Genomic DNA, 70,251 nt, shown 5'->3' with positions numbered 1-70,251 from the left:
CAGAACCTTGGTAAACTTATAGCCCCCTACCTGAGGGGCTACCACCCAAGCTAGTTGACCCGGATTGTCAACCCGGGGTGGGTGATCCTCTCTGCTCCATACAATGGGTTGCTCCGACCATCATAGATAATGTGGTATGGCCGGTTCAACAGTATTGACTGCCCTCTTGTGAAGTTTCTGATCTCGCTTGCACAAGCTAGTAGTGAACACATGATACTGTCCGCTTTTCAACTGTTTGGGGTGACTCTGGTAACCTGACTGTTGTTGATTCCCTTGGTTATTCCGCTGGTTATTACCATGGTTGTTCTGATGGCCCTGGTTGTTCTGAAATCCAGAGCTTGAACCGCCGCCTCCAAGGAAACCTGGGCCTGAACCGCCCGGTGGATCCTGATCATACCGGTATAAATCAGAATTTTTGAACTCTCTCATTATGTGACAATCCTTCCAAAGATGTGTCGAAGGGGCCTCCTTGGTTCCATGCTTCGGGCAGGGCTGGTTTAACAAACGCTCCAGATTCATGCCGCGCTGGGGCAGTTTACCTTTGCGACGCTGAATATTTGTGTTAGCCACCAAATCTGAATTATCCGCTTTATGCTTACTGTTATTCCCATGGCCCCCTTGGTTGTGGTGCTGCCCTTTTGTACCGCCGTTCTTCTTTCCCTTCTCCGGTTTGTCCTCCTCTGAATCTGGATCCTTGGTATTATCTGAATCGGCATACTTAACTAAAGCGGCCATGAGTGTTGACATGTCATTGCAATGACGTTTGAGCCTTCCCAACTTCTGTTTCAACGGCTTGAAACAGCAATTGCCCTCCAACATTAATACTGCGGTATCTACATTAATACGATCTGACGAATGCAAAATCGTCGAGACCCATGGGTCGTGGACTCCCCCTCCTCTTGGATACAAGCGGCCAGATCTACAATTGACATCGGCTGCTTGCACGTGTCCTTGAAGTTCTGGATAAACCGGTGCTTTAATTCGGCCCATGAATCGATAGAGTTGGTTGGCAAGCTCTTCAACCAAGTGCGAGCTGTTCCTTCCAGCATCATGGTAAAATATTTAGCACATACCGCCTCATCCATATCTAACATCTCCATTGCCATCTCATAGCTCTCCACCCATGCCTCTGGCTGCAAATCGGCGGTGTAATTTGGTACCTTATGAGGTCCCTTGAAATCCTTGGGCAATTGCACATTACGCAATGCGGGAGTTAAGCATGGTACCCCTAGGGAGATGAACATTACCCCTGGCTCCACGGAGGCAGTGGGGTGAACCGGAGTATGTTGTCGGTGGTGCGCACTACTGGACACGGCCGGTTCATCTTCCACGCGTCTGCTGTAACTCCGGCTTGGTCGGGGAGTGGAATGAATCCTCTCACGGCTGTGTGAATACGCTTGCTGTTGATTCAGTGCTGTCTGAAGGAGATCCCTGGCCCGACGCGCTTCCACTACAACTGGTGATTCGCCGTCGGTTGGCAGAGCCGCCAGGCGTGAAGCGGCGGCCACAATATTATCCAACGGGTTGGAATAATGCCCGGGCGGCGTTGATGATACAACGTTGTTCTGGCGAGGCAGGTTTGTTGTGCGTGGCTGAACCGGTGCTCCTGCTTCTGGTGCCCCCGCCCGGTTTGGCGCAGGTTGGTTACCAGCTCCTGCCCCTGGCGTGTTGAAAAGATTCTGCGGCTCATAAACCGGCGGGAGACATGATCGGTACCTTCTTCTCATGACCTCTTCTGAAGGATTCTAATCTAGTCTAATCTGGTAAGCCTATGCTTCTAACTCGGCCCGCTCTGTGGCCATCCTGGCATTCTCTGCTGCCAGGTCCACTTTAGCCTGGGCTATCTAATCTTTCACCTTTAGAATCTCCGCATCGTGCTGATCCCTGGCTGCTGCGTCTACCTCCGCGGACATCAGTGCTACTAGAGCGTCGAACAAATCAGACAAGACTTGGGCCGGAGGCGGCGCCGAGCTTCCTGCACCTGCTGGCGTGGCCATCGTTGAACCGGAGAGTACTGCTGCAGCGGTGGATGAATGAGGCGCCGGTCGTGTGCCGGCCATGAAGACAGCGGCCCGGTTTGGCAGACCGGGGGAATCCGAAATACTGTTGCCCTCGGATCCTCCCTCAATCCGGCCGTCGTACAACTGGTAAAGCGATTTGGTTTCTCTGGAAGACTTGTCATCACTGCGGACTACGGTTTCTCCATCGGGTATCGGTTCCTCCTCGTAACCCGAACCGTGGACGACACCTACGAAAACATGCCTGGCCTCAGGCTGAACCGGTGAAGAACTTGCATGCCGAGCCGTCTCGATGATGTCGCTGCAGGTGTCCGGCTCGGGGGCCGGTTCACCGATCTTGCCGATGAAGACGTGAATGTTGGAAATATGCCCTAGAGGCAATAATAAATTGATTATTATTATATTTACTTGTTCATGATAATCGTTTATTATCCATGCTAGAATTGTATTGATAGGAAACTCAGATACATGTGTGGATACATAGACAACACCATGCCCCTAGTAAGCCTCTGGTTGACTAGCTCGTTGATCAATAGATGGTTACAGTTTCCTAACCATGGACATTAGATGTCATTGATAATGGGATCACATCATTGGGAGAATGTTGTGATGGACAAGACCCAATCCTAAGCCTAGCACAAAGATCGTGTAGTTCGTATGCTAAAGCTTTTCTAATGTCAAGTATCATTTCCTTAGACCATGAGATTGTGCAACTCCCGGATACCGTAGGAATACTTTGGGTGTGCCAAACGTCACAATGTAACTGGGTGGCTATAAAGGTACACTACAGGTATCTCCGAAAGTGTCTGTTGGGTTGGCACGAATCGAGACTGGGATTTGTCACTCCGTGTGACAGAGAGGTATCTCTGGGCCCACTCGGTAGGACATCATCATAATGTGCACAATGTGATCAAGGAGTTGATCACGGGATGATGTGTTACGGAACGAGTAAAAGAGACTTGCCGGTAACGAGATTGAACAAGGTATCGGGATACCGACGATCGAATCTCGGGCAAGTACAATACCGCTAAACAAAGGGAATTGTATACGGGATTGATCGAATCCTCGACATCGTGGTTCATCCGATGAGATCATCGTGGAACATGTGGGAACCAACATGGGTATCCAGATCCCGCTGTTGGTTATTGACCGGAGAACGTCTCGGTCATGTCTGCATGGTTCCCGAACCCGTAGGGTCTACACACTTAAGGTTCGATGACGCTAGGGTTATAAAGGAAGTTTGTATGTGGTTACCGAATGTTGTTCGGTGTCCCGGATGAGATCCCGGATGTCACGAGGAGTTCCGGAATGGTCCGGAGGTAAAGATTTATATATGGGAAGTCCTGTTTTGGTCACCGGAAAAGTTTCGGGTTTTATCGGTAACGTATCGGGACCACCGGGAGGGTCCCGGGGGTCCACCAGCCCCAGAAGGTTGCGTGGGCCAAGTGTGGGAGGGGACCAGCCCCAGGTGGGCTGGTGCGCCCCCCACCAAGGCCCAAGGCGCAGGGAGAGTGGGAGGGGGCAAACCCTAGGTCCAGATGGGCCTTAAGGCCCACCCTGGGTGCGCCCCCCTCTCTTCCCCCTTGGTCGCACCCTAGATGGGTTTTGGGGGCTGCCGCCCCCCCCTAGGGAGGGAACCCTAGATGGGGGCGCAGCCCCTCCCCTTCCCCTATATATACTTGAGGTTAGGAGGGCTGCAACACACGATTTGATCTCTCCCTGGTGCAGCCCTACCCCTCTCCCTCCTCGTCTCTTGCGGTGCTTGGCGAAGCCTTGCTGGAGTACCACGCTCCTCCACCACCACCACGCCATTGTGCTGCTGCTGGATGGAGTCTTCCTCAACCTCTCCCTCTCTCCTTGCTGGATCAAGGCATGGGAGATGTCACCGGGCTGTATGTGTGTTGAACATGGAGGTGCCGTCCGTTCGGCACTAGGATCATCGGTGATTTGGATCACGACGAGTACGACTCCATCAACCCCGTTCTCTTGAACGCTTCCACGTAGCGATCTACAAGGGTATGTAGATGCACTCTCCTTCCCCTCGTTGCTGGTTTCTCCATAGATTGATCTTGGTGACACGTAGGAAAATTTTGAATTTCTGCTACGTTCTCCAACAGTGGCATCATGAGCTAGGTCTATTGCGTAGATTCTATGCACGAGTAGAACACAAAGTAGTTGTGGGCGTTGATTTTGTTCAATATGCTTACCGTTACTAGTCCAATCTTGATTCGGTGGCATTGTGGGATGAAGCGGCCCGGACCGACCTTACACGTACTCTTACGTGAGACTGGTTCCACCGACTGACATGCACTAGTTGCATAAGGTGGCTAGCGGGTGTCTGTCTCTCCCACTTTAGTCGGATCGGATTCGATGAAAAGGGTCCTTATGAAGGGTAAATAGCAATTGGCATATCACATTATGGTTTTTGCGTAGGTAAGAAAGGTTCTTGCTAGAAACCCATAGCAGCCACGTAAAACATGCAAACAACAATTAGAGGACGTCTAACTTGTTTTTGCAGGGTATGCTATGTGATGTGATATGGCCAAAAGGAATGTGATGAATGATATGTGATGTATGAGATTGATCATGTTCTTGTAATAGGAATCACGACTTGCATGTCGATGAGTATGACAACCGGCAGGAGCCATAGGAGTTGTCTTTATTTATTGTATGACCTGCGTGTCATTGAACAATGCCATGTAATTACTTTACTTTATTGCTAACCGGTAGCCATAGTAGTAGAAGTAATAGTTGGCGAGCAACTTCATGGAGACACGATGATGGAGATCATGATGATGGAGATCATGGTGTCATGCCGGTGACAAGATGATCATGGAGCCCCAAGATGGAGATCAAAGGAGCTATATGATATTGGCCATATCATGTCACTATTATTTGATTGCATGTGATGTTTATCATGTTTTTGCATCTTGTTTACTTAGAACGACGGTAGTAAATAAGATGATCCCTCATAATAATTTCAAGAAAGTGTTCCCCCTAACTGTGCACCGTTGCGACAGTTCGTTGTTTCGAAGCACCACGTGATGATCGGGTGTGATAGATTCTAACATTCACATACAATGGGTGTAAGACAGATTTACACACGCGAAACACTTAGGTTGACTTGACGAGCCTAGCATGTACAGACATGGCCTCGGAACACAAGAGACCGAAAGGTCGAGCATGAGTCGTATGGTAGATACGATCAACATGAAGATGTTCACCGATGTTGACTAGTCCGTCTCACGTGATGATCGGACACGGCCTAGTTGACTCGGATCATGTAATCACTTAGATGACTAGAGGGATGTCTATCTGAGTGGGAGTTCATAAGATGAACTTAATTATCCTAAACATAGTCAAAAGGTCTTCGCAAATTATGTCATAGCTCGCGCTTTAGTTCTACTGTTTAGATATGTTCCTAGAGAAAATTTAGTTGAAAGTTGATAGTAGCAATTATGCGGACTAGGTCCGTAAACTGAGGATTGTCCTCATTGCTTCATAGAAGGCTTATGTCCTTAATGCACCGCTCAGTGTGCTGAACCTCGAACGTCGTCTGTGGATGTTGCGAACATCTGACATACACATTTTGATAACTACGTGATAGTTCAGTTAAACGGTTTAGAGTTGAGGCACCGAAGACGTTTTGAAACGTCGCGAAACATATGAGATGTTTCGAGGGCTGAAATTGGGATTTCAGGCTCGTGCCCACGTCAAGAGGTATAAGACCTCCGACGATTTTCTTAGCCTGCAAACTAAGGGAGAAAAGCTCAATTGTTGAGCTTGTGCTCAGATTGTCTGAGTACAACAATCATTTGAATCGAGTGGGAGTTGATCTTCCAGATGAGATAGTGATGTTTCTCCGAAGTCATTACCACCAAGCTGCTAGAGCTTCGTGATGAACTATAATATATCAGGGACATATATGATGATCCTTGAGATATTCGCGATGTTTGACACCACAAAAGTAGAAATCAAGAAGGAGCATCAATTGTTGATGGTTGGTGAAACCACTAGTTTCAAGAAGGGCAAGGGCAAGAAGGGATACTTCATGAAACGGCAAATCAGCTGCTGCTCTAGTGAAGAAACCCAAAGTTGAACCCAAACCCGAGACTAAGTGCTTCTGTAATAAGGGGAACAGCCACTGGAGCAGAATTACCCTAGATACTTGGTAGATGAGAAGGCTGGCAAGGTCGGTAGAAGTATATTGGATATACATTGTGTTAATGTGTACTTTACTAGTACTCCTAGTAGCACCAGGGTATTAGATACCGGTTCGGTTACTAAGTGTTAGTAACTCGAAATAAAAGCTACGGAATAAACGGAGACTAGCTAAAAGGTGAGATGACGATATGTGTTGGAAGTATTTCCAAGGTTGATCAAATATCGTACGCTCCCTCTACCATCAAGATTGGTGTTTGCGTTGAGCATAGACATGATTGGATTATGTCTATCGCAATACGGTTATTCATTTAAGGAGAATAATGGTTACTCTGTTTATTTGAATAATACCTTCAATGGTCTTGCACCTAAAATGAATGGTTTATTGAATCTCGATCGTAGTGATACACATGTTCATGCCAAAAGATATAAGATAGTAATGATAGTACCACCTACTTGTGGCACTGCCACGTAAGTCATATCGGTATAAAACGCATGAAGAAGCTCCATGTTGATGGATCTTTGGGCTCACTCGTTTTTGAAAAGTTTGAGACATGCGAACCATGTCTATTGGTGTATATGCATGAAGAAACTCCATGCAAATGGACCATTTGGACTCACTTGATTTTGAATCACTTGAGACATGCAAATCATACCACATGGGCAAGATGACTGAAAGCCTCGTTTTCAGTAAAATGGAACTAGAAAGCAACTTGTTGGAAGTAATACATTTTGATGTGTGCAGTCCAATGAGTGCTGAGGCATGTAGTGGATATCGTTATGTTCTTACTTCACAGATGATTTGAGTAGATGTTGAGTATATTTACTTGATGAATCATGAGTCTGAATTATTGAAAGGTTCAAGTAATTTCAGGGTGAAGTTGAAAGATCGTCGTGACAAGAGGATAAAAGATCTATGATATGATCATAGAGATGAATATCTGAATTACGAGTTTGGCACAGAATTAAGACATTGTGGAAATTGTTTCACAACTAATACAGCCTGGAACACCATAGTGTGATGGTGTGTCCGAACATCATAACTGCACCCTATTGGATATGATGCATACCATGATGTCTCTTATCGAATTACCACGATAGTTTATGGGTTAGGCATTAGAGACAACCACATTTACTTTAAATAGGGCACCACGTAATTCCGATGAGATGACACCGTATGAACTATGGTTTAGAGAAACCTAAGCTGTCATTTCTTAAAAGTTTGGGGCTGCGACGCTTATGTGAAAAAGTTTCAGGCTGATAAGCTCGAACCCAAAGCGGATAAATGCATCTTCATAGGACACCCAAAACAGTTGGGTATACCTCCTGTCTCAGATCCGAAAGCAATAAGGGATTGTTTCTAGAATCGGGTCCTTTCTCGAGGAAAAGTTTCTCTCGAAGGAATTGAGTGGGAGGATGGTGGAGACTTGATGAGGTTATTGAACCGTCACTTCAACTAGTGTATAGCAGGGCACAAAGAGTTGTTCCTGTGGCACCTACACCAATTGAAGTGGAAGCTTATGATATTGATCATGAGACTTCGGATCAAGTCACTCCCAAACCTCGTAGGATGACAAGGATGCGTACTACTTCAGAGTGGTACGTAATCCTGTCTTGGAAGTCATGTTGCTAGACAACAATGAACCTACGAGCTATGGAGAAGCGATGGTGGGCCCGGATTCCGATAAATGGCTCGAGGCCATAAAATCCGAGAGAGGATCCATGTATGAAAACAAAGTGTAGACTTTGGCAGAACGGCTCGATGGTCGTAAGGCTATTGAGTACAGATGGATTTTAAAAGGAAGACGGACAATGATGGTAAGTATCACCATTAAGAAAGCTCGACTTGTCGTTAAGATTTTTTCCGACAAGTTCAAGGAGTTGACTATGATGAGACTTTCTCACTCGTAGCGATGCTAAGAGTCTGTTGGAATTATATTAGCGATTACTGCATTATTTATGAAATCTTGCAGATAGGATGTCAAAACATTGTTTCCTCGACGATTTTCTTGAGGAAAGGTTGTATGTGATACAACCGGAAGGTTTTGTCAATCCTGAAAGATGCTAATAAGTATGCAAAGCTCCAGCAATCCTTCTAAGGACTGGAGTAAGCATCTCGGAGTTGGAATGTATGCTTTGATGAGATGATCAAAGATTTTGGGTGTATACAAAGTTTATGAGAAACTTGTATTTCCAAAGAAGTGAGTGGGAGCACTATAGAATTTCCGATGAGTATGTGTTGTTAACATGTTGTTGATCGGAAATGATGTAGAATTTCTAGAAAGCATGCAGAGTTATTTGAAAAGTGTTTTTCAATGGAAAGCCTGGATTAAGCTACTTGAACGTTGAGCATCAAGATCTATAAGGATAGATCAAAATGCTTAATGGTACTTTCAAATGAGCACATACCTTGACATGATCTTGAAGGTGTTCAAGATGGATCAGTCAAAGAAGGAGTTCTTGCCTGAGTTGTAAGGTATGAAGTTAAGACTTAAAGCTCGACCACGGCAGAAGAAAGAGAAAGGACGAATGTCGTCCCCTATGCTTTTGTCATAGGCTCTATACGGTATGCCATGCTGAGTACCGCACCTGATGTGTGCCTTGCCACATGTCTGGCAAGAGGGTACAAAGGTGATCCAGGAGTGGATCACTAGATAGCGGTCAAAATTGTCCTTGGAGTAATAAGGACATGTTTCTCGATTATGGAGGTGATAAAGAGTTCGGCGTAAAGGGTTACATCGATGCAAGCTTTAACACCTATCCGAATGACTCTGAGTAGCAAACCGGATACGTATAGTGGAGCAACCATTTGGAATAGCTCCAAGTGGAGCGTGGAAGCAGCATTTATAATATGACCTAGAGATTTGCAAAGTACATACGGATCTGATTGTTGCAGACCCGTTGACTAAAACCTCTCTCACAAGCAAAACATGATCAAACCCAGAACTCATTGAGTCTTAATCACATGATGATGTGAACTAGTTTAGTGACACTAGTAAACTCTTGGATGTTGGTCACATGGCGATGTGACCTGTGAGTGTTAATCACATGGCGATGTGAACTAGATTATTGACTCTAGTGCAAGTGGGAGACTGTTGGAAATATGCCCTAGAGGCAATAATAAATTGATTATTATTATATTTACTTATTCATGATAATCATTTATTATCCATGCTAGAATTGTATTGATAGGAAACTCAGATACATGTGTGGATACATAGACAACACCATGTCCCTAGTAAGCCTCTAGTTGACTAGCTCGTTGATCAATAGATGGTTACGGTTTCCTGACCATGGACATTGGATGTCATTGATAACGGGATCACATCATTGGGAGAATGATGTGATGGACAAGACCCAATCCTAAGCCTAGCACAGAGATCGTGTAGTTCGTATGCTAAAGCTTTTCTAATGTCAAGTATCATTTCCTTAGACCATGAGATTGTGCAACTCCCGGATACCGTAGGAATACTTTGGGTGTGCCAAACGTCACAACGTAACTGGGTGGCTATAAAGGTACACTACAGGTATCTCCGAAAGTGTCTGTTGGGTTGGCACGAATCGAGACTGGGATTTGTCACTCCGTGTGACGGAGAGGTATCTCTGGGCCCACTCGGTAGGACATCATCATAATGTGCACAATGTGATCAAGGAGTTGATCACGGGATGATGTGTTACGGAACGAGTAAAAGAGACTTGCCGGTAACGAGATTGAACAAGGTATCGGGATACCGACGATCGAATCTCGGGCAAGTACAATACCGCTAGACAAAGGGAATTGAATACGGGATTGATCGAATCCTCGACATCGTGGTTCATCCGATGAGATCATCGTGGAACATGTGGGAACCAACATGGGTATCCAGATCCCGCTGTTGGTTATTGACCGGAGAACGTCTCGGTCATGTCTGCATGGTTCCCGAACCCGTAGGGTCTACACACTTAAGGTTCGATGACGCTAGGGTTATAAAGGAAGTTTGTATGTGGTTACCGAATGTTGTTCGGAGTCCCAAATGAGATCCCGGACGTCACGAGGAGTTCCGGAATGGTCCGGAGGTAAAGATTTATATATGGGAAGTCATGTTTTGGTCACCGGAAAAGTTTCGGGTTTTATCGGTAACGTATCGGGACCACCGGGAGGGTCCCGGGGGTCCACCAAGTGGGGCCACCAGCCCCAGAAGGTTGCGTGGGCCAAGTGTGGGAGGGGACCAGCCCCAGGTGGGCTGGTGTGCCCCCCACCAAGGCCCAAGGCGCAGGGAGAGTGGGAGGGGGCAAACCCTAGGTCCAGATGGGCCTTAAGGCCCACCCTGGGTGCGCCCCCCCTCTCTTCCCCCTTGGCCGCACCCTAGATGGGTTTTGGGGGCTGCCGCGCCCCCTAGGGAGGGAACCCTAGATGGGGGCGCAGCCCCTCCCCTTCCCCTATATATACTTGAGGTTAGGAGGGCTGCAACACACGATTTGATCTCTCCCTGGCGCAGCCCTACCCCTCTCCCTCCTCGTCTCTTGCGGTGCTTGGCGAAGCCTTGCTGGAGTACCACGCTCCTCCACCACCACCACGCCATTGTGCTGCTGCTGGATGGAGTCTTCCTCAACCTCTCCCTCTCTCCTTGCTGGATCAAGGCATGGGAGACGTCACCGGGCTGTACGTGTGTTGAACACGGAGGTGCCGTCCGTTCGGCACTAGGATCATCGGTGATTTGGATCACGACGAGTACGACTCCATCAACCCCGTTCTCTTGAACGCTTCCGCCTAGCGATCTACAAGGGTATGTAGATGCACTCTCCTTCCCCTCGTTGTTGGTTTCTCCATAGATTGATCTTGGTGACACGTAGGAAAATTTTGAATTTCTGCTACGTTCTCCAACAGTGAGTCCCACCAAAGGGGACCCGGTACCCGTATTCGATTGAATTAGCCTCGGGACCCCATCCTGCGTTGTCGATGTAGAGCTTGCCGCGACGACTCTTCGTCATCCGGCCCACAGCGTATCCCTAGTCCAATTCGGACTTTCCATGGGGGGGCACTCTTGCGGCCCTCCTTTCCTTTCCACTAAGGCCCATGAAGGCCCACTACTTCCCCGGAGGGGGGGGGCTCCAGTAACCTCCCGGTACTTCAAAAAATACCCGAATCACTCTAGAACCATTCCGGTGTCCAAATATAACCTTCCAATATATTAATCTTTACCTCTCGACCATTTCGAGAGTCCTCGTCATGTCCATGATCTCATCCGGGACTCCGAACAATATTCGGTCATCAAAATCACATAACTCATAATACAAATCATCATCAAACATTAAGCGTGCAGACCCTACGGGTTCGAGAACTATATAGACATGAACGAGACACATCTCCGGTCAATAACCGATAGCAGAACCTAGATGCTCATATTGGCTCCTACATATTCTACAAAGATCTTTATCGATCAAACCGCATAACAACATACGTTGTTCCCTTTGTCATCGGTATGTTACTTGCCCGAGATTCGATCGTCGGTATCATCATACCTAGTTCAATCTCGTTACTGGCAAGTCTCTTTACTCGTTCCGTAATGCATCATCCCGTAACTAACTCATTAGTCACATTGCTTGCAAGGCTCAGAGTGATGTGCATTACCGAGAGGGCCCAGAGATATCTCTCCGATACACGGAGTGACAAATCCCAATTTTGATCTATGCCAACCCAACGAAACACCTTCGGAGATACCTGTGGAGTATCTTTATAATCACCCTTTTACGTTGTGATGTTTGATAGCACACAAGGTATTCCTTTGGTATTCGTGAGTTGTATAATCTCATAGGCAAAGGAATATGTATAAGTCATGAAGAAAGCAGTAGCAATAAAACTTAACGATCATTATGCTAAGCTAACGGATGGGTCTTGTCCATCACTTCATTCTCCTAATGATGTGATCCCGTTCATCAAATGACAACACATGTCTATGGTCAGGAAACTTAATCATCTTTGATTAACGAGCTAGTCTAGTAGAGGCATACTAGGGACACTTTGTTTTGTCTATGTATCAAGTTTCTGGTACAATTCTAGCATGAACAATAGATATTTATCATGACATATGGAAATATAAATAACAACTTTATTATTGCCTCTAGGGCATATTTCCTTCAGTGGCTTCTCTCTGTGGCTATGTGGATGGCGTGGAGTGGAGCGCCGGGGGATCCTGGTGATGGCGATGCTTCAGCAGTGACGTCTCCCGACCACGATATGGAGGCTTGATTTGGTGTGTTAGTGGGCTTGTTGACTAGGTCACCTCGATGTGGCATGGGTGAGGCTCCGGGCGAAAGCTCGGTGCGGCGATGACGATGCCTGTGGCTATCATGTCCCTCTTGGGGGCGTCGTCGAGGTCCCTTTTTCCTGCGCCAGGGCTCCAGGTGAAAATCTTTGACCATTCCTTCGGTCTTGATGGCAGTGGCGCATTGCGTCGTCACCCTCCTGGGGGTGTCATCATGGAGCTTAGGTTCTCTCTGGTCATGGCACGTCGTCATCAGTGGGCAAGCTCAGATCCCAGCTTGAAGTCACTGCGCCTCTGGTGTGAGGTGGTCTCGCTACATCCTATCTTTTACACATGACTTCGTTGGCATCGTTCTCGGTCCTTGGTGTGTGCTGGCAGGATCGGCACTCCACGGCCTGGAGTGAGAGGGCAGGGGGCTCTCTCCAGTCACAGCTTGGTGTGTGCGTTGCAACGGATGTCCGCTGCTTTCTTGTGGAGGCGTGTGTCTAGTCAGTAGTTTGGAGTGCTTGTTGGGGTGCGGCTACTACTGTTTGTATGTTTATCTTTGATGATCTGCTTTGTAAGTGGGTTCCCTCACCACTTGATATCGGTTTGGTCGTATTGCTACATAAAACGGAGCCAAAGCCTTTTTTCGTAAACTGGACTTTTTTTCAGTCGCTGGAGAGGTAGTTTTCTTTTGAGAGAGAGCAAAGCTCTATTAATCAACGGTGTTGGGCAAATCATCCAAAGCATACTCAGCCACAGAGGCTGAGACATCCAACATCCATTCTACAGAATGGTTACGTTCATACAGACGGCCAATAGAGGCCAACTCATGAGCTACAGTATTGGCAGTGCGCCTACACACTGAAATAGAAAACGAGGAGAACCAAAGCTTTAGTTGGTACTTCATATCCTCAATGACAGCAGCATAGGCCAAGGTGTTCACTTTTCGCACATCGAGGGCTTCATAGACCAATTATGAGTCTGTTTCAAAGTGCACCCTAACCGGGCCTAGTTTAGCCGCCATGTTGATTGCATGCGACATAGCATAGATCTCGGCTGCAAAGGCATCATTTACATGCTCCTGTCTTCCCGCTCTTGCACAGCCGAGCGAGCCAGCGCTTGATCTGACCATCGCGCCCCAACCAGCATGTGCTTCCCCGGGCACTAAGGAGCCGTCAACATTTATCTTATAAACAGTGTCCTCTGGTGGCCTCCATTTGTGGGTGAAGATTCTCTGCCTTGCCATGGCAAAGGCTGCCTCTACCTTTCCCCTCATGGATGCCCTCCCTTTCTGATCCAATGGCTGTTGAGTGAGCTGCCTCTCTCTAAGCACAGCTTGCAAAACCATGTCATTCCTTGGCCCAACTAAGGCCCAGTTCGGGGGGAAACAAGCCCAGCTCGCCAGAGAGAGGAGAATGCAGCGATTCAGGTTCAGAAATGAACTATGGTTTAGTATAGGAACAAATACATAAAATATTTAGTTAAGTAAAGGCACACGTATAGACAGAATTCAGTTTTGGCACTGTAGTACAGTACAATCATAATTAAACAAACATTTCCAACATATATTGCTTATATTGCAGTATAGTATCGAATGTGACAACATCGTCAAAGTGTGCATAATCAATGACCATCTTAGCATCAACCCAAAATATATTGCTTATAATCTCCTCACAATCCAATTGCAAAGCATATTGATAAGAAGGATTCTCGACGATCTTGCCTTGAAAATACTTCAACATGCTTCCTGCTTGTCCATATGCCAACTCTCTTTGGCGCCTGCCCTGTAAGTGATTCTTTAGATCACGAGGAGTGTAGGTGAGATTCATTGGTCCTCCAACTCGGCGACTAGCTAGCTCATGTGAAGCTTTTGGCCTAATTCCAGAATCATCGGCTATCTCAATTTCAAAAGCTTGAACTTTTGAAATCTTTCTTTGTGATAACATCAAATGGAATGTTTGTGGCAAGTAAAGACCATGATTGTGGACAAGCATTACATCAACCACTTCACAATTCCCTGCCACTCGATCCTATGAAAGTGTCATCCGAACTTCACAATTTGTTCTTGTTTGAGCTCGAGGATTCTTTGTGATATGATCCCTCTTGTCGTGTGCTCGAAGACCCTCTTTGGCACACACATATCTACATGATGTTGCCTTCCCGTCAACTTTAATCTTATTTTTATACCTTTTTCTGACCTCAAAATCTGCACGGCCTCCATAGTTTACCCAGAACAACCAAGCATCATCTAACTTTCTGAATTCCAGACCAACTTGAGGTAACCAAATAGGACTCTCGTTGTCCCTACACAAAAGTTAATCAATCTTTGTTGCTACAGATCTGGTTGCAAGCAAATACATTTTTTTTCGAATGGAAAGTCTAACTTACTTCTTGTTGGATTGTGCCATTGAATCTTAACTGGAAGGCAAGAAGTCAGTGTATACTGCACATATTATGAACAAACAGACTGAATATTTCAGACAATTACAAGTGAAAGTGTGTAGATTTCTTTAGGATAACCGAACAAATAAATCAATCATACTAGGCAGTGAAAGAGCGAATATTTCAGACAAATAGCAATTACAGGCAGTTTGCGTTCCTGCTCTAGGCGACTCGGACACAAATCTAAAAACTAGGCAGTCTCTGTTTCTTGAAATCGAAGGAGGACACAAACCTGAAGCAGAGGGAAGTCGAGCAGCTTCGATCTGCCCCGACGCTCAACTAGGACGGCCCAGCCAGCGAGGCGTCTAGGCACCCCGATGATCGCCCCAATCGCTAAGACGCTAACTGAGATGAGAACCCGCACTGGACTCCCGCGCCAAAAATTGCATCTGCGGCTGCTCACCCGCCAAATCCTCTGGCTTTTCCTCCTCCAGGTCCTCTAACTGGGCCTTTATGGGCTGGCTTCGTTTTGATTTGGGCCGATTGATGTGCACAGAGAGAGGCAGTTCGCTCAGCAGCCGTGAGATCAGAAACGGAGGGCATCCTGAGGGGTAAGGTAGAGGCAGCCTTTGCCATGGCAAGTAAGAGAATCTGCGCCCTCCATTTGTCTGCTGGAATCTTTGCTGGGGCATCAACAACGGTAGACGTTTTTGCCGGGAAAAAAAACGGTAGACGTTTGTGGAGGCGGAAAATAAATAAGTTTTATATATCATAAAAAAACGCCTCAGCGCCTGAGCTTACAACGGCAGGCGCTAATTGTGCGGGCTAAATTAAACAAGCCGGGCGCTTCGCATGGGAAGAGAAACAATCTTGCGCCGACGCTATAGCCAGATTCCTAATCTTGGCGCCCAAGCGCCGATGCCCTAAGCTGGAAATGAATCGAGTCTACGGTCGACATGGATGATCTCGCTACCAGAAAGCTGGGTCTAGCCTTGCAACGTAAGGGAGAAACCAATGAGAAGAAGTCGCCTGCACACGTCCGTTCCGGTGGCCATGGTCGCCGACGTCGTAGCCGTAGCTGCGCGGGACGCAGAAGCTGCACCTGCCCCCGACCACGATCGTCATTTCCTCGAGCTCATGGTTCTCCACGGGAAGCCACCTGCGCTCCCTCTCCGCGCAGCGGTGCACCCTGTACTGTCGTTGCCGGAAGCCATAAGATAAGTAGGTATCGTGGTCGCGCGTGTCCGTGCTGCTCACCATGAGAACGCCGTCGCGGGACACGGACTCGGTGAGCACGGCCCACACCTGCTCCCGCCGCGGGCTCGTGAGCCTCCTCGTCCGCAGGCTGCCGCTGCCGTCCGCCACCCACGCGTTCACCTCGGCGAAGGAGCTGACCGTGTAGAAGGCACCCCTGTAGAAGATGACGTCCAGGTACTTGTGCGGCATGCCCCTCGGAGGGCGCAGCGTCGCCCACGACGTGGCGCCGGGAGCGAGGTAGGAGCGCCCGCCGCTGTGGAGGAGCATCACGGCGTGGGTGCCCAGCCGGCGCCCAGGAGCCAGCGCCGCCTTACGGAACATCGCTCGCCCCCATCGGAACTCCGACCAGAGCTGCTTGCCGGCGCGGGAGGAGTCCGTGAAGGGAGGCAGCGGGAAGCTCCGGCCGGTGAAGGGGTCGAGCAGGGACATGGCCCACGTGTCATTGTCGACGGTGACGACCCAGCCGTACGAGCTTCCGATGATGCGCGCGCGCGCCACCTCGCCGTCCTCCATGACGGTCTTGACGGCCCACCGGCCGGAGTCTCTGCAGTACGGCCGGCTGACTTCGACGACCGGGGGCTGCCCCTCCTTCCAGTAACTGCCTTCGTACATGTATATGCCGTGCGGGAGGCTCGGCTGCCGCCCCAGCCGGCGGAGGCGCGTGGTCCTGAGCGCGCGGCGCCATGACCGGCAGACGGCGGAGCAGAGAACGTTGTCGAGGGGCCCGGCGCGCCGGGCGATCTCGTCCAGCGCCTCCGTCGGCAGGTCGGAGAAGCCCACGACGGGGGGCGGCGCCATGCATGCACGGTACGGGGGATCGAATGGTGGATTTGTGAAGCCGCCGCCGACGCTGCTGCGCGACGGGCGTTGCCGCGCCGTGTTTCTAGTTAAGTACAGTACCAAATTTGCGTGTGTTAATTAAATTGGATATAAAAATAAAGAAATACGGAAAACTTGGCGTGCCCCCAACGAAACCTGCTAGCTGACTTGACCCGGAAGTACCCATTCGCCGGAGGTTCACACACTGAGTGATTCTGTTGCTATGCATATGTTCATAGTTTCAGTCCCATCTGTACCGGATATATCCCTAAAAGAGACTCTACGTTGGATTGTTGTATTTTTTTGGATCACCGTGGCTGAGGAGTATTGTACCAAATCGGATTTAAGTGCGACGGGACCTGCAAACCCCGTATCCGTTCGGACCACAGTGGAGGCATTGCCGGACGTCAGCAACCAGCACCGACGCGTCCGCTAGCCTTTACGATAAAGTTGTCCACCCTAAAGCCATTTGTATCCAGATAACTTCACCCTCATGTCGACGATCTTCATGACGGACATCATGCCCGGCAGGTGTTCGGTCAAATGCCATTGAGCTTATTTTTAAATGTTATGTCACTTTTTATAGTATGGTGATCTACTCGATCTTGGAGGATGAGTTGTTGTACGGTGTGTGGGCTGGCCGTATCCGCACGGACCCGATAGGCAGGAGCAAAGGGGAGGCCTTCTGGCAGCGTACATCATTGCACGCACGAAAGCACATTGCGCCCTACGACATGTACATCATTCAATCACACAACGTGAGGTCGTTGTCGTATCACTGTTACACTATTCAGATCAGCATCACCACGTTTTGCGACGTGGTTCGTCAACTCGAGGCAATGTGGCCATTGCACGTGGTAGAGGATGAGATTGTAAGTTTTGCTTCCTCTTGCTCAACTTGTTGATTGATTCGTTCACTCAATGTTGGTCTACATATTTTATATGTAGCCCGCACGCGTTGCTCGTGGTGTACCACAAGACAGAGGGATGGCCATTGACATGCACATACTGTTGCATGAAGCTAAAGGGGGAATATGTATGGAACACATGATCCGTTGATGAAGTTAGACATCTGGGATATAGTCGAATTTGAGACATTGTTGTGCTAGACCTAATTTTTATGCTATGTATGGATGATTTGGGCTATTTTTTTCGAACTTCGCTGAATATCAGCGGTTTGCATGAATTTGTCTGGTTTGTTTAAATGCAGGCTGAAATGTATGCAACTACAGTTGGATGACGTCCTCCCGCTTTCGTGTCCGTGGACTGAACCCTTGTCCTCGGATAGATGTGGGAGGATATTTGCGGGTTGCCGCTGGAGATGCCCTAAGTTATCTTGTAGCTCCTGGCAAAAAATAAGAAAAATCCCGTAGCTCATACTCCCCCACTCGCAAACCACATAGTACATTTATATACCTATAGTCATTCTCATTTTCTTATTTATCTCACCATGCAAGCATGCCATCTCATTATACAATATGAATAAAATAAGGTCTAACTCAACATGTAAATTGCAAAGAAAAAAAGACCGACCACAACATTCAACCATACATGAAAAAATATTGTATTGTATGACTGTTGGTGCGGGAAGACCATGGCATCGATTTTGCTTTGGCCGTGGACAACATCGGTGCCAAGATAGGGACAACGATAAGGCGGGACGAGAGGCTGAAGCGCTACATGTCATCGACCAAATCGGACGGGGGCGCCGTGGTCGCAGGGCACACTGCCACTAAGGATGTTGCCGGGGGTAACACCATGAAGCGACCTCGATCAGGCCATCTGGCCCACCTTCTCCCACAGTGTCATGCAACCCAGCAGGGTCAGGCATGCGCACGTCCCACATATCTTACTATTTCTCCACCACTCATCATCAGTCTGATTTCAATCTGCTACACGAGAAGATCATTGTATTGCGTCACTGATGCTAGGATACCTGGTTGGCCTCCGCCTGCACGATCCACCTACTCCTCACCACATCTGTCGATTCAACTGCAACACATCCAGTTGTTGTAAAGGGAAGAAATAGTTGTTGACTTCTCCCCAAGAAAAGTCTAGGGTTTTCCTACCTCCTGTCGGCGCCGCCGTCGGTCCGCCTCATCTCCGATGTCCTTAGGGCCATGGCGGTGCGGTGGATCTCGGTCCTTGCCGGCAGGAGGGCTCCGTTCTCAGTTGTCTCCGCGTTTAGTTAGGGTTTGTGTCCTGTTTAGGAAGACGAGACGGCGGCGGCTCCTTGAAGATGAAATAATGTTCTCCCCGTCTAGCCCCCCGTCTCGATGGTGTGTCTAGCATCGTCGGTGGGCGTGTGAAGGTGTGTCTCCGGCGGACCTATCCTTGGTGGATTTGCTCGGATCTGGTCGTAGTTCGTCTATGTTCATATGTTTTCAGGTTCGATCTATGCTACTCTTCATCGGCAGCGATTGTTGTTCTGTTGCGCTGGTCCTATGGGGCCATAGCACGACAACTTCCCGATTGTCTACTACAACAAGTTTTGTCCGGCTCTCGCGAGGGAGGGGCAATGACGGCGGTGCGTCTTCGGCTCGCTTCAGTGCTTATAGTCGTCGTTACGTGGTCTATGGATTTGGATGTAATTTTTATTATTTCTGGTGTTCGTTGTACTGCCATGATTAAAGATGAATGGACTAGAAGTTTTCTCGCAAAAAGGGAAGAAACCGTCTTCAGGTATGGCTCTTAAATCTCGTGTTTCATTTGTACTGTTTCTAGCATAAACTGTCACAATGTCTATTTTATGATCTAGATGCTATACATACATATAGCACTGTGTGAGTTCAGCGAAGTCACGCGGGGAGTTCATTCAAGATGCAGACATGTAATTTGTATTGCAGTAATAATTGCTACTTTTTTATTATCAACACATGATATGTATTGTCTTCTTCCATTGAGATGATCAATGGTATGATCCTTTGCAAATTTGGTTAGAGGATCGTACTAAGTAAGTTGATTTTAGAGTTACACATTAAATCCAAGCCATCTTTTGCAGCAAAATTTTTCTTATTTTTATTTTCTTACTCTTTTTCGCTTACCGCGTGCTCTTGTCTTTCAAATTGTTATTACACTACCACCCCGCTGTAACGTGTGGGATGTTGTCTAGTGAGGACAAAGTGGGGAAGGGTGGGTCCGGTTGGGTGCCTTTCTTCCTCCTTTCTCTTGTGCGAGCAAAGAACATACTACCCGTCTAGATGTTTGGGGAGGATATAAGTGGCCTGGTTATAGATGATCTAAATACTTGTAGTGTCCCAACTTAATAACCAAGCATGCGAGCAGAGGCGAACTGAGCAAAGCTCAGATGAATATGTTCCTTGTGGTGAAACCAGCCCACCAAGGTTTAAGTCCTAAACTTGGCACTCGTGCTCATATTTTAAGTATTTATTCCAGTCGTTTGGGCCATGTTCGTTTGGTGGAAAAAGATGTTCCCGTCGGCTACGAGTGCAACACAATTGCTCATAAATTACAGGTGCTCATGATTGTAAGCACGTTCATGGTTCATTAAGAACGCTATATCTTCCCTGAAAAAAGGTAGAATAAGAAAATCCTAGACAAATTAATTAAATTTAGCAAAACAAATAAATAGGAGCCAAATTAATTGGATCAAGAACACGCATAGGTACAGCAGATAAAGCTTAAATAATCCACATTTACATCCAGAAACTAATCAATTGATTACACGACACCCGCTACCAAAAAGCTGGATCTAGTCTTGGAACGTAAGGGAAAAACCAATGAGGACCAGATGACCCGTAGCCGTCATATATGCCGCCGTAGCTGGCTGGGACGCACAAGCTGCATCCTTCCCCGACTATGATCCTCATTCCGTTGCCATTTTCCACCGGAAGCCACCTACGGTCGCTCTCCACGCAGCGGCGCACACTCTTGGGTCGTCGCCAGTAGTTATCTGTGGAGGAAAAGCTGTAGTGGTTGTACCTGTAGCTGCTCTCCTTGGTTTCCGTGCTGCTCACCATAAGAATGTCATCGCCAGACATGGACTCGGCGAGGACGGCCCACACCTGCTCCCGCAGCGGGTTTGTGACTGGCCTCGCCCGCAGGCCACCGTCGCCGTCGGGCACCCACGCGTTCACCTCGCCGTAGCTGTAGTTTAATTAAATTTACTCCAAATATTTTGCATGTATATTTTTATTCCATCGAAAAAACATATGGATGTGGCAATGCGCATCATCAATTATCTAGTATGTTTTAGTACTCCATCTACATACCACGGCAACTTCATTTTGGCTTTTGCCATCAAACATTCAGTTTTGGGTTAGTTCTACCCCTCATTACACGGCAAGTTTACTCGCGTCTCAGCTACCAGACTGGTTAATATATTTTTTCAATAACTATCATATGCTATTTTTTTCTTTGACGGAACTCTTTCATAGCATCATTGGAGAGATTAGTGTCATTATCAGTTATAATGTTGTGGGGAAAGTCAAAACGAAAAATCACCTTTTTGATGAATTGCACCGTTGTTGCCGCATCACACTTACTAACCGGCTCTGCTTCAACCCACTTTGTAAATTTGTCAACCGCCACCGAAAGGTGAGTCTTTTTATCCTTGGATCTTTTGAAAGACCCAATCATATCAAGCCCTCAGACTACAAATGGCCAAGTAATTGGAATCATCCTTAATTCTTGAGCCGGCACATGAGCTCGTCTTGAAAATTTCTGACAACCATCACATTTATTGACTAGATCCTCAGCATCAGCATGAGCCGTCAGCCAATAAAATCCATGACGAAAAGCCTTGGCCATGAGAGACTTCGAGCCGGCATGATGACCACAATCTCCCTCATGAATCTCTCGTAGGATCTCACGACCTTTTTCAGGAGAAACACAACGTTGAAACGCCCCTATAATAATGCGATGATACAACTCTCCATTGACAATAATAGTCATAGACTTAGACCACCGGGTTATCTGCCTGACCAAAGTTTCATTCTCAGGTAACTCGCCCTGGGTCATATAAGCCAAATATGGAACTGTCCAATCAGGAATGGCATGAAGAGCTGCTACCTCTTGAGCATGCGTTGGTTTTTCCTTGAAGAGGAAAGGATGATGCAGCAAAGTAGTATAAGTATTTCCCTCAGTTTTTGAGAACCCAGGTATCAATCCAGTAGAAGACTACACGCAAATCACCTAGTACCTGCACAAAGAAATAAGAACCTTGCAACCAACGCGATAAAAGGGTTGTCAATCCCTTCACGGCCACTTGCAAAAGTGGGATATGATAAAGATAGTAAGATAAATATTTTTGGTATTTTTGTGATATAGATTGGAAAATAAAGATTGTAAAATAAATAGTTACTAGAATTATAGATTGGAAACTTATATGATGTAAAGTAGACCCGGGGGGCATAGGTTTCACTAGTGGATTCTCTCAAGATAGCAAATATTACGGTGGGTGAATAAATTACTGTCGAGCAATTGATAGAAAAACACATAATTATGAGAATATCTAGACATGATCATAAACATAGGCATCATGTCCGTGATAAGTAGACCGAAATAATTCTGCATCAACTACTATTACTTCATACATCGACCGCTATCCAGTATGCATCTAGAGTATTAAGTTCATAAGAACAGAGTAACACATTACGCAAGATGACATGATGTAGAGGGATGAACTCAAGCAATATGATATAAACACCATCCTTTTACCCTCGATGTCAACAATGTAATACGTGCCTTGCTGCCTCTGCTGTCACTGGGAAAGACACCGCAAGCTTAAACCCAAAGCTAAGCACTTCTCCCATTGCAAGAAAGATCAATCTAGTAGGCCAAACCAAACTGATAATTCGAGAAGACTTGCAAAGATATTAAATCATGCATATAAGAATTCAGAGAAGAATCAAATATTGTTCATAGATAATCTTGATCATAAATCCACAATTTATCGGATCTCGACAAGCACACCGCAAAAAGATTTACATCAAATAGATCTTCAAGAAGATCGAGGAGAACTTTGTATTGAGATCCAAAGAGAAAGAAGAAGCCGTCTAGCTAATAACTATGGACTCGAAGGTCTGTGGTAAACTAGTCACACATTATCAGAGAGGCTATGGTGTTGATGTAGAAGCCCTCCGTGATCGAATCCCCCTCCGACGGAGCGCCGGAAAAGCCTCAATATGGGATCCCACAGGTACAGAAGGTTACGACGGTGGAAAAGGTGTTTCGTGGCTCTCTTCGAAGGTTTCAGGGTATATGAGTATATATAGGCGAAAGAAGTAGGTCGGTGGAGCTAAGAGAGGCCCATGAAGGTGGGGACGCGCCTGCCCCCTTGGACGCGCCCTCAAGTCTCCTGAATTGCATTTGTTTCAGGACAAAAGAAGAACACAAGGGTTCATATCTTGCTATAAGTAAGACATAGGGACGCCCCTTGTTCGGGACCGATCGAACGTTTTCGTTGGATCGAAACGATCGGAACGAATCATTGGAGTCAGCTAGATCGACCGTCACCTAGACTAGATATCGGTGTCCTTCAATGTCTAGCAAAACCGATTCAATAAATTGCAGCGAAATAGGGTCAAGACCACACATTCTACATTTACATCCAGGAACTAATCAATCAATTATGCGACATCCCGCTATGAGAAAGCATGATCCAGTCTTGCAACATAAGGAAAAAACCAATGACAACCAGATGCCTGCACGCTACGGTGCCCGAAGCCGTCATAGTTGCCGCCTCCTGGGACGCAGAAGCTGCACCCTTCCCCGACCATGATCGTCATACCATCAAGGTTTTCCACCGGAATCCACCTACGATCGCTCTCTGCGTAGCGGTGCACCTTGTACGGTCGTTGCCAGTAGCCATGGTTGTAGTAGTTGTGGTAGTTGGTGCCGCGCTCATGCGTCTTGGTGCTGCTCACCATGACGATGCCATCGCGAGACATGGACTCGGCGAGCACGGCCCACACCTGCTCCGGCTGCGGGTTCGTCAGCCGCCTCGTCCGCAGGACGCCATTGCCGTTGGGCACCCAGGCATTCAGCTCGGCATAGCAGCTGATCGTGTAGAAGGCGCCCTTGTGGAAGATGACGTCCATGTACTTGTGCGGCATGCCCCTCGGAAGGCGCAGCATCGCCCACGACGTGGCGCCGGGAGAAAGGTAGGACAGGCCGCGGCCGTTGCTGTGGAGCAGCATCACGGCGTAGGTGCCCAGCCGGTGGCCAGTGGCGGACCTAGCCCATTGGGTCAGGGTGGGCCAATAGTGCAATTTACATATAAATTTATTTTTTCTTCTATTTTTTGGCCTTTATGCTACAGTACTATAGAGGCTATTTTCAGATCTCAGGGTGGCCCGTGGCCCACCCTGTCCACCCCTTACCTCCGCCACTGCCGACGGCCGGGAGCCAGCACCGCCTTGCGGAACATGTGCCTCTAGAAGCGAGAGTTCCTGCCCGTGGGCACCGGCCGCTGCTTGCCGGGAAGGGAATCGGTGAAGGGAGGCAGCGGGAAGGTCCGGCCGGTGAAGGGGTCGAGCAGGGACATGGCCCAGGTGTCGTCGTCCACGATGACGGCCCAGCCGTAGGCTCTCCCGATGATCCGCGAGCGCGCCACCTCGTCATCCATGACGGTCTCAACGGGGCATGGACACTGTCTGCCTCGGCTGTCGTAGTATCTGTCGATGTGGTAGGGGCTGACCTTCACGACGGGGATGTCCCAGCTGTACCTGTAACCGCGTCTCTGTAAGCGCATGTGGTGCGGGCGGCCGGGTCAACGTCCCAGCAGGCGGAGGCGCGTGGTCCTGAGCGCGCGCCGCCAGGGCCTGCAGACGGCGGAGAAGAGGACGTTGTCGAGGGGCCCGACGCGTCGGGCGATCTCGTCCAGCGCCTCCGTTGGCAGATCCGAGAAACCAGCGACGGACGGCGGCGCCATGTATGTATGATGAGCGATCGATGCCGCCGAGTCCGTCGAGGTTGTGATTTTTGAGCACCGGGATGTTGTGCTCTTGGATGTACAATGATTGATTTGGGCTGATTTGTCATGCCCCCACCCAAACGGAAAAAAATTATATGAGACCAGGTCTCACGGTTAGCAGGTGAGACCCGTCCTGATAGATAACACGTGGCATTCACAAATCACAAAGAATCTCAACATGCATGCATGGACTTGACTTGTACTCGAACTCGACCAAATTAATCGCTACGACTGATCTTGCCCCGGACTACGCGCGCGGATCAGACGGGCCCTCTGAATCCGAAGGGAGCGGAGCGGCCGGGCGCCACACGCTGATCAAATGGGATAAGCAAATTTCGAAAGAGGACCCTGTGCTATGTTCTCTGAGCTTGAATTCTTCTTTTGCCCGGTATCTGAGTTTTATATTAGTTTTTTCCTTGTTTCAAACTGTATCAAAATGTTTTGGTTTTGTACAAGTAAATCGAATACTCGGCCGTCTGCGAATAAGTGTACTTCTAAGTTGTGTGGTAAGTTAAAGTTTTAAAATTTTGACCAACTTTATTGCAAAAAATAGCAGCATTTATGGCACTACATTAGTATCACTAGATTTGTTTTGAAATGTACTTTTATAATATACCAATTTGATGTCATATATGTTACTACTTTTTTCTATAAAATTTACAAAACAACAACAACAACAACAAAGCCTTTAGTCCAAAACAAGTTGGGGTAGGCTAGAGGTGAAACCCATAAGATCTCGCAACCAACTCATGGCTCTCGCACATGGATAGCAAGCTTTCACGCACCCCTTTCCATAGCTAGCTCTTTGTCGATACTCCAATCCTTCAGGTCTCTCTTAACGGACTCCTCCCATGTCAAAATCGGTCGACCCCGCCCTCTCTTGACATTCTCCGCACGCTTTAGCCGTCCGCTATGCACTGGAGCTTCTGGAGGCCTGCGCTGAATATGCCCAAACCATCTCAAACGATGTTGGACAAGCTTCTCCTCAATTGGTGCTACCCCAACTCTATCTCGTATATCATCATTCCGGACTCGATCCTTCCTCGTGTGGCCACACATCCATCTCAACATACGCATCTCCTCCACACCTAACTGTTGAACATGTCGCCTTTTAGTCGGCCAACACTCCGCGCCATACAACATTGCGGGTCGAACCGCCGTCCTGTAGAACTTGCCTTTTAGCTTTTGTGGCACTCTCTTGTCACAGAGAATGCCAGAAGCTTGGCGCCACTTCATCCATCCGGCTTTGATTCGATGGTTCACATCTTCATCAATACCCCCATCCTCCTGCAACATTGACCCCAAATACCGAAAGGTGTCCTTCCGAGGTACCACCTGGCCATCAAGGCTAACCTCCTCCTCCTCACAGCTAGTAGTACTGAAACCGCACATCATGTACTCGGTTTTAGTTCTACTAAGCCTAAACCCTTTTGATTCCAAGGTTTGTCTCCATAACTCTAACTTCCTATTTACCCCCGTCCGACTATCGTCAACTAGCACCACATCATCCGCAAAGAGCATACACCATGGGATATCTCCTTGTATACCCCTTGTGACCTCATCCATCACCAATGCAAAAAGATAAGGGCTCAAAGCTGACCCCTGATGCAGTCCTATCTTAATCGGGAAGTCATCGGTGTCGACATCACTTGTTCGAACACTTGTCACAACATTATTGTACATGTCCTTGATGAGGGTAATGTACTTTGCTGGGACTTTGTGTTTCTCCAAGGCCCACCACATGACATTCCGCGGTATCTTATCATAGGCCTTCTCCAAGTCAATGAACACCATATGCAAGTCCTTCTTATGCTCCCTATATCTCTCCATAAGTTGTCGTACCAAGAAAATGGCTTCCATGGTCGACCTCCCAGGCATGAAACCAAACTGATTTTTGGTCATGCTTGTCATTCTTCTTAAGCGGTGCTCAATGACTCTCTCCCATAGCTTCATTGTATGGCTCATCAGCTTAATTCCATGGTAATTAGTACAACTCTGAACATCCCCCTTGTTCTTGAAGATTGGTACTAATATACTCCGTCTCCATTCTTCTGGCATCTTGTTTGCCTGAAAAATGAGGTTGGAAAGCTTGGTTAGCCATACTATCGCTATGTCCCCGAGACCTTTCCACACCTCAATGGGGATACAATCAGGGCCCATCGCCTTGCCTCCTTTCATCCTTTTTAAAGCCTCCTTCACCTCAGACTCCTGGATGCGCTGCACAAAACGCATGCTGGTCTCATCAAAGGAGTCATTCAGTTCAATGGTAGAACTCTCATTCTCCCCATTGAACAGCTTGTCGAAGTACTCCCGCCATCTATGCTTAATCTCTTCGTCCTTCACCAAGAGTTGGCCTGCTCCGTCCTTGATGCATTTGACTTGGCCAATATCCCTCGTCTTCCTCTCCCGGATCTTAGCCATCTTATAGATGTCCCTTTCACCTTCCTTCGTGCTTAACCGTTGGTAGAGGTCCTCATATGCCCGACCCCTTGCTTCACCAACAGCTCGCTTTGCGGCCTTCTTCGCCATCTTGTACTTCTCTATGTTGTCTGCACTCCTATCCAGGTATAGGCGTCTGAAGCAATCTTTCTTCCCTTTAAGCGCCTTCTGGACATCATCATTCCACCACCAGGTATCCTTATCTTCGCTTCTCCTTCCCCTGGACACTCCAAACTCCTCCGAGGCCACCTTACGAATGCAAGTCGCCATCTTCATCCACACATTGTCCGCATCCCCTCCTTCCTCCCAAGGGCCCTCCTTAAATACCCTCTCCTTGAACACCTGAGCTACCTCCCCCTTGAGCTTCCACCACTTCGTTCTAGCGACCTTGGCACGCTTATCCCGCTGGACACGAATCCGAAAGCGGAAGTCAGCAACCACCAGCTTATGCTGGGGTACAACACTCTCCCCAGGTATCACCTTACAGTCTAGGCACGCACGCCTATCTTCTCTTCTCGAGAGGATGAAATCAATCTGGCTAGAGTGTTGGCCACTACTAAAAGTCACCAGATGTGATTCTCTCTTTCTAAAGAGGGTGTTAGCTACAATCATGTTGTAGGCTAGAGCAAAGCTTAAGACATCTTCTCCTTCTTGATTCCTGATGCCATAGCCAAAGCCCCCATGCGCCCCTTCAAAACCTGTGTTAGATGTACCCACGTGGCCATTGAGGTCTCCTCCTATGAAGAGCTTCTCACCAATTGGTACACTCCTAACCATGTCTTCCAAGCCTTCCCAGAACTCCCTCTTGGTGTTCTCATTGTGGCCTACTTGCGGGGCATATGCGCTGATAACATTGAGAACCAAGTCCTCAGCTACCAGCTTGACCAGGATAATCCAGTCCCCACGTCTTCTGACGTCTACCACTCCATACTTGAGGCTCTTGTTGATCAAGATGCCTACGCCATTTCTGTTTGCAGCCGTCCCCGTGTACCACAGCTTGAAGCCGGTATCCTCCACCTCCTTCGCCTTCTGTCCTCTCCATTTGGTTTCTTGGACGCAAAGGATATCAACACCTCTCCTCACTGCTGCATCAACTAGCTCCCGAAGCTTCCCTGTCATAGACCCTACGTTCCAGCTACCTAAGCGAATCCTCCTAGGCTCAGCTAGCTTCCTTACCCTTCGCACTCGTCGAGTCAAATGCGAAGACCCTTGCTCATTTTCCACTACATCCGGGCGCCGATGTAGCGCGCCACTAAGGATGCGACGACCCGATCCTCGCTCACTTGCCACCGTATCCGGATCAAGATACGGCGTGCCACTTGGGGGGTGACGGCCCAGCCCTTGCCCATTTTCCACCACACCCGGGTTCCGATGTGGCGCGTCGCTGAGAGGGTTACGCCCCAACGAAAATCTTTTGGGTTTCATCTCCATAAGAGTGGCTGATTTTTTACGTTGGCTCGCCAAGCCTATCACAACCCTCCTCCTTTACCCGGGCTTGGGACCGGCTATGTTGAGACAACATAGGCGGAGTTACTTTTTTCTATAAAATTTGTCAAAAAAAATTAAAATTTTAACTTAGAACAAAAGGTAGAAATACACTTATTCATTGAGGGAGTGTGAAATAGGTGCCCACTTAATTGTGTGTAGATGACGGAACTTTATCATACACTTTGGACGAGAGAAAACACAGTGAAATATTATGTAGAGCAGCTACAACATGGCACCACAAACCCACCTCAAACGTTCAGGGACGGTCCAGTCAGTGATCGGTCCCAGAAAAGCAACCCAAGCAGGAGTCTCAAATGATCGGGCTGATCGAACCCCTCATATCCAGCCCAAATCTAGGACGGATATGGGAAGGCTCGGGTGCATCCACCACGTCAAACTGCCGATGGGGTCCTGTCGGTGTCAAAACCGGCGGATCTCGGGTAGGGGGTCCCGAACTGTGCGTCTAGGCCGGATGGTAACAGAAGGCAAGGGACACGAAGTTTTACCCAGGTTCGGGCCCTCTCGATGGAGGTAAAACCCTACGTCCTGCTTGATTAATATTGATGATATGGGTAGTACAAGAGTAGATCTACCATGAGATCGGAGAGGCTAAACCCTAGAAGCTAGCCTATGGTATGATTGTTGTTGTGTATGTTGTCCTATGGACTAAAACCCTCCGGTTTATATAGACACCGGATAGGGTTAGGGTTACATAGAGTCGGTTACAATGGTAGGAGATCTACATATCCGTATCGCCAAGCTTACCTTCCACGCCAAGGAAAGTCCCTTCCGGACACGGGACGAAGTCTTTAATCTTGTATCTTTATAGTCCAGGTGTCCAGCTGAAGGTATAGTCCGGCCATCCGGACACCCCCTAATCCAGGACTCCCTCAGTAGCCCCTGAACCAGGCTTCAATGACGACGAGTCCGGCGCGTAGATTGTCTTCGACATTGCAAGGCGGGTTCCTCCTCCAAGTACTTCATAGAAGATTTTGAACACAAAGATAGTGTCCGGCTCTGCAAAATAAGTTTCCACATATTGCCATAGAGAGAATAATTTTTACATAAATCTAATCTGCTGACGTATTCCGTAGTGTGACACACCACGGCCAAGCCTTTATCCGAGTCGTTTTATTATCCCACCTCAGCGCGTCATGCGAGGCGGTTTCCTTGGCACGTCTTGTTAAAGCAGAGATCGTGTCCCCTTATTCCGGGATTCTCATCAATACGGGCGTGGGTAACCCAAGCGCGCCATTGATTACGGTGCTTGGAGATAAGCGAGTTTTACCAGGCTGGTGGGGACACGTAGTTGCGTCCACCTATATAAGGGGATAAGGATCCACCTTTTCACCTACGCCTTCTTCCTCCCTTGCTCATCCATTCTCGCGCACTCGAGCTCCAGCGCCCAAGTCCGCACTCCCCACCTCAACCTTCTCCAGCCATGTCCGGAGCGGGAGGCAAGTGGATGGTCTCCTCCGTCACGGAGGGACACGTCAAAAAACTGAGAAGGCCGGATACTTGCCTAACGACATTGCGTACCGGCTTCCCGAAAAGGGCCAGCTCATCCCCACCCCTAGGCCTCATGAGAGGGTGGTGTTCCTCCCCCATTTCCTCCGCGGACTAGGCTTCCCTCTTCACCCATTTGTCCGGGGGCTCATGTTCTACTATGGCCTGGATTTCCACGATCTGGCCCCAAATTTTGTCCTCAAAATCTCGGCGTTTATCGTCGTGTGCGAGGCTTTCTTCCGCATCCGCCCCCATTTCGGCCTATGGCTCAAGACTTTCAATGTCAAGCCGAAGGTGGTGCGCGGCAACCAGGCGGAGTGCAGAGGCGCCATGGTGGGCAAGATGGCCAACGTCTTATGGCTGGAGGGCTCCTTTGTGGAGACCCTGAAGGGGTGGCAATCGGGGTGGTTTTACATCACCGAGCCACGCGACCCCGAATGGGTCGCAGCCCCTGAGTTTCGGTCCGGACCCCCTACGCGGCTCACCTCCTGGAAGGAGACCGGCCTGTCGTGGGGTAAAAAAGGAGAGCCGACCAGACTCCAAACCTGCGTCCAAACCCTGGTGGACAAGAAGCTCAAATTTGTCAACGTAGTCCAGGTTATGCTCATCCTCCTGATCCTCCCGTGTCAACAACGGGCTTTCAACCTGTGGGAGTTCGACCCGGCGCGGCACCAAACTCTGAGCAGGCTCTTCGACACGACGTACGAAGATGCCTGGAAGGTGCTTTTCAAGGGCACCGAGGCCCCCGCATTCGCTACCGAGGATCGCGGATTCAGTACGCAGCGTCACGCTCATGCGGTAAGTTCTTTTTTTCCTTTTACAGGGTATCAGTTTTTCATAGTTTGACTCCATGTGGGATCTAAGCTCCCTTACCTTTGACAGGATTGGCAGGTGATGTCCGGACAGATCAACTGTCCGGCTCCTTTGCCCAAAGGCCCAGCGGACGCTCGCTTGGCGAAGCTGCTGGTCTCGGCACCCTATGTGGTGCCGGAGAGGAAGGCCGCGAAAAAGGCCACGGGGACTCGAAAGAGTGCCCGGCACCAGGAGGTGTCGGATCCATCATCCGACGGTTCCGAGGCGCATTCCTCCCGTGAAGACGAGGAGGAGGAAGAAGAGACCTCTCCTCCTCCAGCGGGAGGAGAGAAGAAAAGGAAGGGCGCCCTCTCTGGGAAGGCCGAAGGGTCCAAGAAGGGGAAAATCCTTCCTCCGGACTACTCCACAGACGCCGACGACGGCGGAGAGGAGTGGCAGCCTAGGGCCAAGCCCCTGGCAAAATTGCAAGTATCCGGATACCAGAGTAACTCATAGTATTCGTTTATTGCACAGTTTTCCCTTATGTCGAGTATGTTTATGCAGCCCACCCAAAGACCGGCTCGACGCGTCGTCGAGCGGCTCACTGGACTCGTCGGATGTGAACTTGCTTCCAACGGCTTCCTCCCCCCGCCCTACGGACGACACCGAAGTGTTGTCCCAACAGGTTCCAATCCGGGAGTTGGTGGTCCTGGAGGCGCCGCAAGGCGACCTCCCGGACTCTAGGAGTAAAGGGGATGAAACCCCCCAGGGCTCCAAGTCCGGCTCTAGGCCGGACACCGCTCCGGAACCTTCAAAGGTTCCAAAGTCCGGCGGAGGACCTCCTTCCAAGAGGAGCAAGCCCACCGTGCCAGTTACCCTCGTCCAACAGGAGGCGTCGGACAATCTGTTGGAGGCGCTCCAAGGCGCCTCCATCGACGAGGAGCACCGCACCATTATGAGTGCGGTGGTCCAGAAGGTTCAGTCCGCCAAGAGCGGACTGACTGAAACTTGTATTAGCCTTTTAACAGGCTCTGAGGTAAGTAAAGAATGTGTAAATAATATTACCGCGTAGACAGTAGCCCCTGATGCTCTGTTTGGCGTTCGGGAAGAAAAGCCGAATAGAGGATCAAATAAAATTCGCAGGAGTCTAACAAAAAAAGAGTCAATATGCGTATGCAGGCTTCTTTGCTTGCGTCCGCCGCACTGACTGCGGAAGTGGACACGCTAAAGCAGAACCTCGAGCTGTCCGAGCAAGAGCTCGGGCGTGCCAAGAAGCAGCTTGAGGAGGAGGAAGGTAAGAAATACCTTGTTTAAATATATATATATATATATATATATATATATATATATATATAAGTGCAATTGCAAAAAATGACAGGATCATCGTGGCTATTGTAGGGGCCATGTCTGAGGTGGCAACCCTTAAGCAAGCGCTGGTCGAGGCCGAGAAGAGGGCGGCCACGGAGCGCACCGAGCGGGAGAGGTATGAGGCCGAGGTTGGCAAGGTGCGGCAAGAGCTCTAGGTTCTCAAGGAAAAACATGAGAGTTTAGAGCTTGACTCAAAGACGCGAGCGTCCGAGCTCGCGGTGGCTATTGAAAATGCCAAGTCTGCCAAGGCCGAATCCCAGAAGACCCTCCAGGAGTTGGATGAGGTGAAGAAGATAGCGGTGGGTAAGGCATTATTTATGCAAAGCAAACACATAAACGTGAGTTACTTGTTACTTACCCGAATCCGGAGCTCTCCCGGAGCATTCGCAGATCTTCCCCGGAGTGTGTCTGATGCCGCCACATTCTATCGAGCCGAGGGAAGCTCGACAGAGAAGGTGTTCTGGTCTCAGTATGCTGAGGCCGGACACCCCGTGCCCCTGAGCGACCAGCTGAAGCAACTGGTCGAGCTCCACAAGGCGGCCGAATAGGCCATAAGGGGCCTCATAGTTTGGCTGTGGCCTGGAGAGGCTCTGCCTGGGAGCTATTTCGGGCTGGTGCGGCGGCTGGTGGAGGCCTGTCCAAGGCTCGAAGTCATCAAGCGCTCTGTCTGCATTGAAGGTGCCCGGAGGGCCCTTGCCCGTGCTAAGGTGCACTGGGGCAAGCTGGATGCTGAGAAGCTTGTGAAGGACGGGCCACCGCCGGGGAAAGAGCATCGCAAGCCCGAGAATTATTATAAGGATGTTCTGAAGGGTGCCTGCCTTGTGGCGGATGAATGTTCTAGGGATGTAATTTTTGAGTAAAACTCGCTCGTTTTGTCCTGTGCGCTGAAAACATGTTCATATGCGCTAAGCAATGCTGTTTGAATTTAAAATATTACCTTCTGTGCGGCTGTTTATCAATTCTGAGAGATGGCAAGTCATCGGCTTCTGCCCCCGTGCCGCTAGTGCTGGGGTGTTTGGGGATAAACCTGAGCGCTCTTTTTCCCATGTTTGGGTCCTTCGAGGGAGGCGCTCAGCCCAACGAACAAGGCAATCGGACTATAATGCGTGAACACTCTCACTTAGCCATAGAATTCTATAATTTTAAATTTCGGCGAAGCCCCTGGTATTCGGAAGACCGAGTTGGGGGCGCTATCCACGCCTTGGCCGGACGGAGCCGACTCCTCGCCCTAAGCGGCATAAGTCTTTAAGGACTCGAAAAAACCTCTCGAACAACGACCAGCTCACGCTTCATCATGACAGTCAATTTTAGCTTTCTCCACTGAGGTGCTCGACCTAGCTCAACTGGGGCACAATCGCATTGGTTCTCCTAGTGCTACCTTAGCCGATATAGCGGAACGTAAGGCACCAAAACATAGGAGCCGGGCAAACCCAACTATTGACCCAAGATATGATTCGGAGCCGATGCAAATAATGCTATAAGTTCGGGGTGCCGCACTTGTTAAAGTGTTCGGACTTCTCGCACCATGTTGAGGGGTACTGAAGCCCCTGGCGTATTTTGGCCGTACCAAAGTGTACGGGTGCAACATGTCGTTAAGGAACATATATAAAAAAGTAATGCAAAAAATAGACGAAAGCTATGCATTGTTTATTAAAGAGGGCTGCGATCAAAGCAAAACGATACAAGTAATGCGATAAGCAAAAGGTTGGACTATTTAACATGTCCGTTCTAGGGGCAAGCTGCGGAATAGTATGCGAAACAGGTATACTGCTCGAGATAGAGACCACCTGGGAGTTCCGTAATGCGGCGTGGCTTGTCTGCTTCCCTGGTTCTTGCATCGTTTGTGCGGCAATTGAACTTCCGAACGGGCCTTCTGAAGAGTGGAGTCCTAAAAGTAAGAGAAAAATAAAAAATCAGCAGCCCCTGGTGCGGTTTAAGCCGTGTTTCGGGCGTGCCGTGATGGTGCCCCTCCCCCTGTACCCATGGTATTTCTAGAGCGTAATTATGTACGCGAAGTACTGGTATCGCAATTTGCGAGGGCTGGGGATGGGGCCGCATTGCTACGCCTGCTCGGGTCATGCCAGGCGGTCTTGTTGTAGATTACTCCGGGTGCGCTTGACGGTGTCCGGTCGCTTAATGGCCGAACTGGAGAACTGCCTGGAGAGGCTGCTTTGTACTTCTGCTGCAAGGGTTTCCGTGTGCTCCTCCGTTCGGAGGGAGCGTTCGGTGTTTCCATTGACCGTAATTACTCCTCGAGGGCCTGACATTTTGAGCTTAAGGTATGCGTAGTGCGGTACCGCATTGAACTTGGCGAATGCGATTCGCCCGAGTAGTGCGTGATAGCCACTGCGGAATGGGACTATGTCGAAGATTAACTCCTCGCTTCGAAAATTATTCAGAGATCCGAAGACCACTTCAAGTGTGACTGAGCCTGTATAGTTGGCCTCTACACCTGGTATTACGCCTTTAAAGGTCGTTTTGGTGGGCTTAATCCTCGAGGGATCTATGCCCATTTTCTGCACTGTATCCTGGTAAAGCAGGTTCAGGCTGCTGCCGCCGTCCATAAGGACTCTACTGAGATGAAATCCGTCAATAATTGGGTCTAGAACCAATGCGGCGAATCCGCCATGACGGATGCTAGTGGGATGGTCCCTTCGATCAAAGGTGATCGGGCAGGAGGACCATGGGTTGAACTTTGGGGCGACTGGCTCTACCGCGTATACGTCCCTTAACGCGCGCTTCCGCTCCTTTTGGGGACGTGGGTTGCGTATATCATGTTCACCGTCCGCACTTGTGGGGGAAAACCCTTCTGTCCATTGTTGTTCGGCGGCCGGGGCTCCTCGTCGTCATCGCTATGCAGCCCCTTGTCTTCATTTTCGGCATTTAACTTGCCTGCCTGCTTGAACACCCAACAATCCCTGTTGGTGTGATTGGCCGGATTTTCGGAGGTGCCATGTATCTGCCATAAGCGGTCTAGTATTCGGTCCAAACTGGACGGGCCCCTAGGATTCCTTTTGAATGGCTTTTTCCGCTGACCGGATTTAGAGCCTCTAAATCCGGCATTAACTGTCGTATCCTCAGTAATGTCGCCGTTAATGCGGCGCTTCTGCTTGTTGCGACGCGACCTGACACTACTGTCCCTGGTATCCGAATTACCAGGGTTCTTGGTCATATTGTTGCTACGAGCAAGCCAGCTGTCTTCTCCCGCGCAAAAACGGGTCATGAGTGTCGTGAGTGCTGCCATAGACTTCGGCTTTTCCTGTCCAAGGTGCCGGGCAAGCCACTCGTCACGGATATTGTGCTTGAAGGCTGCTAGGGCCTCGGCGTCCGGACAGTCGACTATTTGATTTTTCTTTGTTAGGAACCATGTTCAGAATTGCCTGGCCGATTCATCTGGCTGCTGAATTACGTGACTTAGGTCATCGATGTCTGGGGGTCGCACATAAGTGCCCTGGAAATTGTCGAGGAATGTGGCTTCCAGGTCCTCCCAACAACTGATTGATCCTGTTGGCAAGCTGTTAAGCCAATGCCGAGCTGGTCCTTTAAGCTTGAGTGGGAGGTATTTGATGGCGTGGAAATCATCGCCGCGGGCCATGTGGATATGAAGGAGATAATCCTCGATCCATACCGCAGGATCTGTTGTGCCATCATATGATTCGATATTTACGGGTTTGAAACCCTCGGGGATTTGATGATCCATTATTTTGTCTGTGAAGCATAGTGGGTGTGCGGCGCCTCTGTACTGGGCTATATCACGACGTAGCTCCAATGAGCTTTGTCTACTGTGTTCGGCCCTGCCAAATTTGTGGCCTGCGTGACGGTTACCGTCTCGAGCCGTGGGGCGCCCACGCGATCCGTAGATCGATCTTGTTTGCCTTGCCTTGTCCTCCAACATATCTCGTAAGTCCGGCGCATATTCCCGTGCCTTGGTACGGGGTGCGGCTTGAGTGGAGGGCCGAGAGGCCTCTCTGTCGCGGCCACGAGGTGGCCGGTCGGCCGCATCAAGTGCTTCCTCCTCTAATCGGGGTAGCAACCTGCGCTTTGGGTAGCTCTTGGAGGGGCGTTCGAGTTTATGCTCTTCGGCCGCAAGGACTTCAGTCCATCTGTCGACTAGCAAATCTTGATCAGCTCTAAGCTGTTGCTGTTTTTTCTTGAGGCTTCTTGCCGTGGCCATAAGCCTGCGTTGAAAATGCTCTTGCTCGACGGGATCCTCTGGCACGACGAATTCGTCGTCGTCGAGGCTTGCCTCGTCTTCGGAGGGAGGCATATAATTATCGTCCTCGACCTCTCTGTCTGCCGCTCTCTCATGAGGGCTGGTTTCTCCATCCTCCTGTGCTAAATCTTGCTGGAGGGGGTTTTCTTCGGCACTTTCCGGAGTATTATTATCTCCCGTGCTGGAATCACCGTATTTGTTTTGGCGGGATTTTGAGCGGCGCCGCTGACGCCGGCGCTTAGGCTGTTTCTTGGAGGGGTCATCCTCCGCTGTTCCATCGCCATCTCCTTCTTTTGGGGTGTCCACCATGTATATGTCATATGACGAGGTGGCTTTCCAGGGCCTGATAGGCGCTGGTTCTTCATCGTCTCCTTCATCGGCGTCCATACCGTCGATGTCTTCGGAGTCGAAGTCGAGCATGTCGGTTAAGTCGTCGATAGTGGCTACAAAGTGGGTGGTGGGTGGGCTTTGAATTTCTTCATCGCCCGAATCCCAACCTTGCTGACCGTAGTCCGGCCAGGGCTCTCCTGATAAAGAGAGAGACTTCAGTGTCTTCAGAATATCGCCGAAAGGCGAGTGCTGAAAGATGTCCGCGGCAGTAAACTCCATGATCGGCGCCCAATCGGATTCGATCGGCAGGGGCGCGGAGGGTTCGGAGCCCGGAGAGGAGTCCGGCTCCTTGGAGTCACAAGTCTCGCGGAGTGCGGGGCTGGTGTTCGGCTCAATCGCTGTTGGGGTCGCAGCCCCCGAGGCGGCGTCCAACCGCCCATCCTCGATCGGCGCAGCTGGCTCCAAATTAAGGGTCAAAGCCGATGCGGGTGCGGCCTCCAGGGCACTGTTCGGCGGCAGAGCTAGATCATGCTCGTCGTGACAGTGCGGCGCGCTCGGCAGTGGCTCGAATCCATCGAAGATCATGTCCCCACGGATGTCAGCCGTGTAGTTTAAGCTTCCAAATCTGACCTGACGGCCAGGGGCGTAGCTTTCGATCTGCTCCAGATGGCCAAGTGAATTGGCCCGCAGTGCGAAGCCGCCGAAGATGAAGATCTGTCCAGGGAGGAAGATCTCACCCTGGATTGCATCGCCATTGATGATCGTAGGAGCCATCAAGCCTGACGGCGACGACACAGGGGAACTCTCAATGAAAGCACCAATGTCGGTGTCAAAACCGGTGGATCTCGGGTAGGGGGTCCCGAACTGTGCGTCTAGGCCAGATGGTAACAGGAGGCAAGGGACACGAAGTTTTACCCAGGTTCGGGCCCTCTCGATGGAGGTAAAACCCTATGTCCTGCTTGATTAATATTGATGATATGGGTAGTACAAGAGTAGATATACCACGAGATCGGAGAGGCTAAACCCTAGAAGCTAGCCTATGGTATGATTGTTGTTGTGTATGTTGTCCTACGGACTAAAACCCTCCGGTTTATATAGACACCGGATAGGGTTAGGGTTACATAGAGTCGGTTACAATGGTAGGAGATCTACATATCCGTATCGCCAAGCTTGCCTTCCACGCCAAGGAAAGTCCCTTCCGGACACGGGACGAAGTCTTCAATCTTGTATCTTCATAGTCCAGGATTCCGGATGAAGGTATAGTCCGGCCATCCGGACACCCCCTAATCCAGGACTCCCTCAGGTCCAATAGGCAAATACTCTGAAAGCCGGCGGTCCAAAGCTCGTCTCCACCGTCAGACAGATGGCGCAGCGTGACACTGCTCCAGCGGGCCGCGTAGTGCCTAGCCCGGCTATTTAAGCCGACTGCCGGCACTGAAAACCTACCCGTCCACATTTGCCCCCTCCTGTCTGTCGACACCGCCACTTTTCGCTTTCCGTCCGCCTCCACTAGTAACCATGCCAGCACGCCGTCGGGTTATGAGCTGCCCATATATATCGCCGGAGCACGGGTTGTAGCTCCTTGTGCAAATTCGGGCAACGCACGAAGCCCGGATTGTCGTGAGCATACCGCCGGACGCAGTGGATCCGAAGGAGGACTTGGAGGTGGTGGAGGAGGAGGTTGACGAGGAGGAAGGGGAGGAGGAGGTTGACGAGGAGGAAGAGGAGGAGCAGATGAAGGGGGGCGTGAGGGACGCTGATCTGCTGGTTTTCCTTCAGTCGGAATCGAAGGCGGAGGCCAGACGCCGTTGCCGGCAGGTGGCGGACGTGGAGCACGTCATGAAAGTCAACGAGGTGCTCGCATATATGGATGAGGAGGACGAGGAGCCTTCCTATGCGCCCATCTACCCAGCGCCCGGCACCGACGTCGTGGACATCTCCGACAACGAAGCGTAGTGGTTAGTGTTAAGTCGTACGATAAATTTATTTTGCATGGTTTGTATGGATCTAGGAGATGAAATGTGAGAGACTCAGATGCAAAGCACCAAGTTTGTGGCGTGACCAGTCACTGTCCGCAAACGCGCCCGGTCGCGTCCGCTCGCATTTGAGAGGTCTGGCTTTAGATATATTTGTGTTTTGATATTTTGACCAATTTTAAAAGACATGCATAGTTTATTTTGAAATTTTATGTATAATTTTCTAAAATGCAAGTATTTGTATATATTGAACATAATTTGATAAAACAATTTTTTTTAAATTTTGAACAAAATTTTACAAGCATGAGCACTTTTTGGAAAATAAAAAAGAAATAAAAAGAAAAGAAATACTGAGAAAAAAGCATGTTCCCTACAGTAAACCGGTCACTGTTACACGGATTTGAAAAAGTTTGTCATCTTTTAAGAAAGTTCATGAATTTATATGCAGGAAAAGAGAATGAGAAAAAAAAAGTCCACCAAACAAAGCATGAAAAAAAAGTAAACCTGCGACCTCCTGGGCCAAACGATACTAGAAAAAAAGTAAACCCACAATCTCCTCGTGTAGTGGGACACGAACTGAAGAAAGAAGAAAAAAGATGTTAGTGTTTGCTCTTTTTTCTAAATGTTCGTGCTTTGACATTCTGAGCAATTTTGAAAGGCGCGCACGATTGTTTTTTATCTCTGTTTAATTTTCTAAAATGTGAATTTTGTATGTTTGGACATAATTTGAGAATACAAACATTTTTTGAATATATGACAAAATTTTAAAATCACGGGGCATTCAAATACAAAAGACACAGAAAAGGAAAAAAAGAAACAAAAAGAAAAGAAATAGTGAGAAAAAAACGAGTTCGCTAGAGTAAACCGATCGCTGTCACATGGGTCTGGAAAAAAAATGTTAATTTTCGAAAAAGTTCAGGTATTTAATTAAAAAGAAAAGATAAAGAGAAAAAAAGTAAAATCAGCCAAACAAAAGTAAACCCGTGACCTCCTCATCCAAACATAACTAGAAAACGAAAAGTAAACTCAAAACCTCCTCGTTTGGTGGGACATGAACCGGAGAAAGAAGAAAGGAAGAAAAAGGATGTAAGTATTCGCATCTGATGAGTTGTCCGATTGGCTTACCAAGGAGTTCACGGTTTCGAATCACGTCCCGCTCAGCTTAACATAAGAAGAAAAGGTAAAATGTTCTGCGTACGCCAGATCGTGTATGGGCGATATGTACACATGTCGCGTATCGACGTGCTCGGCGTGTATGAGTACTTTTAAGAAAAATCATCGTATCCTTTATTTATAAAGGGCTATGGAGGTCCCAAAAAGCTTCTAGATATCAGTAGTGCCCTATGGAACCACATAATTCGTTTGTTTGAAACGCCACTACACATTGGCAACACACAAGGCGCCCCGGCTACAGGATCATTCGGTAGGGATCCGCCCAGATATACTACGTGCAGCTCGCCTCCCTACCGAGGATGGAGGGCGACGTCCGTTGGCGAGTCCGCTACACGGCCGACCTCGTGACGGCGAGACAGGTTCGGTTCGACGATGGCGAACTGTGGCTCCGTTTCGGGGCTCTCAGGATCGTCCTCCTCGACGCCACGGGCTGCATGGTGGATGCGCGCTTCCTCAAGGAAGGTGAGTTCGTCGGTATTGGTGGCATTGTCCCTTTTCCGTGCCATTTCGCGAGGGTTTTGGACAGGATTCCGGCGAACTCAGCGGTCCCCGGCGAGGGCTCGTCGGTACACGTTGCGGGACCGTCACGTACGGGGACTAGGGCCACCGCGATACACGGGCATGAACGCACGTCCCTGGGGGCGCGTCGCCGCCCACTTCCCGTGACAGATGGACCAGGGGTCCTCGGGCGCGCGCCAATCCGCCATGGCCCTGATGCGCGACACGTGGGGGGAGGCGCATCCGACCGCCATGAGCGCCGCGGACCTAGGGTTTCCGGGGCCGCCGCGGATATAAATCACGCGTCTGCCGCCCCTTCCCCCATTTTGGATCTGGACGAGGGTTTCGATCACTTCTGGAGCGCTCCGCCTCCTATTAGATCTAGGGTTCGTCAGTCCTTCGCCTGGTGGGAAGGCAAGATCCATGGTGATAGTCGATCTTTCGCTCAAGTAGTTGCTTCTTCCCATCCCACAAATCAAATCGTTCCACCTAGAGCTGTTGAGATGAGAGGAGAGGGCTTCGGTGCGGGCCACCATGGCCGCGGGGCTGGTCGCTTCGACCGCGGTCGTGGTCGTGGATTCGACCACGTGTGGAAGCGCAAGCCGGAGATGGTGCATTCGTCCTCAACCAGAGCATCTGGATCTGACGGGTCTGGATTCGACAAGTGGGATGAGGCCGCCGGCGAGCGCCATACCGCCAATGTTAGTCAGTCCCACTAGGATGGCAACACGGAGGCAGGGCAGGAGCATGTCGGGGTGGAGGCGACGGGGAAGCTGACGGCCCCTTCCTCGCATGGGAGGCAGGGAGCCCTGGACAGCGACGACGTGGATCCGCGCGCCTCCGCCAAGAACAAGGCCGCTGCAGGGGATCGAGATCTCCACACTTCCTCTAGTACTCATGCACCCTCTTTTGATGTCTGTCAGATTTGCAATACTCCTGGCCACTTCACTGCTAGATGTCCTTAAGCTCTTTGTGATCGTTGCAAGAAGAGGGGTCACTTATATGTTGTTTGCAATGAATTCTTTCCATGGGAATGCACCCCTGCGATGTGTGCGTTTCAGTCCAAAGGGCAAGGTTTCTTTTACATTCCTGATTTTCGTGTGGATAGGCAGCCTAGAGAGCGCATTTTCAATATTGTTGTCACTATTACTGAAGGGTCCGCTCCAACTAAAGATATTGAACATGAGCTGAGCGTGTATGTGGGTCAGGGGTGGAGATGTTCGGCTAGATTCTTTGCTCCGCAAAAATTTGTTATGAGAATGCCGAATCCTAGAGAGGTTGACAGAGCTCTTTTTGTTGAACATGTTAGACTTAAACAATGTGGAGTTAGTGTGAAATTTTCCCCCTGGTCTGAGGATATTGACTCTGAGGGGCTTCTGGAAGTTGCATGGGTCAGAATTGGTAAGATCCCACCTAACAAAAAATGTGATAAAGTTGTAGCTTATGTGGGGGGATTGGTTGGGATCGCCCTGGAAGTGGATATGTCGACCATTAATCGTCCTTCTTCTGTCAGAGCAAAAATAGGATGCAGATCTGTATCCCAACTGCCTGTCACTGTGGAAGGAGTACTTGGGGACGCTTCTATAAATTCACCTATGAAATTGAAGAGGTTCTTGTTAAAAACCCTGTTGATGAGGAGCCTGTGGATCCTGTTGCTGATGACAAAACCAATCCTGAGTACACTTCTAAAAGGAAACATACTGATCAGGAGAAAAAGGAGAGCCCACCTGATAAGCATCGATCTGGCAAAAATGATTACTCTTATCATGGGGGCAAGGCATGTCGCCTGCTGCCTAGTGATAATGAAGAAATTGAGGAGGAGGCCTCATCTGATAGTGGGGCAGACACTTCCTTGCTTATTGAAACAATGCAGAAGGAGATTGATGATTGTGCTAGAGAGGAGAAGCTGAACTCCTCCAAGTGGATCGTGCCCATTGAAACTACTAACTTTGTGACAGATTCACAAGATGTTCAGGTTGTGGAGGTGGTGGGTGAAACAGATCCAGGCATGAAAACTTCATGTGACTATGTGGTACAACTCCCGTCCCTGGATCATCTTGAGGAGTTTGTCCTCACACCTCCTCTTGCAACCGAAGCTACACTTAGGTTCAGCAAGCGTAACGCATCCAGAATGCAGGACAAGATGGAAGATAGGGCGGTGAAGCTGGCTTGCAAAAAAGACCCTGAAGGTACTTCCAAACCTGCTTGTAAAAGTTCTTTTGATGTCTTGTCCAATTATGAGCTAGTGAGTAGAGCTAGTAAAATGGGGGTGGACATACCTGATGACTTGTTCACTTCTGTGGATGTTATCAGAGAGTTAGAGATTGTTAGAGGTGAGCTAGTTAACAAGAGCAAAACTGAATCCATTGCTCAGGGAATGGATGAAGATATTGTGATAATTGATGGGTTGGGCAGAAGTAACCCTGTGGATCTAGAATGGCTTGATCAAGAAGAACACGTCCTTGAAAAGATCTCTTCCAGTAAATCCAAGAAGAATAATAGAAAGAAAGTAAGTATTAAAACTTCTAGACCTGTGACTAGAAGTCAAAAAAGTTGTGCCCTAGAGACAGATATGATTTGTAACCCTACAACGCCTCCTGGTAGGGTTACTCGCTCCAATTTCCATAAGAAACGTTCCAAATGAGAGGCCTCATTTGGAACTGTCGAGGGGTGGGCAAGAAAGGGATGGCCACCTGCCTCTCAGACATGATTAGTGACCATTCCCTTGATTTCCTGGGCCTACAAGAAACTATGAAGAAAAACTTCTCCCCTAAGTGCTTGAGGAGAATTGATCCCTTTGGATCCTTCCATTGGAACTGGATTCCTTCTGTTTTGAAATCTGGCGGCATCCTATGTGGTGTGAGGTGTGACAAGCTAGATATCATCTCCTGTGTTAAGGGGAAACATATGCTACAATTAGTGTTGCTGGACAGACCGAAGAAGTTGAAGTGGGGTTTGATAGTAGTTTATGGTCCAGCTCATGAAGAATTTAAAGGGGATTTTTTGGTCGAACTAGCTGCCATTTGTATTGGGATGCAAGTGCCCTACATTGTTGGAGGCGATTTTAATATCCTGAGATATTCTGGTGAAAAGAACAAGAAACTTAACAATCATAAATCTTCGGATCTGTTTAATTCTATCATCAATACCTTAGCTCTTCGTGAGATCCACATTAATGGGGGTAAGTATACCCGGACGAACCAACAGGCCCACCCCACTTTGCAAAAACTGGATCGTATCCTCATGTCTGAAGATTGGGAAGACATGTTTCCGCTTGTCTCTATTCGAAAACTAGTTCGTGAGATATCTGATCACAATCCTTTGCTTATATCCACGGGAGAGGAGGGGAGAGATGCTCCCAAACCAAGGGAGTTTCGTTTTGATCTTTCCTGGATTAAAGACGATAGTTTCCTGCCGCTAGTCAGTCAGATCTGGACTAGAAAAGTTAAATCTTCTGATCCCATAGACATCCTGAATATCAAACTGAAAAGATTCAAAACCTTTTTCAAAGGGTGGGGCTCCGATAGATATGGCCATAATAAGAAGAGGAAGGAGGACCTTAGAATGGAGTTATCCATGCTCGAAGAGCTCAAAGAAGATGGACCACTCCCTCCTGAGCTCTACAGTAGGAAGATGGATGCCAACTTCGAGTTGCACGAGTTACTTGTCAATGAAGAGATCTTTTGGCTGCAACAATCACATGAGCATTGGCTCCTTAAAGGGGATTTAAACACAGATTACTATCATAAGATTGCTAATGGCCGCAAGCGTAAAAACACCATCCATTCTCTTAAGGTGGGGGATGATGTTACCATAGAGGGCACTGATAACCTGATTGCCCATGCCACTAATTTCTACAAAGATCTATTTGGCCCAGCTCCTGGTAATTTGTTCCATCTTAACCCTGAGACGTGGACTGGTGATGAGAAACTTTCTGCAGGGGATAATGTGGATCTTTGTCGAGAATTTACAGAAGACTGCTCTGTTTGACATGGCCCCAAACAGAGCCCCCGGACGTGATAATATTCCTGTTGAATTTTATCAGGTCTGTTGGGATATAGTTAAGGATGATATTATGGAGAGGGCCGATTTGGAGCCTGAGCTCAGCTGCTCCCTATATCTCCTTCGTCTGTTCCAGTCTTGGGATGCTATAAAATCAAGATGGCCTGGTGGTTGCGAGCGCAGATAAATGAGAGATACGGTGAAATACGGTAGCGAACAGTGTGCACGCGAGGGGAGAGGCCCGACGGCCGTCGGGCCGTATAGTACTGGGCCGTGGCCCTGGACGGGGACTTCACGCCTGGGACGTGGATCAGGTCTTCTGTTTTTCGCCTAGGCCATGGATCGGATAATGAGACCATGATGGGTGTTGCTGTCTGAGCCGGTCGGCGGGTCATCCCGAGCATGCACGTGCGGTCGAGAAAAAAAAGCATATCCAGCCATTAACCTCGTTCCTTCTGGAGACAGCGGCTGGCCGCCGAACTGAAACAACTTCGTAGGAGAAACAAATCAGGAAGAACAGCCAAGGGCAGCGAGGCTGTGGTCACGCGGAGTGGCTGGGTGTGGGACGCCCTGTATCCGTCGCTGGCCTGCGCGTGGATGGGCGAGGAGGGCATGGAGTTTCTGCTTGATGCGGTGGACAGGTCAGTCAAACCTCTCCTCACTCCCCGGTCAGATTTGCGCTGTGCGTATGCTGTGTGGATTTTCCCTAAGCGATTCGCTGCCCCTTCTGTAGGTTTCCCGTGCGGGAGGAGTTTGCTGATAACATTGAACAGCCAGATCTGGTTCCTCTTCTGTATTTGCTACAGAACGGGGGCGGCGGAGAGCAAGGTCCTATTGCGGCGAACCGTGGTTCTGGGGTGGCTCAGTTGGCCGGTGGAGATGTCTCGCCCGACGAGCAGGGCGATGCCAGGAGACGGCGAGTTGCGTCTCCGACGAGGTCTGCTCAGTCAACCGACCGAGTTAATCCAGAGGCCCCTAGCTGGACTAAACGGTTAGCAAAAAACTACTTTGCACTTATTTGATTGCAACTTGCAACTGCCATATAAGCAGGAGGGAGGGTTATGTCATGCTTAATACCAACGCATGGAGAGTGGGAACACATCAAATAAAATGAAAATCCAATGTGCAATCAAATCTGCTTCCTTGCGTGTTTGGTGCAGTGCTGTATCAGAATTCTGCTAGGCTCGTACAGATTAACGGCTGGGGGGTGTGCAAAAAAATTGTAAACTGTCGTGTCTGGGTAAACTTATGCAGTTAAGTTCCAAACAAATGCAGGTTGCGTCTTGGGAGTGCGCCACCAGACCGTTTGCCATGCCCATCCAGGATGACTGCTCTGGAGTTAACAATCCGCAAATATGCGGAGCAACCAGACAAGAGCGTGATGCGGCCTGAACTAGGCCTCAGCTTCGACTCGTTGGGTGAGGCATACGAATTCTACAATCTTTATTCCTGGGAGATCGGCTTCGGAATAAGATATGGGAAAAGCAGACTAAATGCTCAAAGGACAAAGACGATGCAGGAAATTGTTTGTGGATGCTCGGTAAGTGCCATTACACGTGCACATGGGATTATTGTGGACGCATGGGAGCACGCGGAATTGATATAATTATTTTTGTGTGATTATTTCCCTGCAGGGAAAACCGGAAGCAGAGAACAGCAGATCATGCTGATGTGAGTGTCCAGCACTGATTAGGTTGTTGTGAGTATCGGACAACAGTTGCTACATCACTGAGCACCGAGAAAATCACAACCATTCTCTGTCGCTGACTATGGGTGAGAAGGTGCACTGGCCGTCACATAAACACATAGATGTTTACACCAAGGATCTGATTAGGCAACTAAGGGAAAACAATGTCAATTTGGGAAAGGTGTACAACATAATTGGGAGTTTCTTCGGGTCTGTTGAGAAGGTGCCATTCACAAAGAGGACACTCGGGAATATATGTGGAAAGATTAGCCGTGAACAAGCTGACAATGATGTCTGGAAAACGCTTGAAGTGTTTGCTGACATACGTTCAAGAGATTCAGGGTTCACCTATGTGGTGCTGGCTGACAAGACAAGTAAGGTCAAAAATCTAATGTGGGCGAATGGCAGCAGCCGTATGCAATACAAATTCTTTGGGGATGTGGTAACGTTTGACACGACGTACAGAACAAACCTGTATGATATGCCGTTCGGGTTATTTGTCGGAGTTAACAATCATTACCAGAGCATCATCCTGGCGGGGGTGTTAATGCGCGATGATCAAGAAGAGAGCTTCGAGTGGGTTTTCGCGGAATTTCTTCGTATGATGGGCGGGCCTGCCCCCAGAACTATACTCACAGGTCAGCGCTATGCAATAAAAAAATGGAATGGACTAACAAAAATATTTTGATGGATGTCTTGCACATGATATGTACAGGATAAGTAGAAAATGAGCTCAATTCTCCAAAAATCCAGTAAACTATTTTTTTAAAGGTGACTGGTAAATTGATTTTATAACTGCAGACCAGTGTAGGGCGATGGAGGTCACGATCAGGAGAACTTATCGTGACACTGTCCACCGTTGGTGCAAGTGGCATGTCCTCAAGAAGGCGAAGGAAACGTTGGGCCCACTATACACGAAGAAGAGCGATTTTCAGGCTGAATTTCACAAGGTAGTGAACCACATGTTAACGGAAGAAGAGTTCGAATCAGCTTGGGCAGCGCTGCTGGATAAGTACAACTTGAGGAGTCACGCCTACATGACACAAATATATGAAACCCGGAGGAAATGGGCCAAGCCATATTTCAGGCGTGTGTTTTGCGCAAAGATGGCAAGCACCCAGCGCAGTGAGAGCGCAAACCACATGCTGAAGTCATACATGCCCCCTGCAAGCCCAATGCATGTCTTTGTCAGGCAGTATATGAGGCTGCAATTTGACAGAGAGCGCGATGAAAGCTACAAGGAGAAGAGGACCATGATAGTAAGTTGCCCTTCCGCCAGCTTGGCCAAAAAAATTTGTTTCCGATGCATGAAAAAAATCATATGAGGAGATCTAAAAAACTCCGTGCCCTGCTTTTTTTGTTTCACCTTCTTGATTGGTTCAATTGATGCAGGGGGCCCGGTAAGATGAACTAACCTCGCGATAGAGCGCCATGCCAGCAAAATATACACTAGGAACATGTTCGAGCGGTTTGGCGAGCTCCTGGTTGAAGGAACCGCGTACAATGTCACTGATGTCGATAGGATGAGGAGATACATCACCACTCACAATAACGCAGCGAAAAGGGAGAAGTGGAGCAGGGTTGAGTATGAGGTAACAATAAACGAAGACATGTCGATCTTCAGTTGCGAGTGCGGCAAGTTCGAGCATACTGGCATGCTTTGCAGCCATTCGTTGAGGGTAAACAAAAAGTTGTCAGCAAGGATTTTATTACAAAGTAACAAAGAATTGCGGGCTTGTTGACATGTTATCTTCTTTTGCCGTGTAGGTGATGGAAATTCTTCACATGGAGGAGATACCAAAGCATCACATCATGAAGCGGTGGACGAGGGACGCGAGAGATGTACTGCCTGGGCACCTGGTTCAGTACCAGAAAGACAGTTCACAAAACCTGTCATTCACATACAGGCATGCAACTCTATATGTGAAAGCTATGGAAGTCGTGAGGATGGGAGACGCAAGTGCTGCATCATATGATCATGTGAACGCGGCTCTCGACGCTGTGCTACAGAGTGGGGCAGCAATTGCGGAGAAGAGAGATGGGCTGGCTTTCGAGGATCGGCTCGTTGAACATACACCTGCAATACCAGGCCCAAATGGGGAACTAGCGTTTGTCCCGCTGGGCACTGAACAATGCCGGAGCCCCGGTCATTCTGTCAGTGTGAATGCAATGCAAAATCTAGCAGCTCCAGACAAGCATAGAGGTGCTGGGAGACCGACAAGCAGCTGAGAGAAGGCTCCGTACGAGGGGTTAAGCAAGAGGACAAGATTCTGCAGCATATGCCGCCGCGAAGGTCATAAGAAGACGATGTGGCCAGAAAGGGGGGATGCGCCAAAGAAGCCACGAAAACCTGGCAAATGCAAGAACTGTGGAATAGAAGGGCATCGACGGAATACATGCAAGAGGCCGCTTGGGGTTGCCGAGCACTGAGTTGTATGGAATCGGAATGGCTCATGTTTCAGTGATTTGGTTGAGCGATTTTCCTTGAGTGTTTACGGTGGGTGAGCAATGCATCTGTATTTTTATCAGTGTAGACAGCCTATGTACGACGATGTATCTGAGAGCACAATCTTTCTTTCTGTAGCGCTAAAACTGATAACTGAATTTTCCAGCAGCAGCCGTGGTTCATGCTGTTCTGTTGCTTCAATTTGAAAAACGTGGATACCGTGACTGCTGGCAGAAGAGCCATTCCAGATAAATCAAGCAATCAGGCTGCTGGCATTTTCCCCCCCGGAAACGACGTCATTTTCATGTTACATTTTTGACACCTGGACGACATGCACACAGACAGGGTGCGCGCGGTGACAATGTGTGTCCTGTCCTCATTCAAAATTCAAAAAATGAAATTAATGCATGACGAAACTGCGTCCTAACTCAAGTGCTGAATAAATAGGAGGTGCAAGGGTCGGCTGCTACACAGTTGATCCCACAGCGCCATTCCCATCCCGACTTTGAATTTTTTTGAAACCGCCCGCTGCATACGACGGGTCTCTCCTCTGCTGAACCAGCATGGAGCGGCACAACCATGGGCAGTGAAGAGCTCGTGCCGTTCATCGTCTCCGATCTGCAGGTAAAAATCTCCCTGTCCAGCAAAATCTCCTCTTCCTCCTGTGTCTGCATCAGCATTGGCACGGATGGGGGTCCTGACCAATTGGTCACCTTATGCAGTCGTCGTCGCCAAAACGCGTCGAATCCACAGGGAGCGCTTGGAGTACAACTGACGACCCACTGTTCGTCTTCTACGGCGACGGAGAGGTGAGCCCTGGTGACTTCGAATTTCACTTTCTTCCCCCGAAAAATTCTAATGTTCAACCCCCGCGTGCTGTCTGATTTTTTCTTAGGGCGATGCGATCCAGCAGGAAGAGCCTCGGGCGGTTCCTCATAACCAAGAGCTGGATCAGAAAGCTGACCGAGTTCCAGCAGAAGAAGGATTCAGTGATTACGATCCAGCAATCCCTGACCAGTCCACACACAGCAATGGTGACTCCGCCGTGGTGTCTGCGTCCGGAGTAGTTGACACCAGCGGAGAGGATGGTCCTGACGATGAGAAGGAGGTTAGCAGCCAGCCCACTAAACGGCGGCGTACAGTCGAATAAAACGTCATGGCGTGTCCGCGTCTAGTATACTAGGGATGTTTAAGTGCGAGCTTAGACTTTTCTGCTTTCGCATGCATCGCCGTCGCAAGGCCATGTGGCGCACTTGATTGTCTGTGTGTGTGTTCTATGCTTTCCTTGTGGATTATGAGTTGATGTCCATGTCTAGTGTATGCCGCTGTCACTTGAATGTGAACGGGATGGTATAATGAAATTTTCTGCATCCTAATTATATTACATCCGTACCATTATAAGGAAACAGCCGCCGTCGTCGGTGTGGCGTTGTATATTCAATAATATTTGGGTGAGCCTGTAGGAGAGTCATTTAATTAATAATTTTGACCCGACGCTGATGATGCTTATTGCCGTCGTAAAAAAATCCGATTAGGCCGACGACTTGGGCAATTAGTATATTTCTCTACGGACGAGGTTAATTAATCTGATGAACGACCGGTCGGGACGGAGGAGCTTATTAAATGCTTCGGGTGGTTGAGCGTTGGCCTGCGTCCGCTTCCCCCAAGTGCAGCTGCTGCACTGAGCTGGTCCATTATTCCTTGTCCTTGGCGCGGACCGCGCCGAGAACAGTGATTGTACTGTTCCGACCGGGACCGAATCAGCTGCATAATTCGTCTGTTGCCCAAAAGGGGCAAAGCGTACAACTCTTGTGTCTTTCTGAATGTGGGCACACATGGAACACATCTCACCGACACATGGCAAGGAGAACCTAAGAAAAAAGGGTGGCCTCAGCTGAGCCACGTCTTAAATCTGGAGGGAACGCTTAAAAAAAGTGAGCAGCTGCTCTCCGTGACACAGACATATATAGAGCGGGATCAAAAACCTCTCGTGTCCCTCCGATAAAACATTTCAATTTCAAATGGGCTTGAAAAAACGGGTAAGCTGTAACGGGGCGTCGATGCTTGTACGAACCATTGCCTCGTTTGGTGTATTGCAATGGGCAGATTAGGAAAAATCAATGAGTGAGAGATAGAGTGGGGTGCGATAAAATTTTTGGGCGGCTGGGGTCAGGTAAGCGGTAAAGATTGACAAGACTACACATAGCCGCGTGGGAGAGACCGCTCGTGCCCTCAAGTGGAAAAGCTAGCTCGCCTGCTAGCCAGCTAAAATGAGAACCCATCTGCCACCCTCAGCAGTGCTACTTCGCCCCCCGCCACTCCACTCTCCCCCCAATACACTGTTCCAAGAAGAACAAGATCTGGTGGCCGGGATTTGGGACGACGACTAGTTCTCATCCGCCGGACCCGGCATTGGAGAAGGTGATGTTTCCTCCGTGCGGTCTTATATTAATCCGCTGCTCTCGCTTTCTTGGGGTCACTTTTTGTTATCTATAGCGAACGCTTTTTGAGGATGGTGCTTCTGTTTGGTGGCTTTTTCTCACTGCCTTTCCATCATTGGGCGATGTAGGTTCACCGAGATGGAGCCACCGGATCCACCAAGAAAAAGGAATCTGCCTGACGAAGCGGATGGAAGAGAAAGCAAGAAGAAAAGGGCAAGATCTGGAGAAAAAGGAGAGCCCACCTGATAAGCATCGATCTGGCAAAAATGATTACTCTTATCATGGGGGCAAGGCATGTCGCCTGCTGCCTAGTGATAATGAAGAAATTGAGGAGGAGGCCTCATCTGATAGTGGGGCAGACACTTCCTTGCTTATTGAAACAATGCAGAAGGAGATTGATGATTGTGCTAGAGAGGAGAAGCTGAACTCCTCCAAGTGGATCGTGCCCATTGAAAGTACTAACTTTGTGACAGATTCACAAGATGTTCAGGTTGTGGAGGTGGTGGGTGAAACAGATCCAGGCATGAAAACTTCATGTGACTATGTGGTACAACTCCCATCCCTGGATCATCTTGAGGAGTTTGTCCTCACACCTCCTCTTGCAACCGAAGCTACACTTAGGTTCAGCAAGCGTAACGCATCCAGAATGCAGGACAAGATGGAAGATAGGGCGGTGAAGCTGGCTTGCAAAAAAGACCCTGAAGGTACTTCCAAACCTGCTTGTAAAAATTCTTTTGATGTCTTGTCCAATTATGAGCTAGTGAGTAGAGCTAGTAAAATGGGGGTGGACATACCTGATGACTTGTTCACTTCTGTGGATGTTATCAGAGAGTTAGAGATTGTTAGAGGTGAGCTAGTTAACAAGAGCAAAACTGAATCCATTGCTCAGGGAATGGATGAAGATATTGTGATAATTGATGGGTTGGGCAGAAGTAACCCTGTGGATCTAGAATGGCTTGATCAAGAAGAACACGTCCTTGAAAAGATCTCTTCCAGTAAATCCAAGAAGAATAATAGAAAGAAAGTAAGTATTAAAACTTCTAGACCTGTGACTAGAAGTCAAAAAAGTTGTGCCCTAGAGACAGATATGATTTGTAACCCTACAACGCCTCCTGGTAGGGTTACTCGCTCCAATTTCCATAAGAAACGTTCCAAATGAGAGGCCTCATTTGGAACTGTCGAGGGGTGGGCAAGAAAGGGATGGCCACCTGCCTCTCAGACATGATTAGTGACCATTCCCTTGATTTCCTGGGCCTACAAGAAACTATGAAGAAAAACTTCTCCCCTAAGTGCTTGAGGAGAATTGATCCCTTTGGATCCTTCCATTGGAACTGGATTCCTTCTGTTTTGAAATCTGGCGGCATCCTATGTGGTGTGAGGTGTGACAAGCTAGATATCATCTCCTGTGTTAAGGGGAAACATATGCTACAATTAGTGTTGCTGGACAGACCGAAGAAGTTGAAGTGGGGTTTGATAGTAGTTTATGGTCCAGCTCATGAAGAATTTAAAGGGGATTTTTTGGTCGAACTAGCTGCCATTTGTATTGGGATGCAAGTGCCCTACATTGTTGGAGGCGATTTTAATATCCTGAGATATTCTGGTGAAAAGAACAAGAAACTTAACAATCATAAATCTTCGGATCTGTTTAATTCTATCATCAATACCTTAGCTCTTCGTGAGATCCACATTAATGGGGGTAAGTATACCCGGACGAACCAACAGGCCCACCCCACTTTGCAAAAACTGGATCGTATCCTCATGTCTGAAGATTGGGAAGACATGTTTCCGCTTGTCTCTATTCGAAAACTAGTTCGTGAGATATCTGATCACAATCCTTTGCTTATATCCACGGGAGAGGAGGGGAGAGATGCTCCCAAACCAAGGGAGTTTCGTTTTGATCTTTCCTGGATTAAAGACGATAGTTTCCTGCCGCTAGTCAGTCAGATCTGGACTAGAAAAGTTAAATCTTCTGATCCCATAGACATCCTGAATATCAAACTGAAAAGATTCAAAACCTTTTTCAAAGGGTGGGGCTCCGATAGATATGGCCATAATAAGAAGAGGAAGGAGGACCTTAGAATGGAGTTATCCATGCTCGAAGAGCTCAAAGAAGATGGACCACTCCCTCCTGAGCTCTACAGTAGGAAGATGGATGCCAACTTCGAGTTGCACGAGTTACTTGTCAATGAAGAGATCTTTTGGCTGCAACAATCACATGAGCGTTGGCTCCTTAAAGGGGATTTAAACACAGATTACTATCATAAGATTGCTAATGGCCGCAAGCGTAAAAACACCATCCGTTCTCTTAAGGTGGGGGATGATGTTACCATAGAGGGCACTGATAACCTGATTGCCCATGCCACTAATTTCTACAAAGATCTATTTGGCCCAGCTCCTGGTAATTTGTTCCATCTTAACCCTGAGACGTGGACTGGTGATGAGAAACTTTCTGCAGGGGATAATGTGGATCTTTGTCGAGAATTTACAGAAGACTGCTCTGTTTGACATGGCCCCAAACAGAGCCCCCGGACGTGATAATATTCCTGTTGAATTTTATCAGGTCTGTTGGGATATAGTTAAGGATGATATTATGGAGAGGGCCGATTTGGAGCCTGAGCTCAGCTGCTCCCTATATCTCCTTCGTCTGTTCCAGTCTTGGGATGCTATAAAATCAAGCTGGCCTGGTGGTTGCGAGCGCAGATAAATGAGAGATACGGTGAAATACGGTAGCGAACAGTGTGCACGCGAGGGGAGAGGCCCGACGGCCGTCGGGCCGTATAGTACTGGGCCGTGGCCCTGGACGGGGACTTCACGCCTGGGACGTGGATCAGGTCTTCTGTTTTCCGCCTAGGCCATGGATCGGATAATGAGACCATGATGGGTGTTGCTGTCTGAGCCGGTCGGCGGGTCATCCCGAGCATGCACGTGCGGTCGAGAAAAAAAAGCATATCCAGCCATTAACCTCGTTCCTTCTGGAGACAGCGGCTGGCCGCCGAACTGAAACAACTTCGTTGGAGAAACAAATCAGGAAGAACAGCCAAGGGCAGCGAGGCTGTGGTCACGCGGAGTGGCTGGGTGTGGGACGCCCTGTATCCGTCGCTGGCCTGCGCGTGGATGGGCGAGGAGGGCATGGAGTTTCTGCTTGATGCGGTGGACAGGTCAGTCAAACCTCTCCTCACTCCCCGGTCAGATTTGGGCTGTGCGTATGCTGTGTAGATTTTCCCTAAGCGATTCGCTGCCCCTACCATAGGTTTCCCGTGCGGGAGGAGTTTGCTGATAACATTGAACAGCCAGATCTGGTTCCTCTTCTGTATTTGCTACAGAACGGGGGCGGCGGAGAGCAAGGTGCTATTGCGGCGAACCGTGGTTCTGGGGTGGCTCAGTTGGCCGGTGGAGATGTCTCGCCCGACGAGCAGGGCGATGCCAGGAGACGGCGAGTTGCGTCTCCGACGAGGTCTACTCAGTCAACCGACCGAGTTAATCTAGAGGCCCCTAGCTGGACTAAACGGTTAGCAAAAAACTACTTTGCACTTATTTGATTGCAACTTGCAACTGCCATATAAGCAGGAGGGAGGGTTATGTCATGCTTAATACCAACGCATGGAGAGTGGGAACACATCAAATAAAATGAAAATCCAATGTGCAATCAAATCTGCTTCCTTGCGTGTTTGGTGCAGTGCTGTATCAGAATTCTGCTAGGCTCGTACAGATTAACGGCTGGGGGGTGTGCAAAAAAATTGTAAACTGTCGTGTCTGGGTAAACTTATGCAGTTAAGTTCCAAACAAATGCAGGTTGCGTCTTGGGAGTGCGCCACCAGACCGTTTGCCATGCCCATCCAGGATGACTGCTCTGGAGTTAACAATCCGCAAATATGCGGAGCAACCGGACAAGAGCGTGATGCGGCCTGAACTAGGCCTCAGCTTCGACTCGTTGGGTGAGGCATACGAATTCTACAATCTTTATTCCTGGGAGATCGGCTTCGGAATAAGATATGGGAAAAGCAGACTAAATGCTCAGAGGACAAAGACGATGCAGGAAATTGTTTGTGGATGCTCGGTAAGTGCCATTACACGTGCACATGGGATTATTGTGGACGCATGGGAGCACGCGGAATTGATATAATTATTTTTGTGTGATTATTTCCCTGCAGGGAAAACCGGAAGCAGAGAACAGCAGATCATGCTGATGTGAGTGTCCAGCACTGATTAGGTTGTTGTGAGTATCGGACAACAGTTGCTACATCACTGAACACCGAGAAAATCACAACCATTCTCTGTCGCTGACTATGGGTGAGAAGGTGCACTGGCCGTCACATAAACACATAGATGTTTACACCAAGGATCTGATTAGGCAACTAAGGGAAAACAATGTCAATTTGGGAAAGGTGTACAACATAATTGGGAGTTTCTTCGGGTCTGTTGAGAAGGTGCCATTCACAAAGAGGACACTCGGGAATATATGTGGAAAGATTAGCCGTGAACAAGCTGACAATGATGTCTGGAAAACGCTTGAAGTGTTTGCTGACATACGTTCAAGAGATTCAGGGTTCACCTATGTGGTGCTGGCTGACAAGACAAGTAAGGTCAAAAATCTAATGTGGGCGAATGGCAGCAGCCGTATGCAATACAAATTCTTTGGGGATGTGGTAACGTTTGACACGACGTACAGAACAAACCTGTATGATATGTCGTTCGGGTTATTTGTCGGAGTTAACAATCATTACCAGAGCATCATCCTGGCGGGGGTGTTAATGCGCGATGATCAAGAAGAGAGCTTCGAGTGGGTTTTCGCGGAATTTCTTCGTATGATGGGCGGGCCTGCCCCCAGAACTATACTCACAGGTCAGCGCTATGCAATAAAAAAATGGAATGGACTAACAAAAATATTTTGATGGATGTCTTGCACATGATATGTACAGGATAAGTAGAAAATGAGCTCAATTCTCCAAAAATCCAGTAAACTATTTTTTTTAAAGGTGACTGGTAAATTGATTTTATAACTGCAGACCAGTGTAGGGCGATGGAGGTCACGATCAGGAGAACTTATCGTGACACTGTCCACCGTTGGTGCAAGTGGCATGTCCTCAAGAAGGCGAAGGAAACATTGGGCCCACTATACACGAAGAAGAGCGATTTTCAGGCTGAATTTCACAAGGTAGTGAACCACATGTTAACGGAAGAAGAGTTCGAATCAGCTTGGGCAGCGCTGCTGGATAAGTACAACTTGAGGAGTCACGCCTACATGACACAAATATATGAAACCCGGAGGAAATGGGCCAAGCCATATTTCAGGCGTGTGTTTTGCGCAAAGATGGCAAGCACCCAGCGCAGTGAGAGCGCAAACCACATGCTGAAGTCATACATGCCCCCTGCAAGCCCAATGCATGTCTTTGTCAGGCAGTATATGAGGCTGCAATTTGACAGAGAGCGCGATGAAAGCTACAAGGAGAAGAGGACCATGATAGTAAGTTGCCCTTCCGCCAGCTTGGCCAAAAAAAATTGTTTCCGATGCATGAAAAAAATCATATGAGGAGATCTAAAAAACTCCGTGCCCTGCTTTTTTTGTTTCACCTTCTTGATTGGTTCAATTGATGCAGGGGGCCCGGTAAGATGAACTAACCTCGCGATAGAGCGCCATGCCAGCAAAATATACACTAGGAACATGTTCGAGCGGTTTGGCGAGCTCCTGGTTGAAGGAACCGCGTACAATGTCACTGATGTCGATAGGATGAGGAGATACATCACCACTCACAATAACGCAGCGAAAAGGGAGAAGTGGAGCAGGGTTGAGTATGAGGTAACAATAAACGAAGACATGTCGATCTTCAGTTGCGAGTGCGGCAAGTTCGAGCATACTGGCATGCTTTGCAGCCATTCGTTGAGGGTAAACAAAAAGTTGTCAGCAAGGATTTTATTACAAAGTAACAAAGAATTGCGGGCTTGTTGACATGTTATCTTCTTTTGCCGTGTAGGTGATGGAAATTCTTCACATGGAGGAGATACCAAAGCATCACATCATGAAGCGGTGGACGAGGGACGCGAGAGATGTACTGCCTGGGCACCTGGTTCAGTACCAGAAAGACAGTTCACAAAACCTGTCATTCACATACAGGCATGCAACTCTATATGTGAAAGCTATGGAAGTCGTGAGGATGGGAGACGCAAGTGCTGCATCATATGATCATGTGAACGCGGCTCTCGACGCTGTGCTACAGAGTGGGGCAGCAATTGCGGAGAAGAGAGATGGGCTGGCTTTCGAGGATCGGCTCGTTGAACATACACCTGCAATACCAGGCCCAAATGGGGAACTAGCGTTTGTCCCGCTGGGCACTGAACAATGCCGGAGCCCCGGTCATTCTGTCAGTGTGAATGCAATGCAAAATCTAGCAGCTCCAGACAAGCATAGAGGTGCTGGGAGACCGACAAGCAGCTGAGAGAAGGCTCCGTACGAGGGGTTAAGCAAGAGGACAAGATTCTGCAGCATATGCCGCCGCGAAGGTCATAAGAAGACGATGTGCCCAGAAAGGGGGGATGCGCCAAAGAAGCCACGAAAACCTGGCAAATGCAAGAACTGTGGAATAGAAGGGCATCGACGGAATACATGCAAGAGGCCGCTTGGGGTTGCCGAGCACTGAGTTGTATGGAATCGGAATGGCTCATGTTTCAGTGATTTGGTTGAGCGATTTTCCTTGAGTGTTTACGGTGGGTGAGCAATGCATCTGTATTTTTATCAGTGTAGACAGCCTGTGTACGACGATGTATCTGAGAGCACAATCTTTCTTTCTGTAGCGCTAAAACTGATAACTGAATTTTCTAGCAGCAGCCGTGGTTCATGCTGTTCTGTTGCTTCAATTTGAAAAACGTGGATACCGTGACTGCTGGCAGAAGAGCCATTCCAGATAAATCAAGCAATCAGGCTGCTGGCATTTTCCCCCCCGGAAACGACGTCATTTTCATGTTACATTTTTGACACCTGGACGACATGCACACAGACAGGGTGCGCGCGGTGACAATGTGTGTCCTGTCCTCATTCAAAATTCAAAAAATGAAATTAATGCATGACGAAACTGCGTCCTAACTCAAGTGCTGAATAAATAGGAGGTGCAAGGGTCGGCTGCTACACAGTTGATCCCACAGCGCCATTCCCATCCCGACTTTGATTTTTTTTGAAACCGCCCGCTGCATACGACGGGTCTCTCCTCTGCTGAACCAGCATGGAGCGGCACAACCATGGGCAGTGAAGAGCTCGTGCCGTTCATCGTCTCCGATCTGCAGGTAAAAATCTCCCTGTCCAGCAAAATCTCCTCTTCCTCCTGTGTCTGCATCAGCATTGGCACGGATGGGGGTCCTGACCAATTGGTCACCTTATGCAGTCGTCGTCGCCAAAACGCGTCGAATCCACAGGGAGCGCTTGGAGTACAACTGACGACCCACTGTTCGTCTTCTACGGCGACGGAGAGGTGAGCCCTGGTGACTTCGAATTTCACTTTCTTCCCCCGAAAAATTCTAATGTTCAACCCCCGCGTGCTGTCTGATTTTTTCTTAGGGCGATGCGATCCAGCAGGAAGAGCCTCGGGCGGTTCCTCATAACCAAGAGCTGGATCAGAAAGCTGACCGAGTTCCAGCAGAAGAAGGATTCAGTGATTACGATCCAGCAATCCCTGACCAGTCCACACACAGCAATGGTGACTCCGCCGTGGTGTCTGCGTCCGGAGTAGTTGACACCAGCGGAGAGGATGGTCCTGACGATGAGAAGGAGGTTAGCAGCCAGCCCACTAAACGGCGGCGTACAGTCGAATAAAACGTCATGGCGTGTCCGCGTCTAGTATACTAGGGATGTTTAAGTGCGAGCTTAGACTTTTCTGCTTTCGCATGCATCGCCGTCGCAAGGCCATGTGGCGCACTTGATTGTCTGTGTGTGTGTTCTATGCTTTCCTTGTGGATTATGAGTTGATGTCCACGTCTAGTGTATGCCGCTGTCACTTGAATGTGAACGGGATGGTATAATGAAATTTTCTGCATCCTAATTATATTACATCCGTACCATTATAAGGAAACAGCCGCCGTCGTCGGTGTGGCGTTGTATATTCAATAATATTTGGGTGAGCCTGTAGGAGAGTCATTTAATTAATAATTTTGACCCGACGCTGATGATGCTTATTGCCGTCGTAAAAAAATCCGATTACGCCGACGACTTGGGCAATTAGTATATTTCTCTACGGACGAGGTTAATTAATCTGATGAACGACCGGTCGGGACGGAGGAGCTTATTAAATGCTTCGGGTGGTTGAGCGTTGGCCTGCATCCGCTTCCCCCAAGTGCAGCTGCTGCACTGAGCTGGTCCATTATTCCTTGTCCTTGGCGCGGACCGCGCCGAGAACAGTGATTGTACTGTTCCGACCGGGACCGAATCAGCTGCATAATTCGTCTGTTGCCCAAAAGGGGCAAAGCGTACAACTCTTGTGTCTTTCTGAATGTGGGCACACATGGAACACATCTCACCGACACATGGCAAGGAGAACCTAAGAAAAAAGGATGGCCTCAGCTGAGCCACGTCTTAAATCTGGAGGGAACGCTTAAAAAAAGTGAGCAGCTGCTCTCCGTGACATAGACATATATAGAGCGGGATCAAAAACCTCTCGTGTCCCTCCGATAAAACATTTCAATTTCAAATGGGCTTGAAAAAACGGGTAAGCTGTAACGGGGCGTCGATGCTTGTACGAACCATTGCCTCGTTTGGTGTATTGCAATGGAAAAAAAAAAAAAAATCAATGAGTGAGAGATAGAGTGGGGTGCGATAAAATTTTTGGGCGGCTGGGGTCAGGTAAGCGGTAAAGATTGACAAGACTACACATAGCCGCGTGGGAGAGACCGCTCGTGCCCTCAAGTGGAAAAGCTAGCTCGCCTGCTAGCCAGCTAAAATGAGAACCCATCTGCCACCCTCAGCAGTGCTACTTCGCCCCCCGCCACTCCACTCTCCCCCCAATACACTGTTCCAAGAAGAACAAGATCTGGTGGCCGGGATTTGGGACGACGACTAGTTCTCATCCGCCGGACCCGGCATTGGAGAAGGTGATGTTTCCTCCGTGCGGTCTTATATTAATCCGCTGCTCTCGCTTTCTTGGGGTCACTTTTTGTTATCTATAGCAAACGCTTTTTGAGGATGGTGCTTCTGTTTGGTGGCTTTTTCTCACTGCCTTTCCATCATTGGGCGATGTAGGTTCGCCGAGATGGAGCCACCGGATCCACCAAGAAAAAGGAATCTGCCTGACGAAGCGGATGGAAGAGAAAGCAAGAAGAAAAGGGCAAGATCTGTCGGACCCATGGGGGTAGCTGGAGATGGCGACGGCGCACATCTGGCCATGCCAGATGCTCCGGGGGAGCGTTCTTCAGAAGGCACCACAACTGTCTCGGTAAGCAACTGCACTGCATGAACTGAATCCACTGATTAAAGATCTGTTTCTCAGATATTTTCCCCATCCACTTCTCTCTCTCGCTAACGATACTCATGGAACCATTATGCTGACGCATGCGAGCGTGATTTTCAAAATGATGCAGGATCCGGATGCTGATGAGTTGGAGATGCGAACGACGACGAAGCGGAAGTGGAAGCGGGTGCTCGTGGACGAGTACATCGCAAGCAATGCCAATAAGCGTAGGCCTCGGCGTACGCTTGTAGTAGTACCGAGGACACCACCGCCTGATGGATATGTCTTGCGGAGTCTACTGTCCTTTGAGGTAGAGTCGTCAGGTGCACTTGGAGCTGCCATCAGATCGTAAGCCTGGGGTTGCAGTACTACCCGAAAGTTCATAGATCAGGCATGGCTAGTTTGTTGACCACTGTGTGGAGTGGAGAGGTTGATAGAAGGTTCTACGCTTGGCTGCTGAGTAGATTTAGGTGGGAGGATATGAGTTTCACATTCCCTGATGGTCAAATTAGATATTTTACTCCCAGGTCGATTGTCCGTACATTGGGTCTAAAAAATCATGGCCGGCCAGTAAGCTTGCTTAAACTAAAGCCGAAGGACAGACAAAACCTAACATTAAGAATCAGAACAATCCTGGGGCTAACAATCCATGCTGTCAATGACCTTATTAACAGCTTGAAAATGTTGGATCTTGACCAGCATCAGACCAGGGTTTTTCGAGATGGCATTCTCGCTATTAGCAGCTGCTACCTGTGTTGGTCCAAAACAGTCATACTCATCGATACCCTGGGAGATGTTTGCGTGTGTGCTGTGCAATGGTGGCACTGGTGAGTTTGATTTAGCAGAATGGGCATTTCAGATCATCAGAGCAGCTGTGAAAAAACTTCTGAAATATTTAGACGCTGGACTCAGGACTCTGATAATAGGAGCCCTGTTCAAGAATTCGTCCGATTAACCAGTTAACTTGCCGATTAATCCCTACTCGTAGGGTCACCGAGTAGCCGATAAACTGATAAATCGTCCGATTAATTGATTAAATGGCCGATTAACTTGCCGATTAGACTATTAATCCCCTACTCGCCAGCCAACCGAGCAGCTACCAGTTAATGATTTCCTCAATAATGAATAGGAGGCAGCCACTTGGGACTGCTTGTAAGTTTACATAAAAAATAAGATGTTTCTATATTTTTCCTTTCGTGGTTTGTGGCGCCTAATTCTTGATCTAACATCTGAATTTTGATTCCTGTGTTGTTTGCATATCTGACAGCCATGGTTCTTCGACTGGATTGACTTCGGGGTATATAACGTAGAACAGCACACAGTCCCACGGATCAGCGTTTACACAGGAGAGATATGCAGGAGGCTTATTTTTCTCATCAGGGAGTACCCAGGCATATTCCCCGTAAGGAAACAAATCCTTTTCCACATGAGTAACAAAAAGATATTTCTTAGTCAGGTTGCCATCTAGCAACACATGTGCCATTTCACAAAGAAACTTTCCTTTCTTCATGAACAGACAAAACCCCAGGATGAATTCGATCATCTGGATGAAGACGGCATGATGTAGTCGGCGAGCCTGGTGGATTCCTACACCATGGAGGTAAATGAAGACATTTGTTAAGCATGTAGATTGTTCTCTCCCAATTAATGTTGTTGCAAAAAGATATATAAAAATAGATTGGTGAATCTATTAACAATGATCTGATCTGTTATGAACCAAAAAAGGTCAACGAGATGCGCTCCGAGCAGCTGAAGCCCTCATCGCTGCCAGCCAACAAAATTGTAGGCCATATCAAGAGGAGCATCGCGACCAGGGACACGCAGGTGGCTCGGACAGAAACACAGGAGGAGATAAAAGGTAAAGGGGTAGCTGACAAAAGTTCAAGCTCATCGGATAGCGACAGTGATGTCGAACCGCTCGATCCGAGCGTTCACCTAGTAAGGACAATCTTTCGGGCTGAAAGGAGAGGTTCGTATCCGAGCTTTTGTACCATCAATTATGCGAACTAGTGAAAAAAATATATTTGGGTTTTGGCCCCATGTATATGACTAACACAAGTGGCAATTTCAATTGCAGGGGAAAGCATAGAAGCTCCAGCAACTAGCGTACGGATCCCGGGGGTGGGGGCGGGTGCACGTTCTACAGGCAAGTTGTCTACTACAATGAAAAAAGGGTTGTAAATAAAAAAGGTTACTCTGAGATATGCAAAAACATGAAGCTGACCGCCACCATTTAAACTTGCAGGTCCACGTAGCCTTAACCGCTTCAGGCAACGGCTGCTTATGAGGAATAACAGCAACAATGAAGTGGGTACAAGCAACACCGGTGTTCTGGCTGTCAATCAAGACCGGGGTGCTTTGCTAAGGAGCAGGGGGAGCACCTTAGAGCAAAGTTGTCTGAGATTGAAGCTCAAGCAAAGTCTGACCTCGAGTGTGAGTACCTATAAACTGCTTTTATACCTTGCACTACCCGCAGCTACGCTATGAAATGAGTATCATATATACCAAAAAAGGTTCTGTGGGTACTTAAACCAATGTGCCATCTATTTCACAGATGCCAGATCGCATGGAGTTATCAAACCTAGAGAGGCGAGGCCTGGCTGTACTGGAGTTGACTGTCCACATGGAGGCAATGACGAGGAGAGGAAGGATCGTGTGTGCAACTTAGCTGCGGCTGCGCTGGCTGTAGTGGAGCAAGCTATGGACAATCCAGAACTCTTTGAAGGTACTCAACTTGAACCAAATGATACATCGATTTGGGTAGTTCAGGCTTTAGTAGAAAAAATAACAAAAGTGTTGGCTACAGGAATATTTGACCAGGCCAGAGCGGTGCTTTCGGGACTAGGTGTTGAAGGATATACCGAAGGTAACTATTGTTGAACACATCCCACTTGTGTTGCTTATGTTTTGGGTGTGTAAAAAAAATTTGGTTTCCCGAAAACAAAGATTAGGCTAATACGGATGTGTCTCGTTGAACAACAGATGTACCTCAGATGAATGGAAACGGCAACAATACACCACAACGTGAAGAGAATGATGGGATCAATTGGGAAGATCTAGAGAGGGAGAGCCAGGAACTTGTGGAAGTGGGAAACTGTTAGCCATGCACTGATGCACAACTGACCATCATCGCCCCTGCTGTCAATGGTGATAGCGTTAGCTCAGGGGCTCCTTATCATGGAGGGCGTGGAGGAAATACACGACAGGGTGATGTGGACAGCAGCAGGAAATGTCGGTAGATGGAGGTATGATTTCTATGGTTAATTTCCTGTACTGGTCTGAAAGCGTTGCACACGAAAAAGGGCATATGAAAAAAGCTAAGACTTCCTTCTTGTGTTTCAACAACTGGTAATGATTTGATGGGCGTATCATCGCTGGCACCAAGTGATTATATGTAAGAAGAAGAGGATGGAATAGGTGTGCAAGCCTAACTTCGTACAATATGACCTAGAAAGAAAAAGTCTCTTATTTAAACATAAGTGCAAAAAAAATGAAGAAAAAAATTCCGTTGCCATTTAACACTTTTGTGTTTTTTCCAGAGTTGGACGATGAGTTCCTGGCTGTGGCAACGCAGGTGCCCATAGATTACACAATGCATAGCGAGGAACTAAATAATGAAAACAATTTGTTTGGCCTGAATAACTTAAGGGACATGCTTGCTGCACTGAATACATGCATCAGATGGATAGCATGGATAGCAGGTACTACCCTGTTGCGAGTTACTAACCGATTCACTATAAGAAAAATAAATTACGGAAAAGAGTGAAACCCTCCTAACCTCTTTACTCTTTTTTCCAGCAACGATGTGGTTGGGAGCGCAAGGCCGGGAGATGATGAAGATGAAGACCCTCCTCCCAATGGGCCAATCTTATTGGGTTGGCGTGGCACTGAATACTGAGAAGATGCCCGTCCCAGCAGACAAGAACTTCTTGACCGAGTCCAGCATGCGACCCGTCCGCACGCACTAGATGTTCAGACATCATGTCGTTCTGCACCTTCCTTTCATCGTGATGGCAGAGGTAAAATGCTTGTGCGGAATCAAAGAAAAAATTCTGCCCAGCCGAGTTCCATGTCAGGCGTGCTGTCCTTATGCGCCTGTTTCTTTTTCTTTCTGTAGATGGTGGTGACGATCAACCTCCTGGGAGTGGGATGACATTGCCAGAGGGTGGGTCAGCGTCTCGCTTTCATCAAGCAATTATCAAGCATCTTCATGCCTGTGCACACCATGAGAAAACACCTACCAGTGTGGAAGCCGGTGAGCATGCAACCGAGCGTGGTGATGCAAGAGAGCTTGGACCGCATGTCACACCTCGTCCGCGAGCCTTGGACGTGCAAACAAATTGCCGTCCTGGACCTTCATTCCGTCGTGATGGTGCTGGTAATTGCCTCCTGAAGATACAGTATATCATTAATCTACCTTTGCAAAATCTGGCTTTCGTTGCTGTAATCTTGGGACTGAAATGCAGATGGCGGCGACAGGAAGGCTCCTACCAAGATGTTGCCATCTGGAGCTGGTGGTTCAACCTCTCGTTTCCAGCAAGCAGTTCAGAACTATCTGCAACGATGTGGGATTAAATACACAGTGAATACCACGGGTAAAACACATGATGTAGCGCGTGAAGATGGATACACAAATGAGAAGATCACTGTTAGGAGAGATTGGGGGGATAAGTACCCCCCCCCCTCAATTGGCCTGAACCATAGGGAACCTCCAGCTGCGGCCATCTCCAAATTTAATAGTAACATGCTAGCATGTGAAGGTGGAATGCTGAAAAGGTAAGGGCTTGCAGTCATTGTTTTATAAAACACCAGAAAAAGGTTTGCTCCCAGAAAATGGATTCGTGATGGTTCTAGCTGCCTGAGATTAACAATATGAAAACCTTGCAGGAAATGGGTTAAACACTACTGTCCAATTCTTGCGGTGGCATCTGGGCAGGATATCAAGATGAACTGACCCGGGGGGGGGATTTGTCAACAGATCTTTATAGATGTGTTCAGCGCATGCTATGTGTTGGAAATAATGTTCATGATAATCGTCTATTGTTCATGCTATAATTGTGTTATCCGGAAATCGTAATACATGTGTGAATACATAGACCACAACATGTTCCTAGTGAGCCTCTAGTTGACTAGCTCGTTGATTAACAGATAGTCATGGTTTCCTGACTATGGACATTAGATGTCATTGATAACGGGATCACATCATTAGGAGAATGATGTGATGGACAAGACCCAATCCTAAGCATAGCACAAGATCGTGTAGTTCGTCTGCTAGAGCTTTTTTAATGTCAAATATCCTTTCCTTAGACCATGAGATTGTGCAACTCCCGAATACTGTAGGAATACTTTGGGTATGCCAAACGTCACAACGTAACTGGGTGACTATAAAGGTGCACTACGGGTATCTCTGAAAGTGTCTATTGGGTTGGCACGAATCGAGACTGGGATTTGTCACTCCATATGACGGAGAGGTATCTCTGGGCCCACTCGATAAGACATCATTGTAATGAGCTCAATGTGACTAAGGGTTGGTCACGGGATGATGTGTTACGAAACGAGTAAAGTGACTTGCCGGTAACAAGATTGAACGAGGTATTGGGATACCGATGATCGAATCTCGGGCAAGTAACGTACCAATTGACAAAGGGAATTGAATACGGGATTGATTGAATCCTCGACATCGTGGTTCATCCGATGAGATTATCATGGAACATGTGGGAGCCAACATGGGTATCTAGATCCCGCTGTTGGTGATTGGCCGGAGAGTTGTCTCGGTCATGTCTGCATGGTTTCCGAACCCGTAGGATCTACACACTTAAGGTTCAGTGATGTAGGGTTGTAGAGATATTAGTATGCGGTAACCCGAAAGTTGTTCGGAGTCCCAGATGAAATCCCGGACGTCACGAGGAGTTCCGGAATCGTCCGGAGGTAAAGATTTGTATATAGGAAGTCCAGTTTTGGCCACCGGGAAAGTTTCGGGGGTCACCAGTATTGTACAGGGACCACCGGAAGGGTCCCGGGGTCCACCGGGTGGGGCCACCTATCCCGGAGGGCCCCATGGGCTGAAGTGGGAAGGGAACCAGCCCCTGGTGGGCTGGTGCGCCCCCCTTGGGCCTCCCTTGCGCCTAGGGTTGGAAACCCTAAAGAGGGTGGGGGCGCCTCCACCTGGCTTGGGGGCCAAGCCACCCCCTAGGCCGCCCCCCATTAGATGGGATCTCTAGGGGCCGGCGCCCCCCCAGGCCCCCTATATATAGTGGAGGGGAGGGAGGGCAGCTACACCAAGTCCCTGGCGCCTCCCTCCCTCTCGTGACACCTCTTCCTCCCCGCTTGCGCTTGGCGAAGCCCTACCGGGATCCCGCTACTTCCACCACCACGCCGTCATGCTGCTGGATCTCCATCAACCTCTCCTTCCTTTGCTGGATCAAGAAGGAGGAGACGTCTCTCCCAACCGTACGTGTGTTGAACGCGGAGGTGCCGTCCGTTCGGCGCTCGGTCATTGGTGATTTGGATCACGACGAGTACGACTTCATCAACCCCGTTCTCTTGAACGCTTCCGCTTGCGATCTACAAGGGTATGTAGATGCACTCCTCTCCCTCTCGTTGCTAGATGACTCCATAGATTGATCTTGGTGATGCGTGAAAATTTTAAATTTGTGCTACAATCCCCAACAGTGGCATCATGAGCTAGGTTTATGCGTAGTTTCTATGCACGAGTAGAACACAAGTTATTGTGGGTGTTGATTTTGTCAATTTACTTGCCGTTACTAGTCTTATCTTGATTCGGCGGCATCGTGGGATGAAGCGGCCCGGACCGACCTTACACATACGCTTACGTGAGACTGGTTCCACCGACTGACATGCACTAGTAGCATAAGGTGGCTAGCGGGTGTCTGTCTCTCCCACTTTAGTCGGATCGGATTCAATGAAAAGGGTCCTTATGAAGGGTAAATAGAAATTGGCATATCACGTTGTGGTTTTTGGCGTAGGTAAGAAACGTTCTTGCTAGAAACCTATAACAGCCACGTAAAAACTTGCAACAACAATTAGAGGACGTCTAACTTGTTTTTGCAGCATATGCCGTGTGATGTGATATGGCCAAAAGGATGTGATGAATGATATATGTGATGTATGAGATTGATCATGTTCTTGTAATAGGAATCACGACTTGCATGTCGATGAGTATGACAACCGGCAGGAGCCATAGGAGTTGTCTTAATTTATTTATGACCTGCGTGCAACATAAACGTCATGTAATTACTTTACTTTATTGCTAACCATTAGCCATAGTAGTAGAAGTAATAGTTGGCGAGACAACTTCATGAAGACACGATGATGGAAATCATGATGATGGAGATCATGGCGCCCCGAAGATGGAGATCAAAAGGAGCAAAATGATATTGGCCATATCATGTCACTATTTGATTGCATGTGATGTTTATCATGTTTTACATCTTATTTGCTTAGAACGACGGTAGCATAAATAAGATGATCCCTCGCAATAATTTCAAGAAAGTGTTTCCCCTAACTGTGCACCGTTGCTAAGGTCCATTGTTCCGAAGCACCACGTGATGATCGGGTGTGATAGGTTCTAACGTTCGCATACAACGGGTGTAAGCCAGATTTACACACGCAATACACTTAGGTTGACTTGACGAGCCTAGCATGTACAGACATGGCATCGGAACACGGAAGACCGAAAGGTCGAACATGAGTCATATAGAAGATACGATCAACATGAAAATGTTCACCGATGATGACTAGTCTGTCTCACGTGATGATCGAACACGGCCTAGTTGACTCGGATCATGTATCACCTAGATGGCTAGAGGGATGTCTATGTGAGTGGGAGTTCATTTAATAATTTGATTAGATGAACTTAATTATCATGAACATAGTATAAAAAATATTTGCAATATGTCTTGTAGATCAAATGGCCCACGCTAATGTTGCCCTCAACTTCAACGCGTTCCTAGAGAAAACCAAGCTGAAAGACGATGGCAGCAACTACACGGACTGGGTCCGTAACCTGAGGATTATCCTCATAGCTGCCAGGAAAGCATATGTCCTTGATGCACCGCTAGGTGAAGCACCTGTTTTCCCTGCAGAACAAGACGTTGTGAACGCTTGGCAGACACGTAGTGATGATTACTCCCTGGTTCAGTGCGGCATGCTTTACAGCTTAGAGCCGGGGCTCCAAAAGCGTTTTGAGCAACACGGAGCATATGAGATGTTCCAAGAGCTAAAAATGGTTTTCCAAGCTCATGCCCGGGTCGAGAGATATGAAGTCTCCGACAAGTTCTACAGTTGTAAGATGGAGGAGAATAGTTTCGTCAGCGAGCACATACTCAAAATGTCTGGGTTGCACAACCGCTTGTCTCAGCTAGGAGTTAATCTCCCAGATGATGCGATCATTGACAGAATCCTCCAGTCGCTCCCACCTAGCTACAAGAGCTTTTTGATGAACTTCAATATGCAGGGGATGGAAATGACCATTCCTGAGGTATATTCAATGCTGAAATCAGCGGAGGTGGAAATCAAAAAGGAACATCAAGTGTTGATGGTGAATAAAACCACTAAGTTCAAGAAAGGCAAGGGTAAAAAGAACTTCAAGAAGGATGGCAAGGGAGTTGCCGCGCCCGGTAAGCAAGCTGCCGGGAAGAAGCCAAAGAATGGACCCAAGGCGGAGACTGAGTGCTTTTATTGCAAGGGAAACGGTCACTGGAAGCGGAACTGCCCCAAGTACTTAGCGGATAAGAAGGCCGGCAGTACCAAAGGTATATGTGATATACATGTTATTGATGTGTACCTAACCATCGCTCGTAGTAGCTCCTGGGTATTTGATACCGGTGCAGTTGCTCATATTTGTAACTCAAAATAGGAACTGCGGAATAAACGGAGACTGGCGAAGGACGAGGTGACGATGCGCGTCGGGAATGGTTCCAAGGTCAATGTGATTGCCGTCGGCACGCTACCTCTACATTTACCTACAGGATTAGTTTTAAACCTCAATAATTGTTATTTAGTACCAGCTTTGAGCATGAATAGAGTCCCAAGAAGTTCAACAGTTGAAACTATTCATTACTGAATTTATGTTTTTTGTTTCATGAAGTACATTTTGAGTTTGGACCTGAAATTTAATGAAAAATCACATTTTTCAGAAAATTTGAAACTTTAAATATGATGTTTTAGACTTGGAGCATAGGGAGAACCACAAGAATGGGGGCGCATGATATTTCCCCATGGGGATTCAGCTTCCTACTTTAGATGAAACATGTAGAAACTAAGGGTCAACACTGCATGATCGGCTCAGAATAGACACAGATTTTGGGATGTCCAACTACGTTCAAACTTATAATCCAAATGCCGGTCGGCAACCTTACAGTCATGCTGGAGAAACAAACTAAACACATAATAGAAAAGAAAAATGTCTGGGGTACATGTTGCAAGATATTACACTGATATGTTTGAAACGAAGATGGGGATCCTTCCGCTCACGAATCAGCACCATATTTCCCATGAAGATAATTTTTTGGGTGCTCTACGTGTCGCTAAGACATGAGTCAGTGGGTGCTAGTACCGTCCACAGAGCCTCGTGCGCCAGCTTCGATGAGTTCCCCTGTAGTTTGACACACTCGTGTAGTGCTTGCCTTTTTGTTTTGCC

General features: G+C 48.4%; 4 protein-coding genes and 1 long non-coding RNA gene across 7 annotated transcripts; all 5 read left to right on the top strand.

Annotated features, from left to right (window-relative positions):
* The first annotated feature begins 44,999 nt into the window (after positions 1 to 44,999).
* Positions 45,000 to 46,228, top strand: LOC123107540 (uncharacterized). The gene is made up of 3 exons (XM_044529516.1): positions 45,000 to 45,229; positions 45,322 to 45,579; positions 45,864 to 46,228. Exons 1-3 carry the CDS (start codon positions 45,186 to 45,188, stop codon positions 46,192 to 46,194), a joined length of 633 nt encoding a protein of 210 aa, XP_044385451.1. The 5' UTR covers positions 45,000 to 45,185; the 3' UTR covers positions 46,195 to 46,228.
* A 129-nt stretch (positions 46,229 to 46,357) lies between these two features.
* LOC123107539 (protein FAR1-RELATED SEQUENCE 5) lies at positions 46,358 to 48,941 on the top strand. Its single transcript, XM_044529515.1, has 4 exons — positions 46,358 to 46,913; positions 47,077 to 47,534; positions 47,668 to 47,954; positions 48,043 to 48,941. Exons 1-3 carry the CDS (start codon positions 46,358 to 46,360, stop codon positions 47,677 to 47,679), a joined length of 1,026 nt encoding a protein of 341 aa, XP_044385450.1. The 3' UTR covers positions 47,680 to 47,954; positions 48,043 to 48,941.
* A 5,209-nt stretch (positions 48,942 to 54,150) lies between these two features.
* Positions 54,151 to 59,189, top strand: LOC123107538 (protein FAR1-RELATED SEQUENCE 5). 2 transcript variants are annotated; one of them, XM_044529513.1, is made up of 9 exons: positions 54,151 to 54,320; positions 54,413 to 54,670; positions 54,955 to 55,219; positions 55,314 to 56,004; positions 56,169 to 56,626; positions 56,760 to 57,046; positions 57,135 to 58,437; positions 58,536 to 58,622; positions 58,709 to 59,189. In XM_044529513.1, exons 4-6 carry the CDS (start codon positions 55,449 to 55,451, stop codon positions 56,769 to 56,771), a joined length of 1,026 nt encoding a protein of 341 aa, XP_044385448.1. In that variant the 5' UTR covers positions 54,151 to 54,320; positions 54,413 to 54,670; positions 54,955 to 55,219; positions 55,314 to 55,448; the 3' UTR covers positions 56,772 to 57,046; positions 57,135 to 58,437; positions 58,536 to 58,622; positions 58,709 to 59,189. The 2 variants fall into 2 exon arrangements, with proteins under 2 accessions (XP_044385448.1, XP_044385449.1); XM_044529514.1 differs by having other exon boundaries at positions 54,181 to 54,320; positions 54,486 to 54,670.
* A 902-nt stretch (positions 59,190 to 60,091) lies between these two features.
* On the top strand, positions 60,092 to 62,735 carry LOC123107536 (uncharacterized). The gene is made up of 7 exons (XM_044529512.1): positions 60,092 to 60,234; positions 60,383 to 60,575; positions 60,721 to 60,900; positions 61,858 to 61,992; positions 62,107 to 62,190; positions 62,316 to 62,559; positions 62,675 to 62,735. The coding sequence occupies exons 2-5, from the start codon at positions 60,393 to 60,395 to the stop codon at positions 62,155 to 62,157; spliced, it is 549 nt and encodes a 182-aa protein (XP_044385447.1). The 5' UTR covers positions 60,092 to 60,234; positions 60,383 to 60,392; the 3' UTR covers positions 62,158 to 62,190; positions 62,316 to 62,559; positions 62,675 to 62,735.
* Positions 62,736 to 62,838: 103 nt separating this feature from the next.
* On the top strand, positions 62,839 to 65,557 carry LOC123107537 (uncharacterized). 2 transcript variants are annotated; one of them, XR_006451693.1, is made up of 9 exons: positions 62,839 to 63,023; positions 63,145 to 63,315; positions 63,397 to 63,456; positions 63,573 to 63,835; positions 64,130 to 64,291; positions 64,389 to 64,609; positions 64,708 to 64,968; positions 65,057 to 65,366; positions 65,478 to 65,557. It is a non-coding gene; the product is annotated as an uncharacterized lncRNA (long non-coding RNA). The 2 variants fall into 2 exon arrangements; XR_006451692.1 differs by having other exon boundaries at positions 63,573 to 64,007.
* The last annotated feature ends 4,694 nt before the right edge of the window (positions 65,558 to 70,251 follow it).

Source organism: Triticum aestivum, chromosome 5A (genome assembly GCF_018294505.1).
Source record: "Triticum aestivum cultivar Chinese Spring chromosome 5A, IWGSC CS RefSeq v2.1, whole genome shotgun sequence".
Taxonomy (NCBI): Eukaryota; Viridiplantae; Streptophyta; class Magnoliopsida; order Poales; family Poaceae; genus Triticum; species Triticum aestivum.
Note: the sequence above shows the minus strand (reverse complement) of the source record. Positions and strands in the feature narration are given on the sequence as shown.

What these genes read in the sequence shown, in the direction of transcription:
- LOC123107540 (XM_044529516.1), top strand. Translation starts at nt 45,186, where the DNA reads ATGGGCGAGGAGGGCATGGAGTTTCTGCTTGATGCGGTGGACAG. An exon ending in CTGCTTGATGCGGTGGACAG is followed by an intron (nt 45,230 to 45,321) that starts GTCAGTCAAACC and finishes CCCCTTCTGTAG; the next exon opens with GTTTCCCGTGCGGGAGGAGT. An exon ending in GCCCCTAGCTGGACTAAACG is followed by an intron (nt 45,580 to 45,863) that starts GTTAGCAAAAAA and finishes AAACAAATGCAG; the next exon opens with GTTGCGTCTTGGGAGTGCGC.
- LOC123107539 (XM_044529515.1), top strand. Translation starts at nt 46,358, where the DNA reads ATGGGTGAGAAGGTGCACTGGCCGTCACATAAACACATAGATGTTTAC. An exon ending in CCCCAGAACTATACTCACAG is followed by an intron (nt 46,914 to 47,076) that starts GTCAGCGCTATG and finishes TTATAACTGCAG; the next exon opens with ACCAGTGTAGGGCGATGGAG.
- LOC123107538 (XM_044529513.1), top strand. Translation starts at nt 55,449, where the DNA reads ATGGGTGAGAAGGTGCACTGGCCGTCACATAAACACATAGATGTTTAC. An exon ending in CCCCAGAACTATACTCACAG is followed by an intron (nt 56,005 to 56,168) that starts GTCAGCGCTATG and finishes TTATAACTGCAG; the next exon opens with ACCAGTGTAGGGCGATGGAG.
- LOC123107536 (XM_044529512.1), top strand. Translation starts at nt 60,393, where the DNA reads ATGGAGCCACCGGATCCACCAAGAAAAAGGAATCTGCCTGACGAAGCG. An exon ending in AAGGCACCACAACTGTCTCG is followed by an intron (nt 60,576 to 60,720) that starts GTAAGCAACTGC and finishes AAAATGATGCAG; the next exon opens with GATCCGGATGCTGATGAGTT. An exon ending in AGTACCCAGGCATATTCCCC is followed by an intron (nt 61,993 to 62,106) that starts GTAAGGAAACAA and finishes CTTCATGAACAG; the next exon opens with ACAAAACCCCAGGATGAATT.